The following is a 72,089-nucleotide window of genomic DNA, read 5'->3' as shown; positions in this document are numbered from 1 at the left end:
TGTTTCAAAGCAATTGTTTTTCCTTGTAGATAAGGCATACTTTCGCCCAGCTGGCAGATGTCGACCTCATTTGGGATTTTTTTCCTATCTAGGCAATCAATATGGTAAAAGCATTGTTTTCCCTCTGGTTTATGCTCTGGTACCCTTGGGAATTTTAGGCTTTCAGGCAATTTTGCTCGACATTATTCCCAATCTGGCTGTACAGCCAAGTTATTCTCTCATCTCAGTCTATACTCATGTATTTATAAGTTTATCTGATTTTTAATACTATCAAGCTTTTTTCATACTAAAAAAACAAAAAACAAAATTAAATTAATTAATTAATTAAAAAAATAATAAATAAATAAATAATAAATAATAAAATTAAAAATAAAATAAAATAAAATAAAATAAATAATAAAAAATGGTTGCCTCCCTTTCCTTGATATTCTTATTTCTAAGAATAGTGATGGTTCCCTCTCCCACCAAGTTTTTCGAAAGAAAATGCATACGGAGCAGTATCTTCATGCTAGTTCCCACCATTTCCCAGCTCAGAAGATGGGGGTTCTCAATACCCTTGCTACTCAAGCCCTAAGGATCTCAGATAAAAAGAGTTTTGAGAAAGAAAAATCCCATCTCCTTGATGTCTTTGTTGAGAATGGTTATAGTAGACACATGGGTCAGAAGGCTTTCCTAAAAGCTGCCAAGAATTCTCTTGCTAAAAGGGAACCGAAGGAGCGGATTCCAGGTGTCCATCTTCCATTTGTTCAGGGGACCACTGATAAGATTGCAAGGATTCTCAAGATGCATAGTGTCCCTATAACCTTTAGGCCCCTTAACACCATTTGTATTGTTGAGATTGCAACAAGATGATGGAGCTTAGTGAAAAGAGTCGCCTTCACTAAGTGGGCCCGCAGGATATTTTTGGCACAAGTCTATTTTTAGACTATGTCTATTTTTAGACATATGGATCATGTCTATGGATTGCAGGTTGCTGTTTGTGGATGATTGATCAAGTTGGGAAAAAATAGATGGACTTCTATTTTTGATGAAAGTGTGAGTGATCACAGTGTGAGTGATCAAAGTCTATTTTTAGACTGGCTGTCAAAAATAGAAAAGTCAAATATTATTATCTCACAATAATATTTGGACTATAAACTTAATCTTATTCTCTTGGAGCACTTCAGTTTGAGCTACAGAGGTGGCACATGCAGCTGTCAGAAGGAAATACGCTTTTCTTATGAGTCAGTTGAGTTGTTGCATGCATGACTTCAGTTAGACTCAATCAGTTGAGTTTGGTGGAGTTGATTGTGGAGTTGATGGAGTTGTGTTCAGTTTAGCTTTGTTAAACTGGTTGTATTTAGTCTAACTGGCAAATAGACTAGAGATGAGTTGGGTGAATTAGTTATTAACTCATAATACAACTTATGAATACATCAGTTAACTCAGTTGCATGTCAGTGCATGTTCAGTTCAACAGGGATAGGTGGTAGAGAATCAGATTGCTATCAGTTGTGACTATAGTTGTGCACCAGATCTTGCACAATCAAGGGATTGAGTATGCCAATGAGTTTGCTCACGTATTTGCCCACATTATAGCTTGTGCTCACGTCCAACAAAGAGTGAGTGACTATTTTGCAGGTGAAAAACGAGTTTGGTGAGCCATTCTCATCAGTTCTTGAGCAGGTATTGAGTAGTGGAGGCAGGCAAGAAGTGGAAGAGATTTGGAGATCAGATCTGAGCTCTATTGTGTGTAACAGAGGTGGAGATACTTGTGAGAAGTATTATGCTGTGTAATGTTACATGACTCAATCATTAATATACAGATAGTTGGGGTTTTTAGCGAGATGCTTTCCCCGGGATACATATTGTGTTAATGTGTGAATGCTCTTGATGTTTTATTGTTATTGATGCTGCTATATTGATGATCAACGTAGAGGAGCTTATGTATTGTGTATGTTTTCCGCAATAGTACATGATCAAGATAATCTCCATTGAATATGTGTTAAATTATTCAAAATTTCTACATGGTATCAGAGCGAGCTAGATAATTGTAGAAAAAGTTTCTACATGGTATCAGAGCTGCTTGATTTGTAGAAGAGATTTTTACAAGATATCAAGCAAGGATTGATCATCAGATCTACTATTCAGGAAGTGTTTACATTCTATTTCTTTAGGCAGAGTCTGTAATCGGGCCAGGTAGCCTCTGGATTCATCCTTCATTTGGAAGGTGAGATATCCGGTGAATGCCCATACAGTCAATCTCTGTACGAGAAATATTGTGTTCTCACGAATTTTAGATCGGAAGCAGTTGAGTTTGAGCTGGTGGAAATCGAATTTGCAGCAGTGTTGTTGAAAATGTCTTTCAACGGATTGCAAATGTTATTCCAAAGCAAGAGCGACCTGGCGCTCAAGGATAAACTCAGAAACAATAAAGGTGAGAATGGATCTTCATCAAAGGTATCTGATGAAGAGAATTGTGCTTTGGCTGCCAAAGCAAAGAAAGGGAAGAGCAAGAAAGCTTCTCAGTCTGGTGCGAAAGGCAAGAAGCAAGATATGTCCAAGGTGAAGTGTTTTCAGTGTCACCAGCACAGACACTATGCCACTAAATGTCCGCAGAAGAAGAAGAACAAGCAGGCTGCTGGATCTTCAGCAGGAGAGGCTCTAGCCTCACAGTTTGAGCTTGCTTTTTCATTGATCGCATGCTTGGTTTCAAGTGTGATGGGATCAGTGTGGTTCTTGGACAGTGGTGCGTCTTTTCACATGACGGGAGATAGAGATTTGTTCTCTGATCTAGAGGACAAAGATCTTGGAGTGCACATCGAGATGGGCGATGATGGTAGATACAGTGCGACTGGTATCGGTACCATTTCCTTTGAGAGGGAGTCTGGTAAACCCTTTGTATTGAAGAAAGTCATGCATGTTCCAGGATTGAAGAAGAATCTCATCTCAGTGGCGATGTTAGAAGACAAGGGGTATGATGTTGTTTTCAGCGAGGGAAAGGCCTTCCTGCGCAGCAAGACAACTGGTGAGACCCGGAAGATAGGGGTTCGAGTGAGGAACCTTTATCAGTTGCATGTAGATGGATGCGCAGCAATGGCAGGCAAGGCAGAAGGATTGGTGAGCCGGGATGATGGCGAGTTGTGGCACAGGAGATTGGGTCACCTTCACCATGGAGCCTTGAAGATACTGCAGCAGATCACTACAGGGCTTCCTAAAGGCACACTTGCGCAGTCAGATCAGTGCAAGGGGTGTACTTTGGGGAAGTTTGTGAAAGCCACCTTTCACGAGAAGGATAGTCGTGCCACGACGATCCTTGAGAGAATTCACACAGACGTGTGTGGACCTTTCTCAGTTGCTTCGACAGCAAAACACAGGTATTATGTGATTTTTGTTGATGATTTCTCTCGTAAGCGTTGGATCTTCTTCATGCAGAAGAAGAGCGAGACATATTCAAAGTTCTGTGAATTCAAAGCACTGGTCGAGAAGGAGTCGGGGAAGAAGGTGAAGGCTCTTAGGAGCGATAATGGTGGTGAATACATCTCGGACGAGTTCAAGGATTTCTGCAAGACAGAAGGGATTCGTAGAGAGCTCATAGCTCCCCATAACCCACAGCAGAACGGGGTAGCTGAGCGGAAGAACAGAACGATTGTGGGTGCTGCACGGGAAATGTTGCATGATCAGGGCCTACCCCTTCACTTGTGGGCAGAAGCATGCAATACAGCAGTTTATGTGCAGAACCGTTGTCCTCATAGGATACTTGGCATGAGTACACCTGAGGAGACTTATTCTGGTAAGAAGCCTGATCTTTCTCATTTGAGGATTTTTGGTGCTAACATTTACATGCATGTGATGAAGGATGCCAGGAAGAAGTTGGAGTCGACCGCAGAGGTTGGGATATTTGTGGGGTACACTGATACGCCCCACAACTATCGTGTGTATTTTCCAGACAGTGGTAAAATTGTTGTGCGACGGGATATAAAATTTCAGGAGGAGAAAGCCATGAAGTGTTCGCTTGAAAGGGAGCTACACTTGCATGCAAATGAGGAGCTATTAGTTCCTAAGGATGAGCTTCAGGACATGGATAAGCCACAGGACGAGGTTCATGGAGTGGAAGAGACCACTCATGCAGCGCCAACCATCAGAGGGCGAGAGCACTTGACAGAAGCTGAGCGACTGGCTCAAGATGCAGAGAAAGTTGTAGGACCACCTACAACCCAACGCAGGCAGAGACAGTCACCTGATCGGTACACTGGATACATGGCTCTTATGAGCAAGTGTGTTGTGACTGAGCCATCCTCTTTCGAGGAAGCTGTGGAGGATCCCGCATGGGTAGACGCCATGGTGGAAGAGTATGATTCTATTGTCAGAAACAGTGCATGGGATATTGTTCCTAGACCGAAAGGGAAATCAGTGGTGGGTTCGAGATGGATCTACAAAGTTAAGCAGGCAGCTGACGGGAGTGTGGAGAAGTAAAAGGCAAGATTTGTTGCCCGAGGCTTTTCACAGATTGAGGGAATCGATTATGAGGAGACCTTTGCACCTGTCACAAGGTATTCTTCCATACAGACGATTCTTGCTCTCTCAGCGCAGATGGGATGGCACATTCATCAGATGGATGTGAAGACTGCGTTCCTCAACGGAGTCATTGAGGAGGAGGTGTACATTGAGCAACCCGTAGGCTTTGAAGTCTTCAGTAGCGAGTCACATGTGTGCAGGCTCAAGAGAGCGTTGTATGGGTTGAAACAAGCACCACGTGCTTGGTACACACGGATAGACAGCTATTTCACAGGACTTGGATTCTCCAAGAGTGAGGCGGATCCGAACCTATACCAGATTGTGGTGGAGGGTAAGTTGCTTATAATTGTATTGTATGTTGATGATTTGATTCTAACGGGTGATGAGCTGTTGATACTGTCATGCAAGAAGGATCTTGCTACAGAGTTTGAGATGAAGGACTTGGGCCTCCTTCACTATTTCCTAGGATTGGAAATATGGCAGCGCAGTGGTGGACTGTTTGTTTCTCAGGGAAAGTATTCTCGGGAGATACTGGAGAAGTTCAACATGCATGGCTGCAAGCCTGTTGATACTCCTCTTCCTGGAGGTTGGAGGAAGGAGGATGCCACTTCGGGAGAAGAAGTGGATGCCACTATTTATCGACAGTTGGTGGGGTCGCTGATGTATTTGGTCAATACACGACCTGATATATGCTATGCAGTTAACCAGCTTTCACAAGCTATGGTTAAGCCTACCAAGCTCTTCTGGAAGGCGGGCAAGCATGTATTGCGCTACTTGAGAGGCACATCGGGATATGGTTTGTGGTACAGACAGGAGGATGAGGTGAAGCTATGTGGCTTCACGAATGCAGATTGGGCAGGGAGCCCAACAGACAGAAAGAGCACATCAGGAGGGGTCTTCAGTATTGGATCGACAGCAGTTTCTTGGTACAGCAGGAAACAGAGATCCGTGGCACTCAGTTCAGCGAAGGCCGAGTATATGGCAGCAAGTTTGGCTACATGCAAGGCTATATGGATGAGGAAGATCCTAGTTGGTTTGTTCGGTTCTCATTTGGATCCTACTGTGATTTACTGTGATAACCAGAGTTGCATTAAACTCTCGGCTAATCCTGTATTTCATGATAGATCTAAACATATTAACATCAGGTACCATCATATCAGAGATTGTGTGCAGCGGAGGATCCTGTTACTTTCGTACATTCCAACGGAGGATCAGGATGCTGATATTCTGATGAAGGCTCTCACCAGGAGCAAATTCGAGTACCACCGAGGCAGGATAGGGGTTGCTGATAATCCATATCTTGTCGAGAGGGAGTGTTGAGATTGCAACAAGATGATGGAGCTTAGTGAAAAGAGTCGCCTTCACTAAGTGGGCCCGCAGGCTATTTTTGGCGCAAGTCTATTTTTAGACTATGTCTATTTTTAGACAGATGGATCATGTCTATGGATTGCAAGTTGTTGTTTATGGATGATTGATCAAGTTGGGAAAAAATAGATGGACTTCTATTTTTGATGAAAGTGTGAGTGATCACAGTGTGAGTGATCAAAGTCTATTTTTAGACTGGCTATCAAAAATAGAAAAGTCAAATATTATTATCTCATAATAATATTTGGACTATAAACTTAATCTTATTCTCTTGGAGCACTTCAGTTTGAGCTACAGAGGTGGGACATGCAGCTGTCAGAAGGAAATACGATTTTCTTATGAGTCAGTTGAGTTGTTGCATGCATGACTTCAGTTAGAACTCAATCAGTTGAGTTTGGTGGAGTTGATTGTGGAGTTGATGGAGTTGTGTTCAGTTTAGCTTTGTTAAACTGGTTGTATTTAGTCTAACTGGCAAATAGACTAGAGATGAGTCAGGTGAATTAGTTATTAATTAATTCACAAGTTATTAACTCATAATACAACTAATGAATACATCAGTTAACTCAGTTGCATGTCAGTGCATGTTCAGTTCAACAGGGACAGGGGGTAGAGAATCAGATTGCTATCAGTTGTGACTATAGTTGTGCACCAGATCTTGCACAATCAAGGGATTGAGTATGCCAATGAGTTTGCTCACGTATTTGCCCACATTATAGCTTGTGCTCACGTCCAACAAAGAGTGAGTGACTATTTTGCAGGTGAAAAACGAGTTTGGTGAGCCATTCTCATCAGTTCTTGAGCAGGTATTGAGCAGTGGAGGCAGGCAAGCAGTGGAAGAGATTTGGAGATCAGATCTGAGCTGTATTGTGTGTAACAGAGGTGGAGATACTTGTGAGAAGTATTATGCTGTGTAATGTTACATGACTCAATCATTAATATACAGATAGTTGGGGTTTTTAGCGAGATGCTTTCCCCGGGATACATACTGTGTTAATGTGTGAATGCTCTTGATGTTTTATTGTTATTGATGCTGCTATATTGATGATCAACGTAGAGGAGCTTATGTATTGTGTATGTTTTCCGCAATAGTACATGATCAGGATAATCTCCATTGAATATGTGTTAAATTATTCAAAATTTCTACATGGTATCAGAACGAGCTAGATAATTGTAGAAAAAGTTTCTACACGTATGTCCCTCAGATCAGCAAAGGATCCTATCGACCCTAAAGATATGAAAGGGGTATATATTATCCCTTGTTCTTGTGGGACCCCCTATATTGGTGAGACGGGTCGCTCCATCAATCAAAGGATTAGTGAACACGCAGCTGACCTTAAGCATAGGAGATCAAAGTCTTCTGCTTTAGCTGAGCATGCAGAAAAAACCAATCATCATGTTTGTATTGAGGAGGCTAGTGTCATTGCTAGAGTTTCGCAGTTCCATCATCGGAAATTTAGGGAAGCTCTTGAGATTGAAAAGAGGCCGAGCAATCTCAATAGAGAGGATGGCTGGAAAATCAGTAGGTGTTGGGTCCCAGCTCTCTCTTCCTATTCCTTTCCACCCTTCCCTCCTCCCCCTCCCCTCGTTTCTTGTCTTATCTATTAGATTATTATAGTTTTAAGTTAATTTAGCATTTACAATTATTTTATTTGATTAGTTAAAATATTTTATTATGTCCCGCCATTGGTTTTTTAATATTTTTATACTATTAGTGCCCTTATATCTAACTACTATCTCAATTAATTAATTTATTATATATATATATATAAATTTAATTTTATAAGGTAGTTTAATCCTTTAGGTATATTCATTTATACAGTTAATTTTAATATGGATAATTAAATTTTATTTTTTATTTTTTTTTAATTTTTTTTCAATTAACTTAATATTTTTTTTATTTTTTTATTTTTTATTCTAATATATATATATATATATATATATTTCTTTCTTCTTTTTTTTTTTTTTCTTTTTTTCAACTGAACAACCAATTTTAAAATTCTTTATATATTTACATATAATTTTATATATATATTTATAATTAGTTAGTTATACCTCTATAAATAGATAGTTATACGTTTCATTCTATTCTAATATTTATATTTTCTATGTATTTATTAAATAGTTAATACCTTTTAACTAACTATTAAATTAAAAATTAATTAAATTATATTACTTTATATATATAAATTATATATTTATTTGGAGGTAAGGTTCCTTATTATAACTATCTTCCATTTAATTATTAAATAACTAGTTTTTTGACCCTGGTCCCTGGTCAAATTTAGTCGTTGGCCTAATTAGGCATTGGAGGCTCTGCTCAAACTATTTAACATGCAAAGCTGGCTCTGATTCTTCAACTTGTCGTGACGATGAACCACACTAGTTGGTTCGAAACGCGTTGATATTTCTTGTGATTTATGCCAGAAAATCTCTCATAAAAAAATAAATAAATAAATTTACATAATTATTGTATAAATTTGAGAAAATGATGAAGCTAAGGAAGAATTTTTGGTGTGTTACTTCTAGTTTAATTTAATTATTGAATTTTAAAAGGTATAAATTAGTTTCTACATTTGAACAAGGGCTAGGGAGTAGCTACACTTGCTTAATTTAAATATAGTTAAATTAGAATGAAAAACAATAAAGAGATACACCTTTAAATTATTAAAAATTACAATTAAAATAATAAGATAATTCATGAACCAATAGAGTTTTTATAATTTATGCAGAGATAATGTAGCTAAATCTAAGTAAAAATTGTGTCCTTGAAAGCAACCAATTGATAATAAATTTAGAGATATAATTATTATTAAGATGGCCCACAAAAATGTGAATTTGCTATCTAAATGGGATAACATAGATCATGGCTTGAATTTTTATATTTGGTAAATATCTAAATGTCAAATACATTTAGCACTCCTTTATGTTAAATTGTAGTATTAAAAATGAATAAAATTAACATAATAAAATTAAGATTATTAATATTCTATAATAATTTTAGTTAAATATAATAAATATGTATATTCATTTATATTTTTACTATATATTTAAAAAACCAATCCCTATATTTTAAAGCAGTTGTCTATAATGAGACTTTTTGGAAGTCTTTCCGGTGGGTTTTTCCAATCAAAATCCAGCAGCAATTTATTGGAATCGCAAGTTTGATAGCTAGTTTCTGCACAATCAAAGTGTCACAGGGGTTTTTCAGGGTGCTGAATCCAAATATGCAGTTAAAAACCATTTTAACTGCAACAAATCAAGATTTAACCTCAATTTCTTCGGCCGGATTCCGTCACCGAAATCTCCAAAAAAATCATATTATAAACAACTCCTATTTTAAATCCATAATAAAGTACCGCACACTCAATTAGAAATAGCACATAGGCAGCTAACTAATGGGCACGAGTTATCTAAATGTCACGCAGTCCTCTAACTAGGAGGCATGAGTGATCATAAATGTCATAATCGAAGGTTTATATACGATCTGTAAAACTTCCAAATTCCCATTCTTTGTGTTATTTATATACGTTAAAACAATAAAGAAATGCCCTTCTAAGGGATTGTTCTTAAAGTTAAGTGATTATTTAATTATTAATCACATAAAACATCAATAGTGAAAGAAATTTAAAGTTTATTTTTCAATTTTAGTTTTTTTTAATCTTTAACACTATTAATTTTAAAATTAAATATTAAATTGAAGAAAAAAAAGTTAATAGAAAATGTACGAATTAATGATTACTTTATTAATTTGAAATATATTAAAAAATTAAATTAATTTTATTTTTAATCAAATTACATTTTTAAATTTGTCAATAAAATATTCTAAATTATAAAAATTATTTAATTTCAACGATTAATATGTATAACTTTACTTATCTTTTAGAATTCAAATTAAATTTTAAACAAAAATTTATAATCAAAAATAAAAACTTAAATCTGAAAAATTAATATTCATGTTGTTGAGTTTGTAGGAAAGAGCTAATCAGCCATATATTGGGTATTTAATGTCTTTAGAGCAGCACGCTACTTAACCCGATAACACGAGAGCGGGCAAATTCGGCATTAAATAATATTTGCCAGCTCCCGTGTTATCGAGCTAAATTGCGTGCTGCTCTCAGAGCATTAAATACCCAATATATGGCTAATTAGCTCCAGCCGAGTTCGTATTGCAATTCTACGTGGATGTTGGTCACGGTAGTTGGATCAACAATCGACAAGGACCCCGGACTCTGGAGCACGAGCTATCGACAAGGACCCCAGACTCTGCAGCATGAGCATGTGATATCACACACGCAACCCGAAGATCTCATGTATTGTCTGGTGCTCCTCGGTTAACTTTGTTTAATATTTAGCTCTAAGATCAATGTGACACAATGTGACAAGTTCGTAATGTTAAAGGTGAAATAATGATTATGAAATAAGACTCTAGCTCCTCAGCACCAATGAGCATCTAAATAAATAAAATTTAATAATTAAATATATATATATATATATATATATATATATATATATATATATATATATATATATATTTTATTATTTAATGTCCACTTTACATATGGTTTAAAAACAATTACTAAATTAATTCAAGGGTCAATGCATTTTTTAATACATTATACCCTAGTTTACTAAGGAAATACAAATCAATTCACGTTCATTATTTGTTTTAGCTAAATTACATAATTATTGTACAAATTTGAGAAAATGGTGAATCAAAGAGAAGAAGTTGTGGTGTGCAATTATCTACTAAGCATTTATATTGTTTTAACATATGTGTCTATAATAAGGATTATGTAGAAATTTTGGAAAAATTGCCTCTATGGAATTTTCGAGGCCACATATCTATTTCATAGTGTTGAAACTAATTTCTTCAATAACTTTGCATGAAATTTCAAAGTTGTGTGACACTACTTCTAAGCAAACTCAAAAATGTAGATATTACCAAGACTTTGTGTATAGATCTTTTCAGCAGCTCTTAGTGAAAGATTTTTTTGTGACTGCCAGAATTTGTAACACGTCGACTCTCGTACTCGCATGGCACAGGGTCAATCCCCGACGGCTGCCACTATAACCCGAGGTGCAACTACACCGCCCCCAAGCACAGTGCATGGGTAAGACGAGGTTTGAACCTATGACCTGCACAGCTACACGAACTCCTTAGCAGTACATTCACTGGCTAACAAGCCGCACCCCTAGGGGCTCTCTTCGTGAAATACTTATCTCAATACATAAATCTAAAAATTATTTCAATTACAACGAAAATATAAAAGCAACAAATTATATCTAAAAGTTTTAAAAAACATGTTAAAACAACATAGGATTCAACTTCATTGTCCTAACAAATTAGCATACCAAGCAACCATGAAATTTTCTCAACACATGAGAAAATTAAAATCAACTCTATAATAAACTAGGTAATAATGGTACACATATCATAGTAATGAAGTTAAAGTACATTCCCTCAATTTCGTCTAGGAAAATACAAAATGTCCTTTCAATGCAACCTCAACAAGGACTCTTCAATGCACCCCAAACCCTAGCTAAGGCATCCGCAATCACTAAAACCCTAACTAACAATACTAAGGTCAAGCAAGACATCTCACCAAGCTCTACAAGTCAAGGCTTGGAGAAACCTTCCAAATATGCAAGCGTCACACCAATTGTCAAAACCCAAGATATCTCACTTGCATTATAGAAGCTATTAAGGAGATTTACACACTTACATCCAACAAGTTATAATACTCAAAACTTACATCTCACAAACCAAAGCACCCATACACTTGTAACCCACAAGCATTAATCCTTCTTAGGAGAGTAATACATGATCTACCAAAATTCTTCAAATAGTGAGCACCATACCAACTATCAATCTCTAAGATTCAAATTTGTTAATAACAAAGCCTCGCGAGGATGCAGTATGTTAATCACTAACAAACCCTCGCTTTACTTAATTCTCCCAAAGCAACACCAAAAAAAATGGAAATTCACACAGCAAGAAGTTGCATTCTCTCGATACTTTCTCATGTATATATTTTCATTATTAAGATTGAAGTTATGTGCTTCTCATTCCTCTTATAGTGTAAGAGAAGTGACCTACATGTAAGGTAAAACCCCAACCCTATATTAATTTAAAAAATGGAGAATGGGTCCACAAGTGGAACACTCTACATGAGCCAACTAGGGAGGCACATGCTTATAAGTGCCAATTCGCTTATTCCACGTATTTTTATGCAACATTACATATTGTTATGCGCCCATAATTGCCAACTTATCCACTCTGAATATTTTAAACAACACTACATATTTTTATGCAACGAGTGCACCCTCCTAGTCTAAGTGTAAATGAGAAGTAGGTGTTGTGAAGGAAAATCCCCTCTACGGATAGAGGCGATCTCCCTAGCACAATGAGTGGGTCTAGCAACAAATGTAACAAACTAACATACACTTTCCTAGCTTATGTTTAACAAATGCAGATAGAGAGTGACCTACCTCGCTTTGATGCTAATCACTCAATCCTTGGAGATGACTTTGATACCTTCGCTTCCAAGTTCGCTCCTTACTTGTTCTTCATGTCCGAGTGCCTGCAAGAAAGATCAAAGAGAAATAAAAGGTACAAGATAATATATGGCATACATCAAACATAAACTACTTAATAGATCAAGGAGTATTAAGATAAAAGCATAAACATTTACACAATTATGGAAAGTGAACATTAGTATATATTAATGAACTAAAAAGGGAAGCATACAACCTATGCCTTGATGTTGGAGACCTCTTTTTGGTGGATGTCCAAGTCGTGGCAAAGAATCTTCAAGCACTCCTTGTCCAAGTTAGAAGGGGTAGCATTTGGGCATAATCTCAGTATAGGAATGCAGACAATCAATGACCAACCATTTGGGGATGGAAGGGAGTTGATTTATAGGAAGGGAGAGGGAGTTAGGCATCCACAAAAGAGGGAGCAAGGTCCACTTCTCAAGGGGAAAACCCATAATGATAAGATCAAGAGCTCTAAATGGGAGAGCTAGACCATATCTACAACAACTAATATCTAGCTCGTTGTTCTCGAAGTTTCTATCATACGAAGCTTCTCTCCCATTTTGGGAAAACCTGCCAAAATAGGTTCAGTGCGGGTTTTCATATAAAAACTCGTGTTGGCAGTGCTAGGGTAAAGCAGTGCAACATGCCATCAGCATGGGCAGGTATTGGAGTAAAGCACACTGGCCCTAAAAATTAGGGTTTTAGCTAACCTTCTTCAGAATTGACTCAGGGAAGTTTTCCTTTGGTTCTTCAGAAAGGTTTTGGTATGTATATCATGATGGATATGTTGCACAATTGTCAATGTTTTGGCACTTCAGGATATGGAATAGGAGGTGTGACAAAATACTGTGTAACAGATGCCCCCTAAAGCATGAAGGCAGAACAGGGAGTGATGGCTGAGATGCTTTACAAGTTAGTGCAAGAACTAGAACAACACCTCCAAGAGACCTGCAAATCAAGCATATACATATCTGACATCTCTGATAAACAGGCCTAGTGATACATGAATAGGCATCTAATAATACATGAATCCGCAGCATGGACACAACCATCTAAATAGAAGGGATCATGTGTATGGATCCACGATATGGTCACAACCATGCGAATAAAGAGGATCATATATATGGACCCACGGTATGGTCACAGCCATCTATACAGAGGAAAACATGTATACAATAATGAATAACTCATAACTCCATGGAACCTGGATTCTATCAGACAGAATCCAAGGTCTTGAGACGGATCAATGTACGAATTCTAACATGTGAATAGATGTGTCTAAGTCGAACATGATAAAAAACAACGTGATTATCGATCAATGATGTAAACCGTTAATAGGAACGAGAGAACCCACCAATAATGACAATGGCTCTCAAGGTACAATCAACACAATCCATGAGTGTTAATAATGAAGTTGAAGTCTAACACCCGTGGAATCATCCGATCGAAGGTCAATGATGTAAACCTGTCGCCGAATGTGAATAACTTGTCATTGAGGCATGCAAGATCTAAGGTACTGGAAGGGAGTTTCTATATCATCTTCTCGAATAATGAGTTGAAGTTGAAAGGAAGTGATCTGTCAAAGGAGGGCCATAATGAATCCCACGTCATCGACACGAAACAAAGGATGTAATAGAGTAGATAAGTGTGATCCAGAATCGTGGCAGAAAGTCATACAGTGTATAAGCGGTAAATCACTGCAGATAGGACTTCTCTTGAACATATCAATGAAACGACTCCGAAGTTTGGCAACATTTGACTCAACACGGGATTAGAGGTCATGATGAAAAACTGGTATAATTAGATGACAAGAAAAATGGATTTCCCAAACCCAGCAAGGCAAGTGACTTAGTGAGGATGTCCCAAACTCGACATGTGTCATGTTCAAGAGCGACATGTTTCCTTTACAAAATACAAGATATGATCGCTTTCACTTTGTCCCCCACCATTTCTGGTGTTGAAATGTGGCAACAAGAATATTCCAATTTAATTTGTCCTTGAATTAAATTGTGAATTAAAATCGAATTTAGTCTTAACAGCTACTTCGAAATAATTAATTGATTTGTTTCAAATTAATTAGTTGGAGAAATTCAAGTTAGAAGTCTTTCTGAATTCATGCAAGAGTTATCCCTAAAATGTAGGAGATAAGATTGAGTTATATTTGAGTTGTAATTAGTTAACTCAGTTTACTGAGTTAAGCCCGGTTAAATTAGTTCCAAACTGTTTGAAGAACTAATAGAGAGTTAACAATCAGTTGATGCATGCATGCATCCAACTAGTGCTACTCCAGTTAACTGAAGATTCCCTCATCAGAAACTCATGCATGTCTATTCTGAGAAAGACCTAGTTGAGATTAAATTCAAGGACAGTGTACTATCAGTTGCATGTGTTTTCCAATAAAGAAAACTCATGCATGCAGAAGGAATCATTCCTTGAGGATTACGCAGTTCTCACAGTGTGTGAGATCAGAAGTGTTCCACTTGGTGAGGTGAGAATCATCCCAGAGGAACAACGCAAGGAATAGGAGCTTGGAGGGCAGAAAGAAAGGCTTGAGAGCAGCCAAGATTGCCTATGAGCATCTGTGAGGATTGTACTAAGAGATGGCTAGTTGTGAGAGCTAAGGCTTTGTATAATTCCTATGTATTTCCACCTTGTATGATAATACAGATAGTGGGGTTTTGAGTTGAGGCTTTCCCCAAAGTATTCTCATGTCTATTGTGCATTGATTCTTCTTCTTCTGGTTATATGTGTTCAGCTCAATCCTTAAGCTTCTGCAAATTGATAGTAGAAGTAGGTTATAGTATTTTGCTTTGATTTATATTGCATTATCGAGTTAATCAAACAGATTTTCTACATGGTCTTAGAGCGAGATTTATAGAGAATTTCTACATGGTATCAGAGCTGTGAACAGTATACTGAGAAGAGAATTTGAAGTTTGAAGTTCAGGGTTGCAGGTGCAAAGCGAATTCATATCATACTTCAAGGTTGGTTAATGGCGTTCTATGGTTTGAGACTCGAGTATGCCTTGGAAGGTGGCTTGAATTACATAGCATGGAAAGATAGAATGGAGGCTGTATTAGAAGACAATGGCTTGAAGGATTTCATTGATCAAGAAATCCCAAAGCCAGCTTCAACTAATGCACAAAAGTTGGTTGAGTGGAAGAAGTGTGTGGCGAAGGCGAGACGAATCATCCTTGAGGGAGTTCGAGACCATATTGTCTCGAGTCTCCATGGGAAGGATAATCCATTTTCAATGTGGAAGACATTGAAGGACCTCTACCAGAACAGTAGCAACCAAAGGAAATTGGCACTTAAGGATAAGCTTTGAAGAATCAAGATGGAGAAGGGCGATACTATTTCCACATATCTGAACAAGCTCACCACATGCAGAGATGAGCTTAGCAGTGTGGGAATAACTATTGTCAATGATGATATGGTGAGCCTTGCTCTCCTTGGCCTTCCAAAGAGCTGGAATAGCTACCAGGACTCTGTGAATGGAAGGGAGAAACTGCCGGATTGGGAATGACTGTGGTCAGATCTTATGCAGGAGGAGATCAGGAGGAGCACACGAGATGGTTCTTCATCCAAGGATGATGATGAAGAAAATCTGGCCTTAGCAAGTAAGGCAAGGAAAGGGAAGGGGAAGGCTTCCCATTCCAAATTGAATTCTTCTCATGGAGGGAAGAAGGGTGACAAGTCTAAAGTGAGATGATTTAATTGTCATGAGATGGTACATTATGCGACTAATTGCCCATCGAAGAAGTCCAAGAAGGGATCCTCGGAAGGATCGGAAGGTGAGGCATTAGCCTCTTAGTTCGAAATGGACTTTACCCTCATCTCATGCATGGTGTCATCGATGATGGGTTGTGTTTGGTATCTTGGCAGTGGAGCCTCATTCCACATGACCGACGATAAAAGTTTATTCAGTGCCTTGGAGGAGAAAGACCTAAAGATGCACATAGAGATGGATGACAACAAAAGATATAGTGTTTCAGGAGTGGGCAAGGTTTCTTTTCAGAGGGAGCATGGAGCTCCTATCACCTTGAAAGATGTGAAGTATGTGCCTGGATTGAAGAAGAACTTGGTATCGGTCACGATGTTGGAGAACAAAGGCTATGATTTTGTCTTCAGTAAAGGAAAGGCGTTCCTATGACACATAGCCACGGGTCAGACCAAGAGGATAGGGATTCGAGTGAAGAATCTCTATAAACTAGAGGTAGATGATCATGCAGCATTAAGTACGAACGCATAATTGGTGCAAAGTCAAGACATTAGCGAGTTGTGGCACAGGCGGTTGGGCCATTTGAGTCATGGGGCTTTGAAGATAATTCAGCAAATATATACGGGACTTCCCAAAGGTAAACTTGAGCAAGTTGACACATGCAAAGGTTTTACCTTGGGAAAGTACACCAAGTCTTCCTTTCATGAACAAGACAGTCGAGCAGAGGCTATCTTAGAGCGAGTTCATACTGATGTGTGTGGACCATTCTCGACGGCATCCACAGTGAAGCAAAGGTATTATTTTATTTACATTGATGATTATTCTCGTAAATGCTGGATTTATTTCATGCAAAAGAAGGCCCAAACCTTCACAAAGTTTTTTGAGTTCAAAGCTTTGGTCGAGAAAGAGTCAAGGAAGAAGATCAAGGCCTTGAGAAGCGACAACGATGGAGAATATGTATCTCAAGAGTTTAAGGACTTTTGTGCAGCGGAAGGAATTAAACGGGAGTTCACGACACCTCATAACCCACAACAGAATGGGGTGGCCGAGAGGAAGAATAGAACTATTATAGGGGAAGCACAGGAAATGTTGCATGACCAAGGCCTACCACTTCACTTGTGCGCTGAGGCATGCAACACAGTGGTCTATTTGCAAAATAGAAGCCCGCATCTCATACGTGGGATGAAGACACCAGAGGAAGCTTTCTCCCGTAAGAAACCAGATGTGGGTCACTTCAGGATCTTTGGATCATCGATATATTTCCATGTGACAAAGGATGCACGGAAGAATCTTGAGCCGACTGTAGAGTTGGGGATACTTGTGGGGTACACTGATACACCTCACAGCTATTGGGTGTACTTGCCTACTAATCGAAGGACAGTGGTTCGCAAAGATCTCAAGTTTGATGAGCAGAAGGCCATGCGAGTTTCCCTTGAGAGGGAGCTCCAACTACAGGTTGTGGAGGAACTGTTGGTTCCTAAGGAGGAGGAGCCTCAGAATAATGTGGAGCAGCCACATGCAGAGGTTCCAGGAGTGGAGACATCCACTCAAGTAGAGGCTCCAGAGATGGACGGAAGTGCACAAAAGAAGCTGACAGATTATTGAAGGATGCGAGAGAGAATGTGGGAGCACCATCTTCTCAACGCAAACAGAGGAGGTCACCTAAGAGGTACACTGGATACATGGCCCTTGCTAGGGAATGTGTTGAGATCGAGTCATATTCCTTTGAGGAAGCAGTGCGGCAGCCGATTTGGGTTGATGCTATAGTGGAGGAGTATGACTCCATAGTTCGTAATAGTGTTTGGGACGTCGTTCCGAGACCGGAGAACAAGTCAGTTGTGAGTTCTCGTTGGCTTTACAAGGTAAAGCAAGCTGCTGATGGTAGCGTGGAGAAGCATAAGGCAAGATTTGTTGCCCGTGGCTTTTCACAGGTCAAGGGGATTGACTATGATGAGACTTTTTCTCCTATCACAAGGTACTCATCTATCATATCTATGTTGGCACTATCAGCACAGATGGGTTGGAAGATCCATCAGATTGATGTGAAGACTACATTCCTCAATGATGAGATTGAGGAAGAGGTGTACATAGAGCAGCCAAAAGGTTTTGATACCTTCGATCGTGAGTCGCATGTGTTCCGACTCAAGAGAGCGTTGTACGGGCTGAAGCAAGCACCTTGATAGACAACTACTTCACCGGGTTGAGCTTCACAAAGAGTGAAGCGGATGCGAACCTATACAGCATCGTGGTGAAAGGTAAGTTGTTGATCATCGTACTTTATGTTGATGATCTCATATTGACTGGTGATGATCAATTCGTGTCTTGCAAGGAGGACCTTGCAAGAGAATTTGAGATGAAAGACATGGGTCTCATGCATTACTTCCTTGGCATGGAAGTGTGGCAGAAGGATGGGGAGTTGTTTGTGTCTCAGGGCAAGTATGCCAACGAGATACTCAGGAGATTCCACATGGATAAGTGCAAGCCCATGCAGACTCCTCTAGCTGGTAACTGGAGGAAGGAGGATGCTACTTCAAGAGAAGTAGTGGAGGCTACTGTGTACAGGCAGCTTGTGGGTTCACTGATGTACTTAGTGAACACACGACCAGATTTGTGTTATGCGGTGAACCAGCTGAGTCAAGCGATGGTTCAGCCTACCAAGATGTTTTGGAAGGTGGCAAAGCATGTATTGAGATACCTCAGAGGCACATCTCAGTATGGATTATGGTACAAACAGACAGAGGGAGTGAAGCTATAGGGCTTCACTGATGCAGATTGGGCAGGGAGTCCATCAAATCGGAAGAGCACATCAGGAGGGATTTTCAACCTTGGATCAATGGTAGTTTCTTGGTACAGCAGGAAACAAAGGTCGGTTGCACTCAGCTCGGCAGAGGCAGAATACATGGCTGCAAGTCAGGTAGCATGTGAGGCCATCTGGATGTGTAAAATCCTAGTTGGTTTGTTTGATCAAAGGATGGATCCAACTGTGATCTATTATGATAATCAGAGTTGTATCAAACTCTCTGAGAATCCAGTATTTCATGATAGGTCCAAGCACATCGACATCCGGTATCATCATCTCAGAGACTGTGTAGCAAGGAGGATCATGTTGCTGCAGTATATTTCGATAGAGGAGCAAGATGTTGACATTTTGACAAAGGCATTGTCAAAGTGTAAATTCGAGTTCCATAGAGACATGATCAGGGTGGCAGATAATCTATTTCTTATTGAGAGGGAGTGTTGAAATGTGGCAACAAGGATATTCCAATTTAATTTTTCCTTGAATTAAATTGTGAATTAAAATCGAATTTACTCTTAACAGTTACTTCGAAATAAGTAATTAATTTGTTTCAAATTAATTAGTTGGATAAATTCAAGTTAGAAGTCTTTCTGAAGTCATGCAAGGGTTATCCCTAAAATTTAGGAGATAAAATTTAGTTATATTTGAGTTGTAATTAGTTAACTCAGTTTATTGAGTTAAGTCCAGTTAAATTAGTTCCAAATTGTTTGAGGAACTAATAGACAATTAACAGTCAGTTGATGCATGCATGCATCCAACTAGTGCTACTCCAGTTAATTGAAGATTCCCTCATCAGAAACTCATGCATGTCTATTCTGAGAAAGACCCAGTTGAGATTAAAGTCAAGGATAGTGTACTATCAGTTGCATGTGTTTTCCTATAAAGAAAACTCATGCATGCAGAAGGAATCATTCCTTGAGGATTGCGTAGTTCTGACAGTGTGTGAGATCACAAGTGTTCCACTTGGTGAGGTGAGAATCATCCCAGAGGAACAACGCAAGGAAATAGGAGCTTGGAGGGTAGAGAGAAAGGATTGAGAGAAGCCAGGATTACATGTGAGCATCTGTGAGGATTGTACTGATAGATGGCTAGCTGTGAGAGCTAAGTCTTTGTATAATTCCTTTGTATTTCCACCTTGTATGATAATACAGATAGTGGGGTTTTTAGCTGAGGCTTTCCCCAAAGTATTCTCATGTGTATTGTGCATTGATTCTTCTTCTTCTATTTATATGTGTTCAACTCGATCTTTAAGCTTCCGGAAATTGATAGTAGAAGTAGGTTATAGTATTTTGCTTTGATTTATATTGCATTATCAGGTTAACCTACAGGAAGATTTTCCACATGGTCTCAAAGCAAGATTTGTAGAGAATTTCTACATCTAGTGAGTACCCCATTATTTTTTATCGCAATCTTAAAGGGGATAGCATATGCTTTCCATATAAGTTCACCCTTTGGATGAATCCATCCTAGTAATTTTAACGAGTCTTAGGAAGGAGAAACTCGGTCTTGTCATGGTGACAAGTCCTGCGTCAATTAAGTTTTACAAGTCCAACGGAGGGGTAACTCGACGTATTTTTCATGTTTAAAGAGTTTGAAAAAGAAGTGGAAAAGAAAACTCCAAAGGTCCCTTTTCGTAAATCATCTCTTGAACCCGAAAAGGTAGAAAATAATATCCAAGAGAACCTATTGGCCATGTCTCGGCTAAGGTATTCCTTTTTCATACAATAGTCTATCTCAGTCTGGAAAAGGGTTAAAATTATACTGAGTAGACATCATTCATTTACTTTAACGAGTTCGAAACGGAAATTACTCGACAATCTTTTCATTTTTCAGGAGTCAGAAAAGAGCTTAAATATGACTCAAACTAGAAGAACGAGTGGTATAAAAGGATAGCAATTGGTTCTGGTCATAATGGAACTGCTCAAAACGTGTAAAGGTCAAGAGGCTAGCTAATAATACCTCTCATCGTAGATGTTCCCAAGGCAAGGATAAAACAACCAAGTGAAAGCATATGATCGGCCAAAGAGAAGGTGACGATGGAATGAAAAAACCCAAGCTCATCCAGTAAAACAGACTGATAAAGATGGCAATCACGAGAGGTAAGGTGGGAATGGTTTCATTTTTACACAAGCTTCAAACATGAGAAACTATGCTTGAGTATACTTGAACATGGTTTCATTTTTACACAAGCTTGAAACAAAGATAAACTATGCTTGAGATAAGTTTGCATGCCCCCATCATAATGACTCAATTCGAGGTACATGCCCCCCAAGCTGTATTTCATTCACCTAAGTAGACTATTGGTTACTAACAGGTGGATGGAATGAAGGTTTACTTACGATATCAAGTGAAAGACTTGATTGGGATTTTACGAGATCTAATCAAAGACTCGAATTGGAAGGGGATTTTTTTCATTTTTTAATGAGCTTGACATAGGAAAGATCCATGCTCATGACACCTTGTTTCATTTTTTACTGAGCTTGACACAAGAAAAGAACTCTGCTCATGGGAACTTATTTCATTTTTTAATGAGGTTGACATAGTAAAAGAACTATCCTCATGGAAACCTATTTCATTTTTTAATGAGGTTGACATAGTAAAAGAACTATCCTCATGGGGACCTATTTCATTTTTTAACGAGGTTGACATAGGAAAATAACTATCCTCATGGAAACCTATTTCATTTTTTAATGAGGTTGACATGGTAAAAGAACTATCCTCATGGGGACCTATTTCATTTTTTAACGAGGTTGACATAGTAAAAGAACTATCCTCATGGCTCTTGTTTCATTTTTTAATGAGATTGACACAAGACAAGGAACTCTGCTCCAAGCCCTTGATCACATACCAAAAGAGGCCATGGCTTCCAAGAGGTTCTCATCAGATGGGAGAACAACACTCTGGAAGAGATACATGTCCAGGGATCTAATGGAAAAATTAGGCTTCAATACCCCCAGTACATGGCATACTACATCACCTACTAGATCATCAATAGATGTGGGCATGGAACAAGTGGCCACGTAATTAACCTATGGCAGGGGAGATACCACTTGCACATAAGAACCATTTAGGGATGATGGTTGATTTGTATTTGATTCAGGACGAATGAATGTAAGTTGATCAATGATCACAATTCTCCCTTCATGCAGGAAACACATCACTCAAAAGAGTGAAGAGACAAGAGCTCCCATGACGTAAACATAATCACAGCCAAGGAGTAGATTAAAATCCAACGGGCCTTGGACAACCATCACGTCTATATAGATAGTATTTCCTCCTAAAGTAATAGGAAACTAAAGAAGGATCCCTAACAGTTGATTGGTTCCTCTGTTAAAAGCTAATATATTTTGGGTGACAGGGACAAGTTGCACAGAACCTAAAGCTTTCCAAGTAGTTGAGCACAGAATACTAACAGATGTGCCCTCATCTATGATTATGCTCGGTACAAACATATAATAAGCTTGTACTGTAACCTGGAAAGGCACATAAGACGGAAGGTGATATCCTACCAGTTGACTCCAATCAAAAGAAGTGACTAAACTACTTAGAGGGGGTGTCATAGGAACGTGAGAGCTTCCCTCTTGTGCTATGGGAATAGGAGAACTGCTCTGATGCCCACAGGAACAAGAGGATTTCCCTCCAGTTCATTCGAAACTGAAGAAACTGGAATAACCTGAGCAGTATGAGGTTCACTTTCTACCGGAAAGGTATGGTTAACTGAAGGTGGAGTCAGGTCTACCATTTTCTCAACCAATGGTTGGTCGAGAATGGATTCATAAGACTCACTTTCTTAGAGAACGAGGTTGACCAAAGATGAATTTTGATAAATCACTAGATCAACTAGTGAAGGATCAAGGGAAATCTTTTGATAACCAACCGGAAGATGAGGTTGAGAAGCTATAAGATTTTTATGGGCTTTAATTTAACTACTTGAAGGTTTATCACCAGCATGATCTCCAGAGGCTGATGACAAAGGTGGATGTGAACCTGTGGACCACACTTCTAAGACCTTGGGAATACCAAGACAATTCCTAAGGAAGTGGTCAACTTTACGTAGCATGCAAGGGAATTTCACTTGCCGAGGTTGATTAGAAGATTTTTCTACTTCAATTGCATCAGTAACAATAATTGTTTGGTTGTCCCCTTACTTATTTGGCTTCTTCTTCTTCTTAGCTTCCTAGTCACTAGAATCCAGACTTTCACTAGGCGAAGACGAAGAGCAAGGCGAAGAAATAGGCAAAGAAGGAGAGGGGTCAACTTTAGGATCAACACGATGTTGGTGTTGTTCAGGTGGAGGAGAACTTGGTTGAAAAGTAGTTTGGACACTCGGAATCACCAAGGTCGAAAATAACCAAACTAGCAAACCAATGGTTAATCCAAGAAGGGACAACATTGCCATATAGGGAGAACCAACATTTCCAAAAGAAGGAAAAGGACTTGGATTCCCATCAGGGGGATCTCTTTGGTTGGTAGACTCGAGAAATGTTGCCATTGGTATCAACCTAATATCTACTAAGGAGTATTTCCACGGGAAGGATGTTTTTCAGCGGTCAATTAATTGATTTTAGAAATTAAAAAGATAAAATCAAAAAAGGGGTAAGCTAGGCAAGAGGGTTTACCAAGTATCCGTGAATCGCTATATACACCTTAGCTAAAACCAAGGACTTGACTTACAACGGCCAATCTCCCTGAATGTTGTGTTTGGTGTATCACGTCTACAAGGCAACTGACTCAATTGCCTATGGTTAAAGGATAGAAACCTAGTGGGGTCTCCCAATATATACATGATGATACAGGGAACACAAGTATGTGTTAGCATTGTCTAATGCATAAATGTTTGATGAAAGCGTTACCATATACTTTCCATATGTAAAGTGCCTCTAATATACCTGAAATTACTGGAGAATGATCCTATATACTTCCGTACATGGAACGAGATTTCACCCGCGGGATACAATGCTGGCAAATAATGACAACTGCTAGGTTTATAAACGTCGGAACATGTCTCTAGCCTAGACCTCTAAATGTTTTTCGTTAAGTTCCAAATGCTCCTTAGGTTAATTGAGTAAATTTTAATGTTTATCTTCAATCATGTTTTAGTTTTGGGCTCAAAATGATGTCGCTTGAATCCCTAAGATGCAACTATATGAGAAAAAGAAATTTTCACTTCAATGAAAGCTGGACTAAACAAGGGAAGAAACTCAATCAATAATGCATCAAACAAAATGCATCAAATAACATGCATCAAACAACATGTCTTCCACTAAATTTCACTTTCATCTTCCAAATGCAATGCCAAAAGTAAAAATTGTTAGTGTCACTATTTACATACTTCCATTAGTGATCAAAACTCCTCTTTTCATATTCATATTAGGTTCTCGCTCAGAAATTTCTGTCATTCCACCTAGGTCCTCATTCAAAACTTTGTTCACTCTCCCCCAAAAATCTATACTTGTTGGCCCACCTTCATATCTTACTGAGCATACATCAATTATGAAAGCTTATTTCATCATGTCTTTATGTCAGTCAAGTCACCATGAAGTCTGCTCACTCAAGGTTTTCATTAGGTCTCTAGGTTTAATTTTTCCAAGGTCCAATAAGATACTAGTCCACTACATAAGGCCAACAAAAGTATGAGAGTGAACACCAATAATATCCCTTTTTAATTTAAAGAGGATTTGAAAACATGTAAAGATGGTTGCCAAAGTTGTAATTTTGATTTCAAGTATGAGTTTCATTCCAAATTGTAATTTTATTCCAAAAAACAGAAATGTAATTTTTATTTTTTTTATGTAATTTTATGTCAATTATATGTAATAAGTAACTACTTCTCAAGCTTCCAACTCAGTTCCGCATGCCAACTGAACAATAAATGTCAAATCAAAAAGTGCCTACTCCAGCAATTGATCAATCTGCAAAGCAAAAAAGACAAGGTAAAGGGTATTAGTGCAATGTTTCAAAAGTGATTTGAAACATTAGAAAAATGGGTTTTAAATCAACAAAATCAAATTCCACAAAGTATTTAAACCCTCAAGACATCAATTCAAACCTCATTTTCTCTTTTCATTGTCGAGCAACCTCAACAAAGGAGAAATTTTCAAGTTTGAAAGGTGAAATTGGAAAAACAGAGGCTACGTTGCGTGCCTATGTTGTGGAGGGCGCATTTCAATGTTATGTTGCATGCCTATGTTGTGGATGGCTTGCCTGTGTTGTGGAGGGTGTGCCTGTGTGTTACGTTGCGTGTTTGTGTGTTACGTTGCGCGCCTGTGTTGTGCGTTGCACGTTTGCTCGAAATTTCTCACCAGCCTCCAAACAAAGTGCCATTGCTTCAAAAGATTCAAGATTGGTTGTCTTCATCCTCCAGCAAGTAAGTAACACTAAAATATACCCTCCTTACATTTCACAAGTCATAAATTCATGGTATTAAGTTTCTTGTGTGAAATTTGGAGTTTTCAAAACTTGCAAACCCTAGTTTCATTCCCACACCTCCAAATATGTTCCTAAGACCCTACTATCCTTCCCACATCACAGTAAACCCTATCCCTACCCCTGTATTGCTAAATCCCTATCCCAAATTTATTCTCCTTTAAACCCTAAAGTCCTAGGCAGTGAATTCCTAGGTAGCCATACTGCCATACCTGTAATAAAATTCCCTATCCTAAATCCCATCACATTCCCACTCCCTGTCACTTCCCTTAAACCATAAACCCCTTCCCTCATCTCTCTGAATTTCCTCACACCATTCCTAACTCCCCATACCTATATTCCACTATTATTTCATCTCCCTAGGGTTTTAGACACCAAGACACCATGTCAGAAGAAGAGAACAGAAATTCCAGTGAGGAGGAAGAAAGAAAGGAGAGGAAGCCAAACAAAGGAGGGAGAATCCTTAGACTTGAGCCAAGACATACCAAGGAACTCATGGCATCTCCCATGGCTGTGACATGTTTTAAGCATCTAGGATGTTTTGAATTCTGTGAGAAAATACAAAAGGTCCAACATCATCCTATGTTGAGTAGACTATTCATCTCCAATCTCCATGACAACCAGGTAACCCTTGTTGGTGTCACTTTCATTGTGTCCACTACCATCATATCAGCTGCTACTGGAATCCTAGATGTTGGGGAAAAATGGTTCAAGAAAAAATACTTGGAGGAGCATTACTATGAGCCATACATCAAACCTAGATACAAGAATGAAAGAAAGAGGATTTTTCCTTTCTCTTACCTCCTAGAGAGATATGTTCCCATGATGAAAATCATCATGAAATACTTTACTTGTGAAGGTAGGTTCTCTAGACTTTATACCTATCATATCTGGCTACTCATGCACTTCACAAGGGTCAAGATGCTCAACATACCTTATTTTCTCTTCTGGAGCATTGACAAGATGGCATATATTGTCCAAAAGAGAGAATATGAGCATCAAATGAAAATTATTTTTCACCACTCCCTCATCAAAATCATTGTCCTCCTGTTGAAATGTGGCAACCAGAATATTCCAATTTTAATTTTTCCTTGAATTAAAAACTAATTTAGTCTCACCATCTGCTTGGAAATAATTAATTAATTCATTATGGATTAATTAGTTGGAGAAATTCAAGTTAGAAGTCTTTCTGAAGTCATGCAAGGGTTATCCCTTAAATTAAGGAGATTATCCCTTAATTAAGGAGATAAGATTGAGTTATATTTGAGTTCTAATTAGTTAACTCAGTTTACTAAGTTAAGTCCAGCTAAATTAGTTCCAAACTGTTTAAGGAACTAATTGTGAGTTATCAGTCAGTTGATGCATGCATGCACTCAACCAGTGTACTCCAGATAACTGAAGATTCCCTCATCAGAAAATCATGCATGTCTATTTTGAGAAAGACCCAATTGAGCTAAATGTCAAGGACAATGTACTATCAATTGCATGTGTTTTCCTATAAAGGAAACTCATGCATGCAGTCAAGGGAAGTTTCCTTGAGGATTGTGCAGTTCTGACAGTGTGTTAGAGTAGTGTGTGAGAGCAGTGTGTGAGAGCAGTGTTCCACTGGGTGAAGGAGAATCATCCCAGAGGAACTGCGCAAGGAAATAGGAGCTTGGAGGGCAGAGAGGAAGGCTTGTGAGAAGCCTCGATTGCCTGTGAGCATCTAGGAGGATTGTACTGAGAGCTAGCTAGCTGTGAGAGCTAAGTCTTTATATAATTCTGATGTATTTCCACCTTGTATGATAATACAGATAGTGGGGTTTTTATCTGAGGCTTTCCCCAAAGTATTTTCATGTGTATTGTGCATTGATTCTTCTTCTTCTGGTTATATGTGTTTAGCTCAATCTTGCTCAATCTTTAAGCTTCCGCAAATTGCTTGATAGTAGAAGTAGGTTATAGTATTTTTCTTTAGTTATATTGCATTATCGAGTTAATCTACAGTTAGATTTTCTCTATGGTCTCAGAGGATCGAGATTTGTAGAGAGAATTTGCAGAATTTCTACATGGTATCGGAGCTGTGAACAATATACATAGAAGAGAATTCAAAGTTTGAAGTTCGGGGTTGCAGGTGCAAATCGAATTCATATCATACTTCAATTGAGATGGGACATTATGCGACTAATTGCCCATCGAAGAAGTCCAAGAAGGGATCCTCGGAAGGATCAGATGTGAGGCATTAGCCTCTCAGTTCGAAATGGACTTTACCCTCATCGCATACATGGTGTCATCGATGATGGTTTGTGTCTAGTATATTGACAGTGGAGCCTCATACCACATGACCGTGATAAAATTTTATTCAGTACCTTGGAGGAGAAAGACCTCAAGATGCGCATAGATATGGGTGACGATGGAAAGTATAGTGTTTCAGGAGTGGGCACGGTTGTTTTTCAGAGGGAGCATGGAGTTCCTATCACCTTGATAGATGTGAAGTATGTGCTTGGACTAAAGAAGAACTTGGTATCGGTCGCAATGTTGGAGGACAAAGGATACGATGTTGTCTTCAGTGAAGGAAAGGTGTTCCTAAGACACATAGCCACGGGTAAAACCAAGAGGATAGGGATTTGGGTGAAGAATCTCTATAAACAAGAGGTAGATGATTGTGCAGCATTGAGTACGAAAGCAGAATTGGTGCAAAGCCAAGACATTGGCGAGTTGTGGCACGGGCGGTTGGGACATTTGCATCATGGGGCTTTGAATATAATGTAGCAAATATCTACAAGACTTCCCAAAGGTAAACTTGAGCAAGTCGACACATGCAAAGGTTGTACCTTGGGAAAGTACACCAACTCTTCCTTTCATGATCGATACAGTCGAGCAAAGGCTATCTTAGCGCGAGTTCATACTGATATGTGTGGACCATTCTTGACGGCATCCACAACGAAGCAAAGGTATTATGTGATTTTCATTGATGATTTTTCTCGTAAATGTTGGATTTATTTCATGCAGAAGAAGGACCAAACCTTCTCAAAGTTTTGTGAGTTCAAAGCTTTGGTCGAGAAAGAGTCAGGGAAGAAGATCAAGGCCTTGAGAAGTGACAACGGTGGAGAATATGTCTCTCAAGAGTTTAAGGACTTCTGTGTAGTGGATGGAATTAAACGAGATTTGACGGCACCTCATAACCCACAGCAGAATGGGGTGGCCAAGAGGAAGAACGGAACTATTGTAGGGGCAGCTCGGGCGATGCTCAATGGCCAAGGCCTACCACTTCACTTGTGGGCTGAGGCATGCAACAGAGTGGTCTATTTGCATAATAGAAGCCCGCATTGCATACTTGGGATGAAGACACCAGAGGAAGATTTCCTCGGTAAGAGACCAAATGTGGATCACTTCAGGATCTTTGGCTCATCGGTATATTGCCATGTGACAAAGGATGCACAAAAGAAGCTTGAGCTGACAGCAGAGTTGGGTATACTTGTGGGGTACACTGATACACCTCACAACTATCGGGTGTACGTTCCTACCAGTCGGAGGACAGTGGTTCACAGAGATCTCAAGTTTGATGAACAAAAGGCCATGTGAGTTTCCCTTGAGAGGGAGCTCCAACTACAGGCTGTGAAGGAACTGTTGGTTCATAAGGAGGAGGAGCCTTAGACTGATGTGGAGCAGTCACATGCAGAGGTTCCAGGAGTGGAGACATCCACTCAAGCAGAGTCTTCCAGAGATGGACGGAAGCGCACAAAAGAAGTTGATAGATTGTTGGAGGATGCGAAAGAGAATGTGGGAGCACCATCTTCTCAGCGCATATAGAGGAGATCACCTGAGAGGTACGCTGGATACATGGCCCTTGATGGGGAATGTGTTGAGACTGAGCCATCTTCCTTTGAGGAAGTAGTGCAGCAGTTGATTTGGGTTGATGCTATGGTGGAGGAGTATGACTCCATAGTTCGTAACAGTGTTTGGGACGTGGTTCTGAGACTGGATAACAAGTCAGTTGTGAGTTCCCATTAGCTTTACAAGGTAAAGCAAGCTACTAATGGTAGTGTGGAGAATCATAAGGCAAGATTTGTTGCCCGTGGCTTTTCACAGGTCGAGGGGATTGACTATGATGAGACTTTCGCACCTGTCGCAAGGTACTCATCTATCAGGTCTATGTTGGCACTATCAGCACAGATGGGTTGGAAGATCCATCAGATGGATGTGAAGACTACATTCCTCAATGGTGAGATTGAGGAAGAGGTGTACATAGAGCAGCCGGAAGGTTTTGAGACCTTCAATCGTGAGTCGCATGTGTAAGAGAGCATTGTAAGGGCTGAAGCAAGCACATCATGCTTGGTACACCACGATAGACAACTACTTCACCAGGTTGGGCTTCACAAAGAGTGAAGCGGATGCGAACCTATATAGCATCGTGGTGAAAGGTAAGTTGTTGATCATCGTTCTTTATGTTGATGATCTCATATTGACTGGTTATTATCAGTTGATCGTGTCTTGCAAGGAGGACCTTGCAAGAGAATTCGAGATGAAAGACATGGGTCTCATGCATTACTTCCTTGGCATGGAAGTGTGGCCGAAGGATGGGGAGTTGTTTGTGTCTCAGGGCAAGTATGCCAACGAGATACTCAGGAGATTCCACATGGAGAAGTTCCATCCCATGCAGACTCCTCTAGCAGGTAACTGGAGGAAGAGGGATGCTACTTCAGGAGAAATAGTGGAGGCTACTGTGTACAGGCAGCTTGTGGGTTCATTGATGTACTTAGTGAACACATGACCAGATTTGTGTTATACGGTGAACCAGCTGAGTCAAGTGATGGTTCAGCCTACCAAGATGTTTTGGAAGGTGGCAAAGCATGTATTGAGATACCTCAGAGGCACATCTTAGTATAGATTATGGTACATATGGACAGAGGGAGTGAAGCTATAGGACTTCACTGATGCAGATTGGGCAGGGAGTCCATCAGATCGGAAGAGCACATTAGGAGGGATTTTCAACCTTGGGTCAGCGATAGTTTCTTGGTACAGCAGGAAACAAAGGTCGATTGCACTCAGCTCGGCAGAGGCAAAATACATGGCTGCAAGTCAGGCAGCATGTGAGGCCATCTGGATGCGGAAAATCCTAGTTGGTTTGTTTGATTAGAGGATGGATCCAACTGTGATCTATTGTGATAATCATAGTTGTATCAAACTCTCTGAGAATCCAGTATTTCATGATAGGTCCAAGCACGTCGATATCCGGTATCATCATCTCAAAGACTGTGTAGCGAGGAGGATCATGTTGTTGCACTATATTTCAACAGAGGAGCAAGATGTTGACATTTTGACAAAGGCATTGTCAAAGTGTAAATTTGAGTTCCATAGAGACAGGATTAGGGTGGCAGATAATCCCTTTCTTGTTGAGAGGGAGTGTTGAAATGTGGCAACAAGAATATTCCAATTTTAATTTGTCCTTGAATTAAAATTGTGAATTAAAAACGAATTTAGTCTCACCAGCTACTTGGAATTAATTAATTAATTCATTATGGATTAATTAGTTGGAGAAATTCAAGTTAGAAGTCTTTCTGAAGTCATGCAAGAGTTATCCCTTAAATTTAAGATATCATCCCTTAACTAAGGAGATAAGGTTGAGTTATATTTGAGTTGTAATTAGTTAACTCAGTTTACTGAGTTAAGTCCAGTTAAATTAGTTCCAAACTGTTTAAGGAACTAATTGTGAGTTATCAGTTAATTGATGCATGCATGCACTCAACCAGTGTACTCCAGATAACTGAAGATTCCCTCATCAGAAACTCATGCATGTCTATTATGAGAAAGAACCAGTTGAGCTAAATGTCAAGGACAGTGTACTATCAGTTGCATGTGTTTTCCTATAAAGGAAACTCATGCATGCAGTCAAGGGAAGGTTCCTTGAGGATTGCGCAGTTCTGACAGTGTGTTAGAGCAGTGTGTGAGAGCAGTGTTCCACTGGGTGAAGGAGAATCATCCCAGAGGAAATGTGCAAGGAAATAGGAGCTTGGAGGGAAAATAGGAAGGCTTGTGAGAAGCCTTGATTTCCTGTGAGAATCCAGGAGGATTGTACTGAGAGCTGGCTAGTTGTGAGAACTAAGGCTTTGTATAATTCTGATGTATTTCCACCTTGTATGATAATACAGATAGTGGGGTTTTTAGCTGAGGCTTTCCCCAAATTATTTTCATGTGTATTATGCATTGATTCTTCTCCTTCTATTTATATGTGTTCAGCTCAATCTTGCTCAATCTTTAAGCTTCCACAAATTGCTTGATAGTAGAAGTAGGTTATAGTATTTTTCTTTGGTTATATTTCATTATCGGGTTAATCTACAATCAAATTTTCTGTATGGTGTCAGAGGAGCGATATTTGTAGAGAGAATTTGCAGCAATTTGCAGCATTTCTACACCTCCATCACCTCAAACAATTGAACATTTCATGGAGTACTTTCATAGCTGATGACATATTCACTGATCCATATATTCAGCATGTTCAAGATGTGCCTTCATCATCTCATCCTTCCACATCCATTCCTCCATCTCAGCCCACAGTTCATGCATCATCATCAGATCAGTCTCCTTCACCATCACCTCCACCATCACCATTTCATGAGCACATTGAGTCACCTAGCAGAGCTGAGATCAGTGAGCTTGAGCAGACTAAGCAGGTTGAGGTCATCAAGCCTAAGAGGGATGATTTGGGTATATTGGCACATACTTATCAGAGAGGTCATAGGTAGGTGTTTGCCCCACAGATTGTGGGAGGAGCCCTGCCTTCTTCACCAACAAAATAGGTACACAAAGGAAAATAAAAAATGATAGAGGCAGAGATTCAGGTAGAGATCAACCATGAGGAGGAAGACCTCCATGACACAGAACAAGATTTTGACCTTATTGACCTAGATGAGCATGATGATGATGAGGACATTAGCATAGTCATCAAGGAAAAAGATGCATACATCAAGGAGCTCTAGACCAACTTAGAGAGGTCCAGATTTATTATTTCATATTATGAGCAAGAAAACCAGCAGCTTCAAGCCAAGCATGATATCATGGAGATTCAGCTCCTCAAGGAAAAAAGAGAAGAAATGAAAGCCAAGGCATTGCTTGATGAGGCCTATGGAAGGTATAGTGAAACTGAACAAGAACAAGAACCAAGAAGGAGACCTAGGACTAGAGGGTTGAAAAGAGCTCTAGAACTAGAGAGACAAAAGGAGGTTGAACTTGCAAATCAACTCACATTGAATGAACAATTTGCCATCATGATTAATGAGAACCGGGAGCAGTGGCTTGAGAAGGTAAACCAACATTTGGAGAAGCTCCTAGACAAGGCCAACAAAGACAAAGACATTCAGAGAAAGATGGCAAAGCATTATGCCATGAGGAACAAGATTGCAAGGGCAAAGCTTAGAAGAGCTAATGCAAAGATTGAAGCCCTAAACAAGCAAGAAGAGGAAGGAAGACTTGATATCCTTGTTGAAGCCTCACTCCATGCATAAACCACATGATCAACAATCATTTCACCAATTTTGAAAAATTTTGGGGTAATTTTGAAGTTTTTGTGTTTTTCAGCAATCATAGACAGTTTTGTGATAACTAGAATGCCAGGGGTGCAGTGCCCTAGGCGTTGCACTTTTGTTTGAGGCACTTTTTGGCCAGTGGATGCACAATGATGAATACATGCAGGAAAACAACTTTTCTAGGCTTGGTTTGCACAACTGGCAAGTGAAAAGGTGAAAAAACACAAAAAATCAATGTTCTGCCTCCTTTTTCACCTTTGGTGCTGCGCGCTGAGCAGTCTTGGGAGAAACACTTTTTGAGGGGTCAAATCAAGTCCATTCTAAAAAATAAAGGTATATTTGGAAACTAGATAGGATAGGCTTTCCAATGAGCTATCCTAGGCTCAATTTGGACACCGGGAAGGCATTCAAAACTTGGTTGCAAGATGGATGGCGCACCTGGCAAAGAGATGGCGTGTTTGACAGTTTTTTTATTTTTCACTATTTTTTCTACAAATTTGATTTTCATCTTGGGAAATCAAGTTTTTACTTATGTAATTGATGATGTAAATGTAATTATGGTGTTTTTACTGTTACCTAGGGTAAATACATTAGGTAAATGGACTCAATGAGGTGTAATGAATCAGTTTCATTGTAATTAGGGATGAGTCACTTTGACCACCCTACACTCTAGGTATCAGTTTAGATTTTTGTGGATATCTTCCTCAACTCAGGGATTCGACCCCTGAGGATGAGAGAAGGTTGTTTTGATTTCTATATTATTTCCTTCTTCACCCTTGGAAGAGGTTGGAATCAGTTGGATGTTGTTATATTGATCAGAGACACTAGTGTAATTAGTATTTCGCAGAGTTTAATGAATGAGTTGGAGCTATTTTGATGGAATACCTGTGGTATGGAATTTTGAAATAGTTTCTTCTTATGTTGCATATGTTTGAATATTTTGTACTCTCATGTTTCATTTCACTTCTATGATATGTTGATTTTCAAGTTGATGAGCAGAATACATTTTATATGCTCTGTTTTGGGGAAATCTTCATAATTTGTCCATTTTCTTCAGTTGAGAAAGACTACATGCTTGTTTTACTCTTTCTAGCACCTCACCAATCTAATCCATCTCACTTCATAACCTTAAAGTGTTTGAGTGCCTACCTACCTTGCTCCATCATATGTCTGCAATCATACCCTTATTTGCCCTGACCTAGTCTCTTTGACCTAATCCTCATCCAAGTAACACAATTTCAAACAATCAAACCCCTTTCTACTTTATACCTAGCCTAAAACCCTAATCCATCCAGCCCTCTTGGCTGTGATTTTGTGGAGATATCCCTCTCCGGCTTGGCAGGGCTAGATACCAAGTCAAAAGGTTGGTTTGCGGTTACCTCAGCTGGACTCTTCCTCAACCTTGGAGATCCATAGGAGTGATAACATACTGGCATCGTTTTCGGGGAACGAAAGTTTCATTTTCCCTGGGTGTATGACAATATTTCATTGGGATTTGGTCCTCTGGATGATAGGACTAAGTTTCAGAAAGGTTGATTTCATAATTGCAGTGTCAAGATTGTAGAGTTGGCTTCGAGGAGACACACAAGAGCAAAATCCAGATCCTGATCCAGCTGATCCAGTGAAGATTCAAAAAGGCTTGTTTGAAAGCAAAGGAGTCAACAAATCACAAGTTCAATCAGACCTCATTCCATGGGTAAGGTCTTGATCATTACCTGCTAAATTTCTATCTCTTGAAGACATTCCTTTGTTTTGAAGTTTGAAACTCTCCTTGTTCCGATCAAAGTTTGAATCCTCATTATCTGACATAGTCTTTGACCCTGTTAAGACTCTAGCTCCTAAAAGATATACCAGGTCAAACCCTGACCCAAACCCACCTTCTCTTGTTGATGATCCTGAAATATTGTTAAGAAAACCTAAAATCCCTTTCCTCGAGACTGAAAGTAGAAAATTGGAAAGAACTACTTCTCTGTCGGATCAGCTACTAAGTGCTGAGGATCTTCCTTTTGATATTCAATTCGAGCTATCCCTTTTTCGTTCAAAGTCTGAGTCTTGTCTTACAAAGATAGTGTTTGATCCCATAAAGTTTGATTCTTACTTACCCGCCTCGAAATCTTTGTTTACTCAACCTTCTGCGAAATCCCAGTTTTCAAAACTTGAGCACGAGCTTTGGTCTAATTTTGATAAACTTCAAAGCCTAGCTGACCAGCTTCAAATTACTGCAGAAAAAGCCTATATCTAGTATCAGCTTGAAAGTTTGTCTTCTTCTATATCTTCTACTGCACCTCTGAAAACATCTGCATCCTTACCTTCATCTTCATCCCAGCCAACCCAACCCATTGTAGTTCCCGTACACCCTCCCCCAGTAGTCATGATGAGATTTGCTCCCTTAGTATTGCCTGCTCAGTTGGTAGATTTACCTCAGACCTATGGCCAGAGACTTCCTCTTTTTGATGGCAGCCCGAGAGTCACAGCATAGCAACATATTGACAAAATGGTTGATTTCATTGATCTAGAGGAGGTCGATGCTGATGATGCCAAAATGAGACTAATAGCTCAGATTTTTTCTGGAGATGTGAAAAAATGGTTCTGTGGTTTGGCAGCTGGCTCCATTGATACTTCTCAGAGGCTAAACGAGTTGTTCTTAGCCCGGTGGCGAGAAAAGAAAAATCCATTACAGATTTTGGTGGAGTACAATACATTGAAAAGGGGTCCAAATGAGACGGTTCAGGATTTTACTATAAGGTTCAATTTGATCTACAATTCCATTCTGAATAACATGAAACCTCCACCTGATTTGGAACTTCAACATTATCCGAATGCCTTTGATCCAGAGATGGCTTATCAAATAAGGGAAAGAGATCATGTAACTTTGGAAGAAATGTAGGATAATGCAGTAAGCGTGGAAGAAAATTTAATGATTAAAAAATCTCAATTAAAACATGAGAAATCAGAGAAGAAAGTAACAATTAAGGAGGAACCTTCTTCTTCCACCAATGTTAAGCTAGACACACTGATCAGAACCATGGAGAGGATGGCAGACCGAATGATAAATTCAGATAGATAGCTGGAGCCACAAGTCAGAAATCCAAATTTCAAAAACCAACAATAGCCTTAGTACAGGATAAAACAAAGAGAGCAGAGAGCTCCTAAGGCATCAACATCACAACAGCAAGTTCAGACACCCTTGTAGCAGAACTATGCTCAAGGAGAATTAGAGGATGAAACAGACCCGATTGTCGAAGTGAACCACTTCTTCAAGAAAGATTACTATCCCAATTTCTTGATTGAAGATGAGGAGTATATCGAGAAAACATGAGGACCCAAAGATAAAGACTACATAATGGCAAATGTGTTAGAAAATTATATATTATAGAGCAATGGAACACATAAAATATATTGCAGAAATATAAACCCAGAAAACACATAAAACAAGAGAGACATAGATATACTTGGTTCACCCAATTTGGGCTACGTCCATGGAGAAACAGCCAGTCCTTCCTTTTATATTATCTAGCAAACTGAAGAGATACAACCTACAACAGATCCGTTGTAATTCCCTCTTCTCTCTCGCTCAATCTCCTCTCTCTTTCTCTCTCAGAATATAGATATACATAAACGCAATGCAATCCCCTCACATATAGCGAGGGGTTTCCTTCTAGGGAAAAAAACCCTAAATTAAACATAACTTCTACCGTCAGATCTCTGCCTAATAAACGGCCCAGATTGACTACGAAATTACAACATTTTACAAGGAAATTTTACATCTAAATTTAGCAGCCCCCCCTGACCCCCTTGCAGCGCACATATTACGGGCGGTGTTGCTGCCACATTACGAACTGGAGTCCAATGTGGCGATACCTCTGAATAAAGAAGATAATCAGGCTCCACACCCAACAATATCCCACTTGGAGACTGATTATAGCAACTCCATCCTTGGTTCATTTGTTGGACAATGACTCCACTTTGGACCTGGTTGTTTCTCATCTTCATCATCATACTTGAAGACCAATTGAAACTGAGCAGAATCTCAGTTTCTCCTTGGTTACAGCATTTGTTAACATATATGCAGGATTCTAGCTAGTCTGTATCTTTTACAGCTTCAACTGTCCATCTTCCAACACTAATCGTATGAAATGGTACTTGAGTTGTATATGTTTAGTCTTGTAATGAAATGTAGGGTTATTTGTAAGGTGTATGGCACTTTGGTTGTCACTATATAACCTGCCCAACTCCTGCTTCTTACCCAGTTCATCCAGAAACCTTTGTAACCAAATCATTTCTTTACTAGCCTCTATAGAAGCAACATACTCTGCTTCCGTTGTTGAGAGTGCAACAACACTTTGCATTTTTGAAACCCAACTGACAGTTGTTCCACCAATAGTAAAGACACCCTGTGGTGCTCCTCATGTTATCTCTATCACCCACCATATTTGCATCAACATATCCCCGTAGAGAAATGTTTGAACCACCAAAGCATAATGCTTGATTTATGGTACCTCTCAAATACCTGAGAATCCACTTCACCATCATCCAATGTTCTTTTCCTAGATTGTTCGTGTACCTACTTACAACTCCCACTGCATGTGCAATATCAAGCCTTGTGCAGGCCATTGCATACATTAAGCTTCCAACTACTGATGCATATGGAACTTTAGACATATAAGTCATTTCTTCGTGAGTCTTGGGACACACCTCCTTACTTAGTTTAAAATGGCTATCCAAAGGTATACTAGCTGGTTTTTCATTCTGCATATTAAATATTTTCAACACCTTTTCTATGTACTCACTCTGAGACAATGTTAATTTTCGATTCTTCCTGTCTCCAGTTATTCTCATACCAAGGATTTGTTTTGCAGCACCCAAATCCTTCATTGAAAATGAGTTTTCCAATTTTCTTTTGAGCACATTTATTTCCTGCATGTTAGAACCTGCAACAAGCATGTCATCTACATACAATAACAATATAATATAGTTCCATCATTTTGCCTTTTGACATAAACACAATCATCAGAGTGACATCTAGTATAACCTTGTTCAGACATAAACCTGTCAAATTTTAGATACCATTGCCTTGGAGCATGTTTTAAGTCATACAAGCTCTTCTTCAACCTGCACACTAGTTTCTCCTTCCCTTTTACCTCATATCCTTGTGGTTGTTGCATATATATCTCTTCCTCCAAATCCCCATGGAGAAAGGTTGTCTTTACATCTAACTGCTCAAGATGCAAATCTTCAACTGCTACTAGACTTAAAATAGTTCTGATTGAAGTCATTTTAACTACAGGAGAAAATATCTCATCAAAGTCTATACCTTTTTTTTTGTGCAAACCCCTTCACCGCAAGTCTATCTTTATACCTTTTTCTACCTCCATCTTCTTACTTCAACCTGTAACCCATTTATTCTGCAATGTTGTTTTACCTGCAGGAAACCTGACTAAGTCCCAAGTCTAGTTATGTGCTAAGGATTCCATCTCCTGTCATGGCTTGCTCCCACTTCTTCCTGGTGTCTACCTGCACTGCTTCTTCATAACATTCTGGTTCACCAGAATCAGTCAACAATACATAATATAATGAAGGAGAGTATCATTCAGGGGGTCTACTTATCTTGGTATATCTTCTAACACCACTTTTAGGTGTTTGAGGTGCTTGTTGTTGTTGTGGTTGTTGTTGTTGTTCTGGATGTTGATCATTATGATTTTCAGGCACCTTCACTTTTTTTGTGATGTCATCAAGAACTATGTTTTCTATGTTTTCTTTTTCCTGTTTCTTTTCCTGCGTCTGATCCCTATACAAAACCTTTTCATTGAATATGACATCTCTTCTCCTAATGATTTTGTGTTTTTCATAATCATAAAAGCGATAACCAAAATCATTAACACCATATCCAATAAAGGTACACTTTTTTATTTTGCCTCAAGCTTTGTTCTATTTTCTTTATTAATGTGGACAAAGGCTTCACAGCCAAAAGTCTTTAAAAATGATTAGTTTACCTTTTTACCTGTCCATGTCTCCTCTGGAATACCATCATTCAAGGAACTTGAAGGCCCTCTGTTTATTATATAAATAGCAGTATCTACAGCATCTGCCCAAAATTGTAAAGGCAATCATGCATGCAATCTCATGCACCTTGCAGGCTCCATGATTGTCTTGTTCATCCTTTCTAACACACCATTTTCTTGTGGTGTTCCTGGAACTATCTTCACTCTAGGAATTCCATTCTCTGAACAATACCTATCAAACTCTTTGTTGCAATATTCACCTCCATTGTTTGATCTAAGACACTTCAACCTTTTTCCTATCTCATTTTCAACCAAAGCTTTCCATTTCTTGCAAGTATCAAATACATCATATTTATTTTGAATACAATAAATCCAGGTTTTTCTGGTTGCATCATCAATAAAAGTAACATAATAACGAGAGCCACCAAGAGATGATACCTAAGTAGGTCCCCATACATATGTATGCACAAGCTCTAATTTTTCGCTCTTCTTTTCTTTCCCAACTCTGAGGAATTTGACTCTATTCTATTTTCCATAAACACAATTCTCATGGAATTTTAAATCAACATGCTTCAAACCTAGCAACAAATTTGAGTGAAGAATTTGCATCCCCTTCTCACTCATGTGTTGTTATGCTCTTAACCTGCAAAAAAATACCCAAATACAGAATATGCGAAGAAAGATACCTAGAACATAGAATAGTGAGAGACAACAACAAATATTTTATTATTCAGAAAGCAATGTTCAGTGGCCTCTTCGAGTGGGAAACCTCCAATAGAGCAGAGCTCGATACAAAAATAAGACATGATGCTCCTCGCAGGGAGTCTGTATCCTTTATATATGACTCATACATGCAATACCATGGATCAATACCATGGGTTTTATTAATACCATCTATCTAATACCATGGCCCATTTGCTACTAATTGTGGTCCCGTCATTAATTGCGGGTTAACCACTTACAATTATTAATATGGGCTTTATTGACTCTTTACTATGACTCGATCCCACTACATAAATAAGGGGATTAGGGTGGGACCCTAACATGCCCTCCCCCTTAAGAATAGCCTTGTCCTCAAGGCTGAAGCTGCGGAAACTGCTAAAGAATAGTGGCTGGTTCCCAAGTTGCATCTTCCGGAGAGGTGTCTTTCCACTTGACGAGAACTTCCCTAATCATGCGGCCACGCAGATGCATTTCTCGTGTGTCTAGGACCTGTTCAGGTTGGAGCCAGATTGACCCTTCCTCGTCCAATTCAGGTACACTGGTTTCAATTCTGCAATTCTTCCCAATCACTTTCTTGAGGCATGAGACATGGAAAACTGGATGGATTTTTGCAGTAGGTGGCAAAGCCAGCTTGTAGGCTACTTCTCCAATGTGCTGAAGTACTTGATATGGTCCGTAGAATTTTGGAGATAGTTTCTGACAACCCTTGTCTTTGAGTGATGTTTGCTTATATGGTTGCAGCCTCAAAAAGACCTGATCCCCTTCTTGAAATTGGCGCTCTGAGCGATGTTGGTCTACCTGTTGCTTCATGCGGTTTTGAGCTTGATGAAGATTCTCTCTAAGATGGGTGAGCATGGTTGCGGGGTTTTGTAGGAGTTGATCCACTGCTTGTACCTTTGAGCCCCCCTTGATATAAGAAGTAGGGGAAGGAGGGAGTTGAACATATACTGCTTCATAGGGAGTCATTTTGGTGGTGGCATGATAGTTGGTGTTATACCACCATTCAGCCAAAGGTAACCACTGTACCCAAAGATGTTGCTTTTCTGAAGTGAAACACCTAAGGTAGGTTTCCAGACATTTGTTGACGGCTTCCGTTTGACCATCCGTTTGTGGATGATAAGAAGTACTGATTTTAGTTGGGTGCCTTGTAGCCTGAAGAGTTCCTGCCAAAAATTACTGGTGAAGATCGGGTCGCGATCGGACACAATAGAAGTGGGCACGCCATGCAATTTGAAGATCTGATCCATGAAAGATTGAGCGACCAAAGTCGGTATAAACGAGTGGGGTAGGGCGCATAAATGAGCATACTTCGAAAGTCTGTCCACAACCACCATGATGACTGACTTGTTTCCTGACTTTGGAAGCCCTGTAATGAAATCCATAGAAACCTCCATCCATATTGCTGCGGGGATGGGCAACGGTTTTAATGTGCCTGGTGCTTTGATGGTCTCCCCTTTGTGGCGTTGACAGACATCGCATTCTGCTACAAAAGTGAGGATGTCCTTTTTCATGCCTGTCCAAAAAAATGATCTTCTGGTGCGAGCATACGTCTTCTGAAAGCTTGAATGTCCTGCAATGGGGGATGAGTGCAATTCTGCCAAAATGCGACTTTTGAGGGTGGATGTTGGTGATATTACGACTCTGTCCCTGTAGTGAAGAATCTCATCCTGCCACGAGTAGCCCTTGGTGGAATTTGGATCTGCCTGCAATTGAGAAATGAGTTGGGAGAGCCTGGGATGTGAAAACCATTCCTTGCGAGCCTCTTCAATCCATTCTGGAATGGGAAGGGAAATTGCTAGCAGGGTACTACCCTCCTCAAATTGGCGAGATAATGCATCTGCTACACTATTTTCTTGCCCTTTCTTGTAAATGATCTCATAATCATATCCCAGCATTTTGGCGAGCCATTTATTTTGTTGTGGGGAGGATAGGCGTTGTTCCAAAAAATATTTAAGACTCTGATGGTCTGTGCGGATTTGGAAACGTTGCCCCAATAAGTAAGGTCGCCAGGTCTCTACTGCATGTAAAATGGCCATCATTTCCTTCTCATAGGTAGATTGGCCCAGATTCTTCCCACTTAGTTGTTGGCATGTGAAGGCCAAAGGTCGCCCTTCCTGCATTAAGACCGCCCCAATACCCGTACCCAAAGCATCACATTCAATGACAAAAGATTTGGTGAAGTCAGGTAGTGCTAAGACTAGAGTGGAACACATGGCATTTTTGAGAGCTGTAAATGCCTGTTGTGCATCCTCATTCCAGAAGAATGATTTTTTCTTCAAGAGTTGAGTGAGGGGCTTCGCTATGCGACCATAATTGTGGAAAAATTTGCGATAATATCCTATGAGACCCAAAAATCCTCTCAGGCTCTTCAAGGTCTTAGGTTGAGGCCAATCCTGCATTGCCTGGATCTTTTTGGGGTCCACCTTGACACCTTCATGGCCCACAATGTGGCCCAAATACTCAACTTCTTCCATGCCAAACGAACACTTGGACATCTTGACAAATAATTTATGCTTGCGGAGCAGTTGCAAGAGTAGATCTACATGCTGAAGATGTGCGGCCCAAGTGCAACTATAGATGAGGATGTCATCGAAGAAGACAAGGACAAATTTCCTGAGATATGGTTTGAGAAGGTGGTTCATAAGGCTCTGAAAAGTAGATGGGGCATTACAAAGACTGAATGGCATGACCAGGAACTCATAATGGCCTTCATGAGTTCAGAAAGCATTCTTTGGAATGTCGACTTCCTTCATGCGAATTTGGTGGTAGCCTGAGTGAAGATCCAGCTTAGTGAAGAATTGAGCCCCATTGAGTTCATCCAATAAATCATCAACCACCAGGATGGTAAATTTATCTTTGACTGTTAACTTGTTGAGGGCCCTGAAGTCTGGACACATCCGCCACTCCCCATCTTTCTTGAGCACCATGACCACCGGTGATGAATAAGGACTAATGCTGGGACGAATGACACCTGCTTCCAAAAGTTCCTTGATTATTTTTTCTATTTCATTCTTTTGGGTGAACGGATATCTGTATGGGCGCACATTTGGGGGTTGGTCCCCTGGAACCAAGGTGATGCTATGATCATGTTCCCCTCTCGAGGGTGGAAGCTCATGAGGCTTGTCAAAGACCGGCAGATGGTTATTTAAAATCTGTTGCATCTCAGGATGAATCGGCAGAGACTTGGTTTCGACTGCCTGGATGGCATTAAATTGAGCTATAACTCCATGATGGCCCTTTTTTAGCAATTTTTCCATCCTATGCGAGCTGATGATAGAGGGAGCTCCCGCCTGGAGTCCACGGAGGGTATGTGTGGAGTTATTCTGCTTAAAACTCATATATAACTCCTGGAAATCCATTGTGATTGGCCCAAGAGTGCGAAGCCATTCAGCACTGAGGACAATGTCGCACCCTCCCATGTGTATGGAAAACATGTGGGTCTTCAACTGATAATCCCCCATTTGAAGTTTGACATTTTCACAGCGGCCTTCACATTACATTGTGCCCCCATCCGCAATTTGGACTTGGAAGTTAAAAACTGCTCGTACAAAACAATGCACTGCTTCCGCAACTTTTTGATGGATGAAATTATGTGTACTTCCATTATCAATCAAGACTACTACTGGGTGATGTTTAATAAAACCTCTGATTTTGAGAGTTTGAGGTGAAGAAATCCCTACAAAAGCATGCAGCGAAATAACTGGTTCGTCAGGGACATTGTCCTTTTGGTTGTCCTCTTCTACCGCCTCATGTTCCTCCAGTGGTGGATCTTCCTCCGATGAGCTGTAATCAGTGGCATCAATTTGAAAAAATTTGGGCTCCTTGCATTTATGACCTGGGGAGTATTTTTCATCACAGTAGTAACATAATCCTTGCTTTCTTCTTTTGGCCATTTCTGCAGGTGACACCTTTTGAACCTTAAGTGTTTGAGTCGTGCTGTGAGCCTGTGGGGGGCGACCCTTAGCGGTGAAATTTGGGCGACTGTACTGGGCTGCTAATGCATGTTCCACGTTACGAGCTACCTTGCAAGCCTCCGTCCAAGTGGGAGGGTGGTGCAGTAGGACGTGGGCTTTTATGGCTTCTTTAAGACCGCTAATAAAACATTCCGTGTAGAACACATCTGAGAGACCCCTAGTGCGGAAGGCTAAGGCTTCAAAGGCTGTAACATATTCATCCACTGTGCTAGTCTGTCGGAGCTTAGTAAGACGACCCAAAAAAGAATATTCCTGGTCAAAGCGTTCTATAAGAGATTTTTTGAAGGTGGTCCAAGTCACAAACGTTCCATTGCAACATTGATGCCATTCCCACCATTTCCACCTTTCATTGTCCAAGTACATGCTCGCCACCATAAGCTGAGTCTCATTATCTAAGATGTTATTCAAATTGAAATACTGCTCCATTTGTGCTATCCATGCTGCCGGGTGAGAACCATCAAATTTATGCATATCCAACTTGGGAGGTCGTGGACGGGATTGTTGGTGGGGGCCGCAGAGGTGAAGAGAGTGGCTAGACTCACCCTCACTGTGTCCATTGCCAATATTTCCTCTTATTTTTCATTTTTTTCCCTTTTTTTCTACCCTACCCTACATGAAAAACAAAATCATTTTGAAGTATAAGAATACTTCCAATGGAGCCATGTGCACATCGAGATGAGAGACAAAATGATGTGGAGGCTTGAAATGCATGCTTTGACAGGTATCCGGATTTCAGAGACCAAATGATTTGACTTTGAATGGATCAAGCATAGTTGAGGAAGAGAGTACTGCTGCAACTTAGTGACCGTCTGGAACCATATCTTAATATAGTTGTGATATCCTTGGTCCTTTTGCTGATCTGGATCATTCTTCATGTCTTCTTCTATCATGACCTTCACATCTTCCCCTTTTTGCTGATTTTTCTCTTGAATGCATGGAGGATTTGATGGTAACCATGAGGGAGCTCTCTCGATCTCTGATTTTGTTGTCTTTTCTTTATCAAGTGCAGCCCATGGTTCTTTGATCTTCTTTTTTGCATCTTCTTCTGCTGGATGTGGCCCTTCAATGATATCAATATAATTTCTTTCTTGCAATACTCTTCCTGAGCTATGGTGAATATCATTGAGCTTAAGAGGAGTTGTTTGGACATGTTGTGCCTCAGCATTGTAATTGGGTTGAGCTACTCCAATGTGCGGGTTTGGAAATGGTGGTATAGGTAGTTGAGTGGAGGTGTATATTTGAGATGGATGTGGATGGGGTTGTGGTTGGGCAGGTGGTTTCCCACAATATACTTGCTGAGCCTACATGTTATTTGGGTTCAGGTTCGGTTGAGCAGGCATTTGGGGCTGCCTTGGTGGAGCAGGAGGCGATGGTTGCAGTTGAGCAGGTGGTGGAGGCAAAGGAGCAAGAGGAGAGTTGTACTGGGGCCTTCACCCCTGATGAGGTGCATTCCACTGAGGATGTGGCTGAGCATAGGGGTGAGATGAACGAGCAACTGGAGGAGCATGGTATTGAGATGGATACGACCAAGGAGGGGGTGTGGACCAGGAAGGATGAGCAGGGGGGGGGCAAGAAGGCATGGAAGTGGCTTGATAGGGGTTGTAATAGGTATGGGATGTCCCTTGCATTCCCTCCTGGTAAGGTATAGGTCCATGTGGCCTCCTTTGGTTCATGAAATAGAGTGGTTCAATGGCTCCTTTGGCCCTCTGATATGCAGCTTTAATTCTGGGCAAGGAAGAGCATTGATTCGTAAGATGGTCTTCTTCAAAGACAAAACACACTTCTATGGAGTGCAATGGACATTCGTTTCTAAGATGCTTTCTAGTGCACCTGGGACAAAAGATGGCCAAATCCCTCTCAGATTCCTCTTGTCTTCTTTTGATATGCATGGCAACCATCTACCTCATCTCGCTCTTGAAATCTTCCCACATGTTTCCAATTTCACCTTCAATGGATGAGTTGGAAGAAAAGGTATTTCTCCCAACATTTCTGTTTTCAGCCATTGGCTCCAGAGGAATGTTTTCTTCTTCTTCTCCCCTATAGGTTCTTCAAATATGTTTTTCTGTCCACCTAAGGGTTCGTCTTGATCACAGCCATCGAAGAAGAGAGAAGGTTGGCTATGTGAAGCAGTGGGGGTGTTGTGCAAACATTTTTCTGAATTATCTCTACTCCTACAAGGCATGAAAGGAAATATTTTTGGTTGATTTTTGTTTTTTTTTCCTTTGCTTGTACCTGCAAAACTAAAATTGATTGAACAACAAATTGCAACTAACTAAAATCTATCTTGCTGAAATGAAAATGCAGAATTGAAATGAAAGCAAGAAAGGACTAATCTATGCTTGCTGAAATGAAATTGCGGAATTGAAATAAAAGTAGGAAATGTCTAATCTACGCTTGCAGAATTGAAATGAAAGCAGAAAATGTCTAATCTACACTTGCTAAATTGAAATTGCAGAATTGAAAGGAAACAACTACTCTACTCTTGCTGAAATAAACTACTTAACACAATGTTTGCAGTAAAGAATAGAAGAAAAGCAGTAATCACAAAATACTCTGATGCTTCCCCGGCAATAATGCCAAAAAGACGGTGAGATTCATTATTGTAGCAATGATGCTGCAACTCCTGGGACTCCCTACTTTACTTTTATCAACCCGGTAGTTCGTAACAAACTTGGAAGCGACGGTGCTATATGCACAAGTACTAGCTCTTACTGCAGGCTATCACTTGATCAGCTGGCACAAGTTCGCTAGGAGCTTAAGCCAACTTCTATGAGTTCTTAGAAGAAGCTTTTAACTGTGATGGATGAAAGCTAACTCAAAAGAGGCTAGTCTACTTGCAGAAAGAAGATGAAAGATGAAAGGAAACGCAAACCCTAGCAAACCCTAGTTTTACCGACTAACCCTACTTGTGCAAGAAAAGAGATGTAAGCTATTGAAATGGATGCCATTGACTATTGCAAAGGTAAAATGCATGTGTTTAAGCTACTTCTGAAGGTAAACATGGAAAAATCATCTTTTTGTATTTTTGAGTAATTTTATGCAGAATTATTATGCATGTGTTTTAACTATTTTTTACTGTGCAGAGGTTTATTGGCGAAAAGAAATGGTGTGGGCATTTGCAGGAGGTTGGGATGGTGTGGGGAGGACCTAAGGGGTCCCTAGCACCCTTATGGAGATTTCCACTGCGCTTAGATCTCGAAAAATCACTCGCGTTATCTTCTATAGGATGCTGTAGGGGATCTACAGGAAATTCTACAAGAACAGGCCAAAAGTGGTTTTTAGAGGATTGATGGTGGAAAAATGGTGGGAAAGTGGAAATGAAGGGTGGATAGGGTGTTAAGAGGCTTAGGACCTGGTAAATGAGGCTCAAGAGTGATGAATATGGTTGTATTTGTTCAAGGATGAAGAAAACAATGTTGCACAAAAATGTAGAAATTAGGGCAAGTTGGGAAAGTATGGCGAATGAGTGAAGGATACCTTGAGAGAGGGACTGGAGCAGGTTGTATGATGGAGGAAGGATAGGCTGGAGTGTCTTACAGGTGTTCTGCACATTACTTTCCAAAACTGATCCAAGCAAAGGCTAAAAAAACAGAGATTTATCTATTTTGACCTAATTCTGACCTAGAAACCATAAACATGATGAACAAAAGTTTATAGACAGGAAATCATGCAAGAAAGCTATGGAAACTGAGCAAGAACAGATCTAAGCATGAAAGCACAACTGATATCAACTTATCCAACTCAAAATCTAACACTAGCAATTGCATTGGAAGGCAAAAACAATGTTTTTGTGGCAGCAAGTGTGCCTTGGTCTCAATTCATGGTCCCAAGGAGGGAGAAATGAAATCAAGGACTGCTTGGTAGCCTTTTTGTGGATCTTTTCTGTTACCAAACTGTCAAATCAACCTGAAGCATGAACAACTATCTTAATCATCAAAAACAACCTAAGTAATAAAGCAAGATTTTAACCTAAATAACAAAAATTATTCTATGAATGCAAGAAAACACATAAAATTACACAAAGGAGGTACTAGGCACTTGGGTTGGGCCCAACCCCAAAAGCTATAGCCTTCTAAGAAAGATCAGAGCTGGTGCAAAGCTGGATTTATCTTCATTGATCAAAAAAATAATAGTTACATCCCAAAAACTGTCTACAAGAAGAAGCTCAAAAATGTGCTGATATAGGGCTGCACTAAAGTGCGAAAATAGACTAACAAATGACTAAAATCTAACTAAAATCTGACTAACAAAACTGAGGCCCTAAGCCTTCTTATTTATACAAATGGGGACCTCCAACAGTCCTCCTAAAATCAAGGAACTCGGCTTCCTGGAACTGAAGATAACAACAGTCCTACTTGACTTGCTTGGTTGCCCCTTGGCTTTGTGCTTCGATTTTTTTATGGAGAATTTGAGGGTAAGGGCTCATAAATGAAGGGGACACCCTCCTACAAATCCTTTCCCTTGTTCTTCCATAAATTTGTCTACCAAATGCTCATTAAACCTTTGATTTTGTCTCAAAATTGACCAAAAATCTTTATAAAGCGCACATTAGACTTTTTGGCATAATGACTAACCCAATTCACTCTATTAGCATAAATATAATCAAAAACATGCAATAAACTAATGAGAATGGTGGATTAAGTCGAATTAGGAGGCTAAATGAGCCCATATAATTACCCATTTCTGGGGCTCATCAGCAGTCAGGCCACTATAGAAATGTCTATCGGCAGAAATACTAGAACCAGGCCTCCCAAGGGAGGTATTGCCCCAACCCCTACCAGTAAATAATGCGATTAGTCTCTTGGAATTGCAGAGGACTAGGGAACCCATCAAAAGTTGAAGCAGTCAAGAGCCTATTAAAGTCAGAACTTCCTGAGATCCTCATGCTCCAAGAGACTAAAATAGAAGGAGAAGCCCTTCTGGAACTCAGCAAAGCAAAATGGAAAACAAAATCTGGAAAAGCGGTAAGTGCTAGAGGTACATGCGGTGGGTTAGCCACCCTCTGGGAGGCTGACAAATTCCAGCTCGAGAGCTCCTTTCAGACGCAACACTGGATTTACACCGAACTCCGACACCTACCAAGTAAGATAAACATTGCTCTCTTTAATCTCTATGTTCTTGTACTCTATGTAGAAAAGGAACAATGCTAGCAAACCCTGACTGATTTTTTGGAAGCTTACTCCCTCAATAATATAATCATTGCCAGAGAATGGAATCTAATCCTAGACCCAAATGAAAAAAGAGGAGGAACCAACAGCAAGGATCGCTTCCTCCCCTTAGTGTAAAGCCTGATTCAACATTGGGATTTAATGGACTTCAAGCCAAAAAAAGGGCTATACACTTGGACAAATAACAGAATAGGGAGGAGCATATCTGAGCTAGGCTAGACAGATTCCTTCTTCAGAGTTCCTTCCTCTCCGAGAAGATGATCATTTCCACAAAAATTCTGCCAAAGTGGAACTCAGACCATAAACCCATCCTCCTTCTGATGGAAGAAGAAGAAAACCTAGGACCAATCCCCTTCCGGTTCAGCCCACTATGGGAAAACAGGGAAGGGTTTTTGGATATAGTGAATAAGGCATGGTCCATTCATGTTCAAGGATCACCCAGCTATGTTTGGGAGCAAAAGATAAAAGCCACCAAAACAGCCCTGAAGCAATGGATAAAAAATCCCACAATCTCTCCCACTACCCAAAGAAAATAGAGCACAAAGCAGCTATTGGATCTCCAAATGGGCCTGGAGACTCAATGATCTGAAAATGGAATGTACTTGTTTAAGGGTGCAAGGTATCCATTTCCCATAATTGCAAATGTGAGCTATACACTCCAAGTGACCTCTAAAAATGTGAAAACTTATTATTTCTTATACAGAGATAGACTATAGGGGCATTCACCAGACATGTCACCTCTAAAGAGAGGATGAGTTCCAGAGGCTACCTGGCCCTCTACAGGCTCTGCCTAAAGAAATAACAAAGTAAACACTTAGAAGTCTTTGACATACACATACTTGAAATTTGATGTCTTGCGGAATAAGACAAATAACTTTCTGCAGCTGAATAGGTGATTATGTGTGTATGCAAGTTATGTATATTTGTTGTTTAATGCTTTATATCAGTTTTTTTAGCATATCATCTTCAGCAAATAAAGACATCAAAATGATAAAGCAGTTCACCCCCTCCTGGGCTACATCTGCTGGACCAAGCCTCTCAAACTAGGCTTGTCCTCTTGTATTAAAAATGCTACAAAGGCTAATACAAGAATATGAGTGTCTCGAAAGATAGTTCTGACCGTAAATACAGAATGAGAAGATAAGAATTAGCTAAACATGCTCTTTCCCAACACTAAACAGTGAATTTGTACCTTTTACAGTACTTTCCCCAATTGGCCCTGGTGGCCCTTTAAACTTGAATGGAGAATTTCGAGGTGAAGATGACCTCAATTGGTTCTGAAACCTCTGCCATTAGACTCAGAAGGTCAAAAATAGCAGACATAGGCTTTTGAATCACCAAAAACGGATGAACATAGCCCCCAAACAGCTCAAGCACTGAAATGGCCCTAGTGGCCCTGAAAGCTTCCCTGAAGCTAAACAGTGAGAAGAATGCCTCAACAGGAAAAACGAGCTGTAGAAATGGATTCAGAATGCTGAAAACCTTCAGGAATGACCTTTTTTCCACATTCACTGGCTGCACAATTCCCAATGCAGCTCCCAAACTGGTTTGGCCCTAGTGGCTCCTGGAACTTACACGAAGCAAAAACACCTACAAATGACCTCAGATGGCTGTGAAACCTATGCAAATGGCTTCAGAAGGTCGAAGAGACCCAAAATCAAAAAAAAAATCGTCCAAAACCACCTTTCCTAGCCAAAGTTATGGCCAATTAAAGTTTCCCTCCAGTTTAGCCTAAAAAACTCCAGCTAACTGTAGTTGGAGCCAGTTAGGCCCGCCAAATATGGCGGGTCCGCCCAAATTTGGCGCTCCTGCCAAATTTTCCACCAACTTCACTGCAGTTATAATAAATGCATATGAACGGCTGGCGGTTTACCTCGGATTTTGTGCCCGGCGGTTAAAGGTTTGGCCCACGGTTTTGGGCTATGGTCACATGGTATGGGGGGCTGGCGCTTAGGGGCTGGCCCCCTTCATTTCCCGCCCAAAAAAATTTTAAAACTTTATGAAATTTTTCTGCCACTAAAATAACACATGTGATCCCCATGGCGTGTTGGTAAGGCGTTTGGTTTGTGTGAAGGAGGTTTTAGGTTCAAACCACAGAAATCCCAAAAATTTTAAACCATGCACATACCCTTGCTGACATCACCCAGGGCCACGTGGTGCCCTCTGGGCCTACCACTTGGCAGCTTCTGATTCGCTGCCCAAAAAGAATATTCCCTGGAATATTCCAAGGAATATTTTGTGGAATATTCTTTTTTAAATTTTTTTGAAAAATTCAAAAATTAAGGGTTATTGGGCGATTTTGTTTTTGGCATAACTTTCTCATACGGCGACCGTTTTTCGAACCGTTTGTGGCGCCGGAGTCAGGAAGATGAGCTCTATCAGGTCGTTCAGGTTCCAATCAGTTCTGATCACTTTCATTTTTGACCATTTTACGACACTTGGTCTTGAGCTCCTGATCACACCTCCCAAATGAGAAGGCTTTTGGCCCCCAAAAGCTTACTGAATCTCTGAACTGAACTGTACAGCACTTGAGGAACAGAAATATCCTCTTCCATTCAGCCAAAAGAGCATACTGATTCCAAAATGTCCTGTCTTATCAACTGTTGTCATGGCGACTTTTTGCTGCATAAGCCAAGTACTTGTCGAATCCCAACCAAGCTTGTTCGCCAGACAAACTGAAATTGCAGGAACCAGCAATGAAACTTGCTGATATATGAGCTGAAATATTCCCCTGAACATGTGGGCTTTCCAGCTGTCACGATGCCCATCCATGGCACCTCCGCTCCAGAAGAAGAGCTGCCTCCCAAATGTGAAGGCTTTTACAAAGATGAAACACTTCATCATTTCTCCTCTTTACAATCTTGGAGATCAAATTAACTTTTCCAAGTCAATATTACATTACATGCATGGTTAAAAGCAAAGTAATCAACCCTTCAAGTTAATCACACATACATGTCTAAAATACAAGGAAATCATCATGATCCCTGTGCTCATGCATGCAGTTTATCCTTCAATTTTCTCTTAAGTACAATCATAAGTACAATATCCTCGATCCCATGTACATGTACTTTCAAAGCTGAAATGAATATAACTTTCGCTGCAATAGGGTGAGTCTCATACTCAGCTTTTCCATCCTGCAACTTGCATTCCCTTAACAAAGAAATGCATTCAATCAAAAGACATGCAACTTCAGTTGGATAAGAATTCTAACCATTTCTTACCAATCCATTTCAAAGGCGCTTCCTTTAACTGCACATCAATATCAACATGTGTATCATCCTGACACATATCAATGATGGAAACTTCCTTCCCATTCTTGCCATACTCTTTCTCCAGTTTCTTTAACTTTCGTGGAAGCATTGTTGGATTCAGAGTCCAACACCTTTCAGCAGTATGTCCATGCTTATGGCAATAACTGCAACACATGTTCACCTTCTTGATAGCATGATTTGCATTGTTCAATGGAACTTTGGCTTCTTGCCTCCTTTCCTTCAAAAGTTTCCTGTATGTTGCCATTCTTTTCCAACATCTAGAAACACTATGGTTAAACAAACCACAAAAATAACATGCAATTCTTTTCCAATGCTTGCGTGGAAATTTTCCATGCTTTACATGATCAAAGGAAATATGATTGAAATCAGATTTATACCTTTCTCTTTCACCTTCATTACCTTCATGAGGAGGTGAATCAAATGAAGAAGAAGCTCCTTTTGGAACACCATCAATCCCTTCAATGGTTTTAGAGCTTTCACCACTTTCTTGTTCAAGTGCATGCTTATGCACACCTTCTTCCTGCAAAGCATGTTTCAAGCTATTGCATTCCTTAGGAATACAACCTTTACAACCTTGAGATAGAGAACCTGAAATGAAACTCCTTCTAGGAACTGTTTCAATTGCCTTCATGGCTACTTTGGAACATTCTCCATAAGATTGTCCATAACCAAGACCCAAATTCTTAGGCCTTACCTCAACCATTATTGGCTCAACTATACCCTGTGCATGTTTGCCCAATCCTTTTCCTTCATATCCCATTTTGGACATCAACTTGGACCCTATGCCTCTGGTATGTTTCTCAAAAGAACCAACATAAACATTCTTATAAGAATTTGAAGACAAACTAAAATTGTTTACCTCTTCTTCAAGCTGATACTTGGCTAAGGCTTCTTTGGCAACAAGGAGTTGTGTCTCCAACTCATGCATCCTTTCCAAATTCATGTTTTCAATATGAAGTTGGCCTTCCATTTCCTGCAATTGGTCAGAAACCAACTACTTCTCTTCCCTCATGGAATTCAACTGCTCTTGAAGTCTAGAGCTCTTTCTTTCATCCTCATACATTTCTCTCACCATATTCATCGTGATGAAAAATTCTTGTTTCAAGCCTTCATCAAAAAATATTGTGAAGGAGGACGATTTTGAGAACTCACTTATGGAAGTTTTCATTATGAAAATGAACAAAAGAGCTTCAGCAAACTCAAACAATCAAGCAGTTTGCAGAATAATAAAGCAGTCAATCTTCAACACTGCTTAAGACACCTTTCAAGCTACACAATCAAGCTAGTGATGTCAGTCAAGCAAACCTAGTGCTCTGATACCATCTGATCTGAAAATGGAATGTACTTGTTTAAGGGTGCAAGGTATCCATTTCCCATAATTGCAAATGTGAGCTATACACTCCAAGTGACCTCTAAAAATGTGAAAACTTATTATTTCTTATACAGAGATAGACTATAGGGGCATTCACCGGACATGTCACCTCTAAAGAGAGGATGAGTTCCAGAGGCTACCTAGCCCTCTACAGGCTCTGCCTAAAGAAATAACAAAGTAAACACTTAGAAGTCTTTGACATACACATACTTGAAATTTGATGTCTTGCGGAATAAGACAAATAACTTTCTGCAGCTGAATAGGTGATTATGTGTGTATGCAAGTTATGTATATTTGTTGTTTAATACTTTATATCAGTTTTGTTTAGCATATCATCTTCAGCAAATAAAGACATCAAAATGATAAAGCAGTTCACCCCCTCCTGGGCTACATCTGCTGGACCAAGCCTCTCAAACTAGGCTTGTCCTCTTGTATTAAAAATGCTACAAAGGCTAATACAAGAATATGAGTGTCTCGAAAGATAGTTCTGACCGTAAATACAGAATGAGAAGATAAGAATTAGCTAAACATGCTCTTTCCCAAACACTAAACAGTGAATTTGTACCTTTTACAGTACTTTCCCCAATTGGCCCTGGTGGCCCTTTAAACTTGAATGGAGAATTTCGAGGTGAAGATGACCTCAATTGGTTCTAAAACCTCTGCCATTAGACTCAGAAGGTCAAAAATAGCAGACATAGGCTTTTGAATCACCAAAAACGGATGAACATAGCCCCCAAACAGCTCAAGCACTGAAATGGCCCTAGTGGCCCTGAAAGCTTCCCTGAAGCTAAACAGTGAGAAGAATGCCTCAACAGGAAAAACGAGCTGTAGAAATGGATTCAGAATGCTGAAAACCTTCAGGAATGACCTTTGTTCCACATTCACTGGCTGCACAATTCCCAATGCAGCTCCCAAACTGGTTTGGCCCTAGTGGCTCCTGGAACTTCCACGAAGCAAAAACACCTACAAATAACCTCATATGGCTATGAAACCTATGCAAAGGGCTTCAGAAGGTCGAAGAGACCCAAAATCAAAAAAAAAATCGTCCAAAACCACCTTTCCTAGCCAAAGTTATGGCCAATTAAAGTTTCCCTCCAGTTTAGCCTAAAAAACTCCAGCTAACTGTAGTTGGAGCCAGTTAGGCCCGCCAAATATGGCGGGTCCGCCCAAATTTGGCGCTCCTGCCAAATTTTCCGCCAACTTCACTGCAGTTATAATAAATGCATATGAACGGCTGGCGGTTTACCTCGGATTTTGTGCCCGGCGGTTAAAGGTTTGGCCCACGGTTTTGGGCTGTGGTCACATGGTATGGGGCGCTGGCGCTTAGGGGCTGGCCCCCTTCATTTCCCGCCCAAAAAAATTTTAAAACTTTATGAAATTTTTCTGCCACTAAAATAACACATGTGATCCCCATGGCGTGTTGGTAAGGCGTTTGGTTTGTGTGAAGGAGGTTTTAGGTTCAAACCACAGAACTCCCAAAAATTTTAAACCATGCACATACCCTTGCTGACATCACCCAGGGCCACGTGGTGCCCTCTGGGCCTGCCACTTGGCAGCTTCTGATTCGCTGCCCAAAAATAATATTCCCTGGAATATTCCAAGGAATATTTTATGGAATATTCTTTTTTAAATTTTTTTGAAAAATTCAATAATTAAGGGTTATTGGGCGATTTTGTTTTTGGCATAACTTTCTCATACGGCGACCGTTTTTTGAACCGTTTGTGGCGTCGGAGTCAGGAAGATGAGCTCTATCCGGTCGTTCAGGTTCCAATCAGTTCTGATCACTTTCATTTTTGACCATTTTACGACACTTGGTCTTGAGTTCCTGATCACACCTCCCAAATGAGAAGGCTTTTGGCCCCCAAAAGCTTACTGAATCTCTGAACTGAACTGTATAGCACTTGAGGAACAGAAATATCCTCTTCCATTCAGCCAAAAGAGCATACTGATTCCAAAATGTCCTGTCTTATCAACTGTCGTCATGGCGACTTTTTGCTGCATAAGCCAAGTACTTGTCGAATCCCGACCAAGCTTGTTCGCCAGACAAACTGAAAATTTGCAGGAACCAGCAATGAAACTTGCTGATATATGAGCTGAAATATTCCCCTGAACATGTGGGCTTTCCAGCTGTCACGATGCCCATCCATGGCACCTCCGCTCCAGAAGAAGAGCTGCCTCCCAAATGAGAAGGCTTTTACAAAGATGAAACACTTCATCATTTCTCCTCTTTACAATCTTGGAGATCAAATTAACTTTTCCAAGTCAATATTACATTACATGCATGGTTAAAAGCAAAGTAATCAACCCTTCAAGTTAATCACACATACATGTTTAAAATACAAGGAAATCATCATGATCCCTGTGCTCATGCATGCAGTTTATCCTTCAATTTTCTCTTAAGTACAATCATAAGTACAATATCCTCGATCCCATGTACATGTACTTTCAAAGCTGAAATGAATATAACTTTCGCTGCAATAGGGTGAGTCTCATACTCAGCTTTTCCATCCTGCAACTTGCATTCCCTTAACAAAGAAATGCATTCAATCAAAAGACATGCAACTTCAGTTGGATAAGAATTCTAACCATTTCTTACCAATCCATTTCAAAGGCGCTTCCTTTAACTGCACATCAATATCAACATGTGTATCATCCTGACACATATCAATGATGGAAACTTCCTTCCCATTCTTGCCATACTCTTTCTCCAGTTTCTTTAACTTTCGTGGAAGCATTGTTGGATTCAGAGTCCAACACCTTTCAGCAGTATGTCCATGCTTATGGCAATAACTGCAACACATGTTCACCTTCTTGATAGCATGATTTGCATTGTTCAATGGAACTTTGGCTTCTTGCCTCCTTTCCTTCAAAAGTTTCCTGTATGTTGCCATTCTTTTCCAACATCTAGAAACACTATGGTTAAACAAACCACAAAAATAACATGCAATTCTTTTCCAATGCTTGCGTGGAAATTTTCCATGCTTTACATGATCAAAGGAAATATGATTGAAATCAGATTTATACCTTTCTCTTTCACCTTCATTACCTTCATGAGGAGGTGAATCAAATGAAGAAGAAGCTCCTTTTGGAACACCATCAATCCCTTCAATGGTTTTAGAGCTTTCACCACTTTCTTGTTCAAGTGCATGCTTATGCACACCTTCTTCCTGCAAAGCATGTTTCAAGCTATTGCATTCCTTAGGAATACAACCTTTACAACCTTGAGATAGAGAACCTGAAATGAAACTCCTTCTAGGAACTGTTTCAATTGCCTTCATGGCTACTTTGGAACATTCTCCATAAGATTGTCCATAACCAAGACCCAAATTCTTAGGCCTTACCTCAACCATTATTGGCTCAACTATACCCTGTGCATGTTTGCCCAATCCTTTTCCTTCATATCCCATTTTGGACATCAACTTAGACCCTATGCCTCTGGTATGTTTCTCAAAAGAACCAACATAAACATTCTTATAAGAATTTGAAGACAAACTAAAATTGTTTACCTCTTCTTCAAGCTGATACTTGGCTAAGGCTTCTTTGGCAACAAGGAGTTGTGTCTCCAACTCATGCATCCTTTCCAAATTCATGTTTTCAATATGAAGTTGGCCTTCCATTTCCTGCAATTGGTCAGAAACCAACTACTTCTCTTCCCTCATGGAATTCAACTGCTCTTGAAGTCTAGAGCTCTTTCTTTCATCCTCATACATTTCTCTCACCATATTCATCGTGATGAAAAATTCTTGTTTCAAGCCTTCATCAAAAAATATTGTGAAGGAGGACGATTTTGAGAACTCACTTATGGAAGTTTTCATTATGAAAATGAACAAAAGAGCTTCAGCAAACTCAAACAATCAAGCAGTTTGCAGAATAATAAAGCAGTCAATCTTCAACACTGCTTAAGACACCTTTCAAGCTACACAATCAAGCTAGTGATGTCAGTCAAGCAAACCTAGTGCTCTGATACCATCTGATCTGAAAATGGAATGTACTTGTTTAAGGGTGCAAGGTATCCATTTCCCATAATTGCAAATGTGAGCTATACACTCCAAGTGACCTCTAAAAATGTGAAAACTTATTATTTCTTATACAGAGATAGACTATAGGGGCATTCACCGGACATGTCACCTCTAAAGAGAGGATGAGTTCCAGAGGCTACCTAACCCTCTACAGGCTCTGCCTAAAGAAATAACAAAGTAAACACTTAGAAGTCTTTGACATACACATACTTGAAATTTGATGTCTTGCGGAATAAGACAAATAACTTTCTGCAGCTGAATAGGTGATTATGTGTGTATGCAAGTTATGTATATTTGTTTTTTAATGCTTTATATCAGTTTTGTTTAGCATATCATCTTCAGCAAATAAAGACATCAAAATGATAAAGCAGTTCACCCCCTCCTGGGCTACATCTGTTGGACCAAGCCTCTCAAACTAGGCTTGTCCTCTTGTATTAAAAATGCTACAAAGGCTAATACAAGAATATGAGTGTCTCGAAAGACAGTTCTGACTGTAAATACAGAATCAGAAGATAGGAATTAGCTAAACATGCTCTTTCCCAAACACTAAACAGTGAATTTGTACCTTTTACAGTACTTTCCCCAATTGGCCCTGGTGGCCCCTTAAACTTGAATGGAGAATTTCGAGGTGAAGATGAGCCCAATTGGTTCTGAAACCTCTTCCATTAGACTCAGAAGGTCAAAAATAGCAGACATAGGCTTTTGAATCACCAAAAACGGATGAACATAGCCCCCAAACAGCTCAAGCACTGAAATGGCCCTGGTGGCCCTGAAAGCTTCCCTGAAGCTAAACAGTAAGAAGAATGCCTCAACAGGTAAAACGAGCTATAGAAATGATTCAAAATGCTGAAAACCTTCAAGAATAACCTTCGTTCCACATTCACTGGCTGCACAATTCCCAATGCAGCTCCCAAACTGGTTTGGCCCTAGTGGCTCCTGGAACTTCCATGAAGTAAAAACACCTACAAATGACCTCAGATGGCTGTGAAACCTATGCCAATGGCTTCAGAAGGTCGAAGAGGCCCAAAATCAAAAAACAATTCGTCCAAAAACACCTTTCCTAGCCAAAGTTATGGCCAATTAAAGTTTCCCTCCAGTTTAGCCTAAAAAAACTCCAGCTAACTGTAGTTGGAGCCAGTTAGGCCCGCCAAATATGGCGGGTCCGCCAAATTTGGCGCTCCTGCCAAATTTTCCGCCAACTTCACTGCAGTTATAATAAATGCATATGAACGGCTGGCGGTTTACCTCGGATTTTGTGCCCGGCGGTTAAAGGTTTGGCCCACGGTTTTGGGCTGTGGTCACATGGTATGGGGGGCTGGCGCTTAGGGGCTGGCCCCCTTCATTTCCCACCCAAAAACATTTTAAAACTTTATGAAACGTTTCTGCCACTAAAATAACACATGTGATCCCCGTCGCGTGTTGGTAAGGTGATTGGTTTGTGCGAAGGAGGTCTTAGTTTCAAACCACGAAACTCCCAAAAATTTTAAACCATGCACATACCCTTGCTGACGTCACCCAGGGCCACGTGGCTCCCTCTAGACCTGCCACGTGGCAGCTTCTGATTCGCTGCTCAAAAGGAATATTTCCTGGAATATTCTGTGGAATATTCTTTTTTAAATTTTTTTGAAAAATTCAAAAATTAAGGGTTATTGGGCGATTTTGTTTTTGGCATAACTTTCTCATACGGCGACCGTTTTTCGAACCGTTTGTGGCGCCGAAATCAAGAAGACGAGCTTTATTCAGTCGTTTAGGTTCCAATAAGTTCTAAGCACTTTCATTTTTGACCATTTTACGACACTTGGTCCTGAGCTCCTGATCACTCAAGACATAACTAGAGCAGAAATTCATAGGGAGCAAGAACACCAAATCAGCACCCTCCGGACATTTAGAGAAGAGGAAGAATATTTGAGGCTCAAGTCATGCAATCTCTAGCTTATGTCTGGAGACAAGAATACAACCTTCTTCCACAAGCAAATTCGTACCCATCTCTCTAGAAACCACATTGCTGAAATCACCTCGCCAGATGGGACTGTTCTTAAAGGCACAACTTTGATAAAAGAGGTGACAACCTCTCATTTTTAGTTGTTGCTCAAAGAAGAAGGATTGGAGGATAATGAGGAAGCTCAAGACTTCCTCAAGCATGTTCCAAGGATGGTTAACGAGGAGGATAATGCAACTCTCCTGAAGCCATTCATTGAAGAAGAAATCAACAATGTCATATGGAAGATGGAACCAGACAAAGCCCTAGGACCTAATGGATTCTCAATACACTTTTATATACTCTGTTGAGATATCATCAAGTCTGACTTGTACCGAATGATCAAAGGATTCCTTTGAAAAGCCAAAGTGGGAGGAAGCACAAACTCCACCTTCCTAGCCCTAATTCCCAAAGAAGCCAACCCGGAGACTTTCGACAAATTCAAACCAATCTCGCTTTGCAACGTGTCCTACAAAATTCTCACCAAGCTACTTGCTAATAGAATAAAACCTCTGCTGGACAAACTCATCTCTCCCAATCAAGGAGGGTTTGTCAAAGGAAGGCATATCCTGGACAATGTGATACTGGTGCAGGAAATCATCCATTCCAGCCACCAATGCAAAGAGCAAGGTATGCTCATCAAACTGGATATGGCGAACGCCTTTGATAGAGTAAGACATTCCTTCCTTCTCCAAGTTCTTTCTGCATTTGGTTTCAGTTCTGAATTTGTAAATTTGATTAAAGCATGCATTGGAGAACCCTGGATAGCCCCTCTAGTAAATGGTAGACCTACAAACTACTTCAAAGCTACTAGGGGAATCAGGCAAGGCTGCCCTCTATCCCCCTTCCTATACATTCTGATGGCAGACTCTCTAAGCCGAAATCTCTCTGATGAGAAGCTCAAAGGGACTCTTCCTGGCATCAGGGTGATACCCGAAACAACCCCTATCAACCATGCCTTGTTCGCAGACGAATCTATCCTTTTGGGTGGAGCCTCTATTAAAATAACAAGAGCCTTCAACGAAGAAATCCAAAGCTTCTGCAGAGTCTCTAGAGCTATGGTCAATAATAGGAAAAGTGCAGTGTACGGCTGGGTTGTAGACCAGCAATCTATTCTCAGGATTGCCCAAGCCCTAGGCTTCATCGGATATGTATCTTGGGAAAAATTCAAGTATCTTGGCCTGCCTTTAACCTTGGGCACTACTAAGGCCCCTCATTGGATGGAAATTATCAGCAAAATCAAGGCAAAAATGACTGCTTGGGGTGGACAGTGGCTTACCACAGCTGGGAAGCTCACTCTGGTCAAGTCAGTCCTCTCATCCCTTCCTATCTACCAGGCCTCTTTCCTTTTAGCACCAAAAATGATCACCGATCAGTTAGCAAAGTTGATTTAAAATTTTCTATGGCAAGGAGGAAAGGGGAACCAAAAAAAGATCGATATAGTAAGCTGGGACATAATGAAAATGCCAATACCTGAAGGTGGACTTCAGGTAAGAGATCCTGTGTTGGCCAATCTGGCAATGGGAGGGAAGATCCTTTGGAAAATCTTCTCAAACCAAAGACACCCTGTAAGTCAAGTTCTAATTAAAAAATATCTGCACAGACTCTCAATAAAGAATATGGAAGAAGGAGCTTCACACAAAGGAACCACACCGTGGAAGTTGTGTAACCAAGGCTAGAATTTCTTTAAAGAATAGCTCTACAAAATTCCAGGAAATGGGAAAAGAATTAGATTGTGGGAGGACAAGATCATGGGTCTCCAACCCCTAAGCCTTGCACCAAAAATAGCAGACTTGCGTAACTGGCTCATCCAAAAAGGTATCCACAAACTTGCTGACATTTTCACATGGGATTCAGCAGGGAACTGGAATAACTGGGACCTACATCACCCCCCTGATTGGATGCTCCCTCAGCTCCACCAATTATTAAAAAAACTCACTAGTCTGGCTCCTGTGCACCTGCATTCAAGGGACAAGTGGGGCTGGGGGAAGACCAGATCTTACTCAGCTCGGCTGGGTTTTGCAGCTCTCCAAGAATAATAACATCAGATCCATACTACAAAGCTTTGGCAACATATTTGGGACCCATTTGGACTCCAAAAAATCAACTTCTTTTGTTGAACTCTCATGCACAGAAGGACCCTCACTGGGGAAAACTTAGAGAAAAGAGGTATATTAGGTCCTCACAAATGCCCTTTATGTTGCAAGGATCAGGAAACAATCGATCACCTATTCATTGACTACCCCTTTCGTCTGGTTACAAGCAATCATGGGGCTCAATGCCCAAATCCCTCATCAGTCTTCTGTGGCTTGTCTTTTCGCATCCTGGAAAGATCGATATCCACACTCTTTGAAAAACAACTCAACTTGGACTAAAATTTAGAATGCAATCCCAAAATATATCTACTGGGGAATCTGGTTGGCTAGGAATGAAGCCATATTCAACAATAGACTTCAATCCACCAACACAGTAACTGCCAAGGCCAAAGCCTTGCTGCTGGAAACTTTTGAAAATAGACCGCATAAGTCAGACAACTCCCTACTCCCTGAAGAGCTCAACTGGCTAGGTGATTCTACTTGCCTAGTCACAATCCAGAGTGGTGTCTCTGGATCTCTGAGGTAGATTTTAAAAAATCGTGGAAAAAATAGGGAAAATTCACGATCTTCTTCGACGGAGCCTCCAAAGGAAACCCAGGGATTTCAGGGGCATGAGGAATAATTTACTCCATAGATGGAAAAAAACAAGACAGCTACAATTGGGGTCTAGGACAGAGCACCGACAACCAGGACAAGATCCTAGGTCTACTCAAAGCATGTCAGCTAGCTCAAAGGAACATAGCGAAAACCTTCAAATCTTCGGGGACTCAAAAATCCTAATCAAAACCCTTAATAAGGGCGACCAACTCAATAGCTTTGATCTAAACAAGACCCTAGAAAGAATAAGAAAGATGACTCAAAACTTTGCATCCTGCTCATTCTACCATGTCCTGCGAGCTCAGAACAAGGAAGCTGATATAATGGCTAACAAAGGATGCCTTCTAGCTCAAGGTATTCTGGTGAACAATGAGGATGAAGCTGAAAGGCACCCAATTCCTTAATAGGCAAGTAGAGTTGTTCAAGGACAAATTCCCGCAGTACAAAGGCTGGCACAGATAGACTTTCACTGTCGAGAAAGAGTAATAACAGGGCGCAGATTGGATTTCATACAGAAGAAGGCCTCGATGGATGAGATGCGTAGGCTCAGGGCGGGGGATGATCCGACGGCCATCGCGAGCTGGAAAAGGTGGGGGGTTAAAGATGCAGGGAGTGGTAAGCAGTTTTTTTCGCACCGCTTTCGGATGTTGGGCAGTATTCCACGAATCGAACACGATGTACCTCTCGGCCTGACGCGTGGCAGGACAAAACTGCCCATTTCGCGTGCTCTTGTGGAAATAAAGGCCGGACAACAATTGGACGTGATCAGCATTGGATCTGAGCGGGGGAAGATCTGACGGTCATCGCGCGCTTTTCATGGTGGGGTCTTATCCCAGTCATGGGGCCGGGTACAGAGATGGTTCAGGTTAAAGCTCAGACAGTGAGGGATGCAATAAGTATTGGATCTAGGCGAGGTCGATCTGATGGTCACCGTGCATTGCAACTGGAGGGGAGTTATTCCACTGGGAGCAGTAAGCGAGTCTCATCGCACCGCTCTCAGCTGCGTAGCAGTTTTTTATGAAACGGACGTGATGCCACTTAAGGGCTGACACGTGGCAATACAAAACCTCCCATATGATGCGCTCCTGAGGAAATAAGGATCAGAAAGTGTTGGACACGATATGCGTCGGATATGGGTGGGGGAAGATCTGACGACTATCTCATTTTGAACACGGTGGGGGTTAACCCTGAAGTGGGGCCGAGTATGGTGGAAAAGTCAGGCTTTAAATAAATTCATTTTAATATTTGCAGGTTTGTAATTTGACCGTGGAACATAGTTTTGTGGGTTTTAATTAATCTAGGAAAGTACCAAAGTAGCAAGGAAAAGAGGAAAGAAAGACAGGACACTAAGCCGACAACAATAAAGCAAGCATCACTCAGCCTGTCAAGTGCGTCAAATTTAGTAGCTAATCTCATATACATAAGTAAGATTAAGAGGACTCTATTGAGCCAGAAGTCTCTCATTTGTCTGTATTCGAGGTGTTTGGCACGCCCAACCTATTTTTTATAAATAAAATTCAACCTATTCTGTTAAAAAAAAAGAATACATCCGACACAAGAATTGCTTTGGAATTATTGAAAATCGGCGTGGTAGTAGTAGTTGACCCTCAATTCTCTAACATTGCTCATGTACAACATCAATGCATACACACCGCCACTCACAGAGGAATAACCCGCACAACGCACACTTATCATTGATCCACACCACCGTCGCTTAACAATTAGAACACGGCAGAGCAGATCCACATCAACGCTGAGGTTTAATACCCAACATAGGTACAACTTCCACAGAGGCACCAACAGGCAATTAGAACCTTCAAATCTGATACAGATCGTTCCACACTGCAATGTTGCCCTCACACAGAGGCATGAACAACACCATTGATAACCCATATTGGTCTGGTGCAAATCCCCAATTTCTCCACAATTGAATCAACAATCTACTTGCTGGGGATTTTCCTCCATTAATAACGCTCAACTCAATCTTTGATTCCATTCAATCTTCCATTGAACTATTGCTCAACGCAGAGCAATATCTAATTCCCATGAACTTCTCACATATCTCTTCTCATTCACGCAACTCCATGCTCACCACAAGCATAGAAAAAACATGATGACACTCAAGTATCCACACGGAGGTCTCCAACGCTTCTCTTCAATCCAACATACATTGAAACACAATTTAATTCAAGTTTCATAAAACAACCATATCTTTGTCAAAATTGTGAATATATATTGCTGAATCGATGTCTCTGCTAAGTTCTGGTCATCTAAAATTGTGAGATTCTCCTTTGCCAGCTCTAAACATCGAACCATATCCCCACATTCCAGCGCTACAAGATTAGCAACATTCTATGTACAACTCCACAAGTATTATCTTCAACGCAGGCTCCAACGTGATTAACTTAATTCATTCAACTTGTCATGATATTGATTCAGTGTTCCAACATGCTCCCAAATGCACTTCTTACTCCAACTCCTGTTTTATTTTCATACTTTGACTCCATGGCTTTGATACCACAATGAAGGATTTACAATAAACATATATTAAAATATCAGAGACATAAAAAACCAGACATGGCAAAAAAGGCCTAAGAGCCTTACTGTATTCCTCTCATAATGCAATGTATACATAATGATAATAGTACAAATAAATACATGAGGAAGTTTGTCTCAATATAGTACATCTATCTTGGACACTATGGTTGAGAAAATATCTCAACCAAACACTAATCTAGGAGCCTAACTAGTTGGAGAGAATATCTCAACCAACTAGGCCTACACTGACTCCTAACCATGAGGAACAAACTCAATCTAGAAAGGTACGATTAAATCCAACTTGATTTTAATTAATTTAATTGTTTTGGACTTAGAATTGTTTTCATCACATGAGAGTGAGGCTAACACACATCATATTGTTAGTGATAACATAATGGAATCCTACCTCTCTTCCCTTGTATTGTGTTGTTCTAAAGATATACTCCCTCGATTTTGACATTGTAATTAAATTTGCTCGCTCGCAAAAATTCCAATCTCTAGTGCCGGGAGATATCTCTAAAATCTCTTCATGTGTGACTAAGTTTGATGTGTTGAGATATCTCCGAAATCTATTCATGTGTGACTAAGTTTGATGTGTTTCATTTAATATTAATAGTTGAAAAAGACTTTGCTTAATTCATTATGGATCACTGAACCCTAAATACAGAAAGAATTTTTATTTTTAGAAAATTGTATTAAATGTTTTATTATTTCAATAAGGATAAGGGATTTATTAATTTTTTTATTATTAAAATTAATTTAAACAAATTTCAAAATATTATAAAGATATATAAAATTAATACAATGTTATTTTAATTTTTTTTTCAAATATATGTTTTTAAATTTGTTAAATATCAAAGATTTTGTTGATAAAAGTGGAAAATTAAGAGTTTGTTTAATTTTTCTAATGAGATTAGTTAATTTTGAATATTAAGTTTTATTGGATTTTCAAATAAGTTATGAGTTTTGAATCTCCAAAACTCTAGATGACTTTTTATAATCTTTGATGGCATTTAGCTTTGGGGGCTTGTGCCCTTGCCCCCTCATACGTTAACATTTATGCATTTAACACTTTTATATTGGCGTTGTTGAGAATCCCAAGATCATGGCTTACTAAATCATGAAAAAAAAAACAATAATAATAATAATAATAAATAAATAAATAAAAATAATAAATAAATAAATAATAATAAAATAATAAAATAAAATAAAAATCCAAAAACTGTGGTGAACACTGCAAAATCATGCATCATGACGCTTCAGTTGGTGGATCAAGGTCTTGTGGGCTAGTTCACGGAGATTTGGTCCTCCCCTAAATCCCTACATCTTTAGCTACATAACAAGTGTGGGCCTTTGTTTAAAGGAAAAGTCAGCCTCCCTATCTCGAAGGAGTTTTTTTACCTTTTATTTTGAAAATAAATATGATAGAGACTTAATATTCAAAAGTGTTTCTTATTTTATGGGAGCTTAAGGCTTATATCTAGATAGAAGGATTCATTATTTTGACCCTCAAAATGATGTTCTTTGTGTTATTCTTGTCTGGGTAAAACTCCCCTACTTTCCCCTCCACTACTGGAATAATGGAACTTTCAAAAATATTTGCAATGCCTTGGGAAAGTATATGTATATATAGCAGAAACAAAGGATGGAATGTTTGCTTGTGCCCACATTTGTGTTAAAGTTGGTTTGTGTAAAGGCCTCCCAGAAGCAATACACTTATTTTAAGAGTAGACCTTCCTCTAGGAAGTCGACTATAACCAGCTTCCCTTCAAATGCAAGGTTTTTCATGAATATGGTCGTTTTACTAGAAATTGTTGAAACTATTCAGATGCTCCTTCCTAGAAGGAAGAAGGAGATAACTAGAAGAGTTTCAAGAGAAGAAGAGGTTCCTCAAGGCAATATATCCCCCCTTAGGCCCTTGTTAATTAGATTTGTCCTAAGCTATCGCTTCCCCTTCAACATCATTCACAATATCTCACTTTATTGAATCTACAAGTTCGTCATAAAATCTCTATCAACAATCAATTTGAAGTACTAAATGGACTAGAGAATATAGAAGAAACTTACAAAAAATCTGAAAATTTTCATGAGAGAGAAGCTTACTTAGGAGAGCTAGAGGAAGAATAAGGCATGCCTCCACTTGAAGATGCCCCAATCCCTGAGCAAGTTCTAGAGGAAGAAGTATCAGAAGAAGGAGAAGTCATTCTCTCCCCAAAGACTTCCATCAACCCTCTGTCTTATGTTCCATCGGGTGAGGAGTTCTCTAGAAGTGATACTACTCATGATATTCCTATGGAAAGGCCATACAGGAAAATAGGAAGAAAATCAAATAGAGATATTCGCTTGGACCATGCTGATAAGTATTTAGAGTTGGGGACTCAAAAATCAATCAAAGAAGCATTGATTAAAGTCACTAGAAGTGCAAAGAGATATATAGGCACAGTCCCTCCCCAAGGGGACTGTACAAGATCCACAAGTAAGTGATGAAGGTGGTCTCCTGTAACTGTGGAGGAATAGGGAATGGAAAAAGAATATCATAAATTAAAAGTTTGATTAGAGAAGAAAAACATTTGATTCTTCTACTCCAAGAGCTAAACTGAAAGAGAATGAAATTTTGATTAAAGGAAAAAGTGTATGGAGAGGAAATGAAACCTCAACAACAATCTTAAAGGTGCTTCGAGAGGAGTTTGCACTCTTCAAGGCCCTTCAATATTTCAGAAGCTTTAGGAATGGAAATACCCATATTGGGTAGCCCTTAACCTTCTCCATTTTCCTTCGCAAGTGGTGTGTTCTATTATAATTAATATCAATATTGTCATTTCTTATCAAGATAAATTGATTTGTTGGAATTTGCTTCGTAGTATGGATGATCTAACTCAATCCTCCAATCTCATTTTTGGGGGTGATTTTAATACCATTTTGCATCCATGGGAGAAAAGAGGTGGATCACAAGTCATAGATCCATCTAGAGAACATATGGAAGATCTAATGATACATTTGGACTTTATAGATATCAAATGAACAAAAAACAAATTCATGTGGATCAACCAAAGGGTTGGACCGGGGAACATGATGGCAAGGCTAGATAGGTTTTTGGTAAGTAGTGAATCTTTGCTTCAATATTTCTCTCTATCCCCTAAATCATTGGCTTGGGGAAGTTCAGGAGATAAGCCCATTGTTTTAGAACTTCATGAACTAATAGATTATGGCCCTCTTCCATTTTGGTTCAATTCTCTTTGGATCCCTTCATAAGGCCTCTCTCATCTTATCTCTAAGTCTTAGAGCATTTAGGTCATTGGGTCTCCTATATATGTCTAGGAACAGAAGATTAAAGTGGCTAAAGTATCCCAAAATCCTGGGCAAAAAAAAAGTATAAAGCTAGAGAAAAGGAGACATTATTGCTCAAATGAAATCTTGAAGCAATTCATCGAAAAATGGACTCTGAGGAGATCATAATGGAGGAAAAAAATGCATTTGAATATTACCATTCTGCCTTGAAAGCAAAGGAAGAAATGTGGAGGCTTAAATCAAGATTCTATGGTTCAAGGCAAGTGATAAAAATACAAAAAATTTCCATAAGCAAGAAAAAATGAGGCTATGGAAAAATAATGTTAAATCAATTTTGGTGGAAGAGAAAAAAAATTCCTCCTTTGGTAATTTTAAGGAGGAAGCTTACCAACACTACAAAATATTATATCCTAAACAAAGTCAACCTCTTCCTTAGGTCGATGAAGAAATGTTGGAAAATATCCTTGTTCTAGTTACTCAAAATGCTAATGAGTTATTATTGAAGCCAATTACAGAAGAGGAAATATGGATAGTTCTATAATCTTTCAGCCCAAATATAAATTCGAGACTAGATGGACTTTTAGCTCACTTCTATTAGCACTACTAGCATGTTATCAAAATCTACTTATGTTGGATGATCGATTATGTTTTATGCAACTCTAAGCTAGGAGGAAAGATAAAATCAACCTTCTTCACCTTGGTGCCAAATGACGTCAAGCCCTATTCCTTTTCCAAGTTTCAGCCTATTTCTATTTGTAATGTTTCTTATAAAATTGTGTCAAATTATTGCATCACAGCTTAAGATGTTATTGCCTAAGCCAATTTTAGAAAATCAAGGATGTTTTGAAAGTACAAGACAAATAGTGGATGATAGCATTTTGGTGCAAGGAGTTATTCCCTCAAGCAAAAACAAGAAATAAGAAGGAATGGTCATCAATTTAGACATGGTTAATGCCTTTGACAGAGTAAGACACTCTTTCCTATTTGTTATTCTAAAGGAATTTTGCTTTGATAGTAAATTTATTAATGAGATAAAAAATTGCATAGAGGGCCCTTGGATATCCCCATTAGTCAATGGTAGATTGGTGGGTTTCTTCAAGGCCACTCGTGGGATAACACAAGGATTCCCCATATCTCCTTTGTTGTATATTATTATAGCAAATTTTGAAGAAAGCTGGAAAAATAAAGGAGATTAGGGACCTTACCAGGGACTAGACTCACAAGAGGGGTAAAGAGTTTATGTCACTCTCAATTTACTGATGACACTTTGATATTTGGGGGAGCCTAGGTGGCCATTGAAAATCATTTTACATTGGTACTAGAAAGTTTTCTTTTAACCTCGAGAGGGCTAATTAATGGAACTAAAAAAATTCTCTACACATGGAATATCATTGCTAATTTACAAAGACTCTTGAATCGCTCATTGGGATTGCCAATTCTAGAGTCTTGGTCCTCATTCTCTTACTCTGGGATCCTTATGTCTTTAAAACCCTTCCCTCATCCTTCCTAGGCTCTGTTACTTGACAAATTTCAATAAAAAATTAATCAATGAGGAGTGTAATAGTCGAATCCAGCTCGAGGAGTTATCTTAATCCAATCTATCCTTTCCACTATTCCTCTTTGTTGGAGGTTGAAATTTTTTGAATATTTTTTATAGTGTTAGTGTAAGGGACCGCACAAAAGACAGTGGCACAGAATATAAGTATCGAGCACGCAGTATTAAGACTGGCTTACAAGAGAGAAATGTGTCACAAGGAGGCACTATGCAAAGAAGATTGCAGCGCCAAGCAGGCAAGGGCACGTGCGAATAAATATGGTAGTTATGATTCTAGGATGGCTGGTGAAGGTGAGGAAGGTCATCGTGGGAGAGGGAATATGGAGATATTTGTAGAAGGAAGGAAGTTAGTGGAGTGGTGACGACATGGTAGCATATATTTTTAGCAGTGATACGAACTTAAAAAGTAATGCAACAAGTCACAAATATAACCATAAATATAGAGATGCAGTAGAAATAACACTTCATTTCATTAACATCAAATATTGAAATATGCTTACAAACATAATGGAAATAAACTAGCTTGGGCTATGGTAGCTTATCTCTAAGAAGAGATGTTGGGGCTACATGCCTCTAAATTATGTTACAATGAGGCTCAAGGGCCTATTTATTATTGAACAACAAGGGAAAACCCTAAACAACCAAAACCCTAACCCGAGGAGATTAAACGCCAAGAGTTTCTGGGCCCCATTAGGGTTAGTTGGGTAGCCAACTTCCCGAGGTTGTAACTTGGCCATATTATCTTTATTTGGCACGTATGATACCTTGTTGCAAAGATCTCTCTGAGTACTATAGTTTGCAGTAGGCCCCTGTCATTAGCATGTTGCGGAACTGAAAAAACACCGTTTAAGGGGTCAAAACTGCTCCGGAAATTCAGGACCAAAAAAATTGCTAAAAATAGTAAATGTTGCAATAAACAAAGAAACATATCAAACTAAGTGGAGGTCTCTGTGGAATATGTGGGTGGCCACAAATATACACCTGGATCAATCCTCCCTCCTTAGGAAGAAATGGTCTCCATTGTGTGCAGAGCCTCCATGAGGTGAGGAATTTTTTGTTAAACCTGGTCCCTGGTGAACCACTTGCCCTAGTGAAGGAGTTGGTCTGCTTTGACAACTCGATATAGTTTGATCCTCTGTTTGCGATTTTTCTTGATATGTGTATCCATGATTTGATCAGCTGTGGCCTGTTCCATGCAGTATGGGTTTAGCTCTATTGGTGTGAGCTGTTATGCAATGTCAGATGTGTCCAACAATGGTGGAAAGTATGGCCGAAGGTGGTCTACATTGAAAATTGGGTGAAGACCAAGGAACGGTGGAATGCTGAGCTCGAAGGGATTGTCCCCAACATCCTTGGTGATGGTGTAGCGGGCAAAGCTTGCAGTGGGGTCCAGCGAGGCGCTCCTTCTGCAAATGTAGCCAAACTTTGTCGCCCACATGGAACTTCTGTGGAACCCAATTTTGATCATGGCGTTGCTTGTACTTAGCATCGGATTTGTCTAAAATATCATGGGCCTGCTGGAGGATGTGCTTATTGTGCTCAATGAAGTTGTTAGCCCTATCGGCTTCAGACTGGACGTGAGCTGAACCTTCCTAAGTAGCTGCAAATGGTATGGCCACATCAATGGGACATAATGGCTGAAATCCCAGCCCTACCTGAAAGGGGATGCAGATAGCTTTGTTGTAGCTGTGTTGGACATAGGGGAGGCTTTCATCCGATGTGCATGGATGCTTCAAGTTGTACATGTGAAGAATGTGTACGATCATCTTGTTGACGAACTTTGTTTGGCCATCTGTTTGGGGATGGAAAGTCATGGACTTAGTAAGTTTGATATCCAACATTGACTAGAGATTTGACCAAATTGCACTTAGGAATCTGTTGTCCTGATCGATGATAATGGAATGTGGGATCCCAAAGTGTACCCACACTCGCTCAAAGAAGAGCTTAGAAATGGCCTTTGTTGTGATACTCTTCTTGCAGGTCACCATAATGGCCATGTTATAGAATCTGTCAACTTGTTCTGGTCGGAGCCAAAGTGAGCCTTCCTCATCCAATTTTTGAAGACTTGTTTAAACCCTACAATTTTTCCCCACAACTTTCTTTAGGCACGATACATAGAAGACCAGGTGAATTTTTGAAGTATTTGGCAAGGTCAGTTTGTAAGTGACTACTCCTATACATTGAAGTACCTAAGGCCCATAGAATTTTGGTGCTAGTTTCTAGAAGCCCTTTTCTTTGAGAGAGATCTGCTTATATTGTTGGAGTTACATGAAAAACTAGTCACCTACTTGAAATGACCACTCAGAATGATGTTGGTCAGCTGATTACTTCATTATGTTCTGAGATTGATGTAGATTATCTTTTAGATGAGCAATCATGGCAACACGATTCTATAGGAGCTGATTAATTGCTTGTACTTTGGAACATCTGGGGATATAAGAAGCTAGTGAAGGTGGGAGTTGGCCATACACTGCCTCATATGGCATCATCTTGGTGGCTTCATGATAGTTAGTATTATACCACCATTCAACTAAAGGAAACCACTGTACCCATTGATGTTGCTTGTATGAAGTGAAGCACTGCAGATAGGTCTCCAAACATTTGTTGACTGCTTCTATTTGACCATCTGTTTGGGGATGATAAGTTGTACTTAGTTGGAGTTG

Source organism: Pinus tabuliformis, chromosome J (assembly GCF_031772625.1).
Source record: "Pinus tabuliformis cultivar Carrire ecotype Pingquan chromosome J, CPIR1, whole genome shotgun sequence".
Lineage (NCBI taxonomy): Eukaryota > Viridiplantae > Streptophyta > Pinopsida > Pinales > Pinaceae > Pinus > Pinus tabuliformis.
Note: the sequence above shows the minus strand (reverse complement) of the source record.